Genomic DNA, 72,089 nt, shown 5'->3' on the forward strand with positions numbered 1-72,089 from the left:
TCTGTCATCTTCTTTCTTGTAACCTTTTCACTGCCAAACATCTAAAAGGAATAGTCTACAATGGCAGCCTCTACTTTCTTATCATCTCTTCAAATCCCAGGAATCTGACTTCTGATTCCACCCTTTTCCTGAATGCTAAATCTAATAGCCCTCTTTTGGGCTTCATCCCTCTTACATTTTGGTAGCATTCAATCCAATAAGCATTTTAAAAAAAATTATTTCCAACATTCAATTTTTTAAAATGTTGAGTTCCACATTCTCTCCCTCCCTTCTGCCCTTCCCCCACCCCTTGATAAGTCAAGCAATGTGATATCAATTATACATGTGAAATCATGCAAAACATATTTTCATGTTAGCCATGTTGGAAAAAGAAAAGCTAGAAAAATAAAATAAAAAAAATTATGCTTCAATCTGCACTTAGACTTCATCAGTTCTCTCTCTCTCTCTCTCTTTGGAGGTGGATAGCACTTTTCATCATGAATCCTTTGGAATTGCCTTGGATTATTGTCCAATAAGCATTAATTAAGCACCTACCATGTGCAAGTCACTCTGCTAGGTTCTAGGATAAAAGGATGGAATGAAAAAATGACTGACTATGAAACTCTCTTTTCCTTATTGTTTCTTTAAGTATAAGTATCCCCCAAGTGCTGATGTCTTAAGTTCTTTTACCTTTTCCTTCCCATCCACTCCCCTCCCCTCCCCCTCCCTTCCCTTCCCTTCCCTTCCCTGTCTTAGCTATTCCTATGCCCCTAACTTGCACAACTACTACCTTCAATTAGGCCCTCATGACCTGTTGCCTAGACTATAATAACAGCTTTTTAACTGGTTTCCTTGCCATATTGTTGCCATCATCACCCTAATGTATAGCTCTGGTCTTGTGACTCTCATGTTCAAAAATCTTTGGTCGCTCCCTATTGCCTCTAAGATGAAATATAAACTACTTACTCTAGCATGTTGGGTTTTCTGTGGTGTGGTTCCAATTGATCTTTCTAGTTTTATTTTGCACACTTTCCCCATATGAAAGCTATTGTTCCAGACCAGTTAGATTACCAACTATTCTCCAAACTCAATTTATTCCAGGGCATATGTGCAGACTACTTCCCATCCTATGCTTTCAATACACTGCTTCCTTTTCTCTGCCTTTTGAAATTATTCTCTTCCTTCAAGATCCAGTTCAGATATTGCTTCCTCCCTGAAAAGTTCAGCAGAGAGGAACCTCTCCTTCCTTAAATTTTCCTATTGGCCGGCCGGCCTTCATCTGGACTTGTCTTTTGTCCTGATCTCATTCTACCTCATATTAGACTTAATTTGCAGATACATGGGGAGGGAGTGGCACACTAGACTCTTTGAAGTAATTGCCTTGAAGGTAGGGAGAGATCATGCCTTTTTCTTTTTTGGTGAGGCAATTGAGGTTACTTGACTTGCCCAGGGTCACACAGCTAGTAAGTGTCAAGTGTCTGAGGCTGGATTTGAACTCAGGTCCTCCTGACTCCAGGGCCAGTGCTCTATCACTGTGCCACCTAGCTGCCCCTGGGATCATGCCATTTTTGAGCTTTGGATCTTCAGGATTTAGAATAGTGCTTATACATAGTAGATACTTAGTTGAATGGAAAGAATCACATAATTCCAGAGCTGTAAGGGACTCTAGAGAACTTAATTTTACAGATGGAGAAACTGAGGCCCAAAGAAAGGGAGTGAAGAAAAGTCATATAATGAATTAGTGGCAAAACTGGGACTCAAGAACATAGCTCTCTTCACTTCCAGACCACTGATGTGCTTTCTTCCTTTTCACTTCACATTTTCCATTTTATCTCTTCTATTAAGCACCTTTGCAAAGGGAGCAAGCTGGTATACAGTTATGTTGAAGTGATGATAGGCATGAATATTTTATCATATATTTCTTCTTGTCTAAACCCACAGTATTGCTTTCCATAAATCAATTTCATTGGGGCACTCCATCCCAGGCATGGGGAGCCAGCCAGCATGCCTTTCTGTACTTACTGGTTAATTTGGTCCTGGCCAGCATTTATCAATGACCCAACTCTCAGAGACACTTCAGAGCAGGCATAGTCTGATGTGAGCCCTGCTGCTTCCTAACTTGTGTGACTTCTCATCAACTTTAACATTTTTATATTAAAATAATCATTTCAGCTCAGGCTGCTGGCAGCTGATTGTTAGCTGCTTAATTGAATACTGTCTTTTAGCCCTCTTCTCTGAGATTGATTTCTGCACTTTCTTAGCATAATAAATATTGGGTCCCGCAAAATCAGGAAGCATGATCCTCTTAACCAGAGTGCTAAAGCAAACTGACGTGTTTCTCCTGTTAAATTTACTGGCTTTATTGAAAGTTCTTTGGGGGATTGCTTGCTCATTAAATACACCAGATATAAAAATCTCTTTTAATACCATATTATCTTGGTAATGGAGGATCCTTCCCTAATGCAGGCTTGGAGTTCTTGAATTTTCAAAGCATTAGCTTCCAGATAGCCACATCTCGCAAAGGCTGTGCTTTTCCTCATGTATTAGCTCTCTTTTCCCCTCGGCTAATCAGCCTGCCTTACTCAGTCTATTAAGATGTGGATTTTTTTCCCCTCATGTTCCAGACAAAAGTGTTGCATCTTTTATATGTTAAATAACACCCACCAGAATTGTTGAAAATTTAACACTGGATTCTTTTCTCCATTCCTTAATTATCTTTTTAGCGGCTGGAAGCGGGAAATGATTTATCTTTCAATTGATGCAAGAGCTGGATTCACTTAGCAGTATGAGAGTGGGGGGCGTATACTTGGTGTGGTACTACGGAGAGGCAGGCTTCCTGGTCTTCTGTGTGTTTGGGGACAAAGATACTTTTCTTACCTGATTCTTGTATAAGGGAATGTCCTAGGTCAGACCTCTGACCCACCGGTCCGAGATAGGGCAACTGAGGGACAAGCTAGGAAAAGACCTAGCTCCTACCCCCTGATGCTAATGTAAAAAGGACAGGGGTATGTGTCAATATTACCTTCATTTTCTTGGTGTCACCTTCCACTGATGTTGCTGACTTTGGTTTGTCATCAGATTTGCATTGCTACCTTCCAGGGAATATCATCTTCTCTTTTCCCTAAACCTCAGGGATTAATTTTAACCTTATTTGTTCTCCTTTCCATGGTAAAAGTCACAGAATACTGGAGCTGGATGTGAAATTGGTGATCAGCTAATTCTACCCCTTCCTGATTTTGCAGGTCCTTTCATTTGAAAAAAGGTAAACTGAGTCCTGGAAAGGTTAAGTGATTTACCTAAGGTCACACAGTGAATTTTCATGATGATGCCATAATGGGTCAGGCCCATGGTCTCTCTATTCTGGGAGTCTGTTTCTCACAGGAGCACTGAAGAGTATATTGGGAGAGGCTTATTGCTCTTTATAAACTCAGCACTTAAAGACCGGGGATGTTCCCAAATAATCCTGAGCCTCTTCCTAACCTGTTATGGACTTTCCACCTATGGATTTCTCTAAACTCTCCTCCCTCCTCCTCCTCCTCTTCCTCTTCCTCTTCCACCTCCTCCTCTTCCTTCTCATATTTTTTTTTAACCATCTGTTAGGATGAGCACCATTGTCACACTACTAAGTGTATGAGGTAGGGCACTTTTTTCTTGATCATAACCTAATTTTTATGTTGCCTCTCATTGTGGAAGCCTGAGACTTGGTGACTGGGCCCATCCTCTGTAATCCCTGTATGAGTTTGTAGAGTTGAATTGTCTTCCTTCTCAGCCCTCTTCCCTCCAGTCTGAGGGCCTCCTCTCATTTGCCTCTCTTCCTGGAATCCACACCAAGGTGAAGAGCAGTCAATTCCCCAAGCCCTAAAAGTAGAGATAGGCTGTGGTCTCTTGGCATGACGTGACTAGTCAGTCTGGAATACCATCTGTTCTATTTGCTTCAATGCCTTAGAACCATAAAATCCCAAAGCTAGAAGGACCTTAGAGATCATTTAGTTCAACCACATCTTTTCTATTTGGGGAAACTGAGGCCCAGAGAGGTAAAGGATCTTGTCCAAGGTTAATTCCTGAGCTGAGATGGGTACCTATGATTTTCTGACTCCACAGTGTCATTGCCGGTCCTTTTGTGTTGGCAGCTAGGTAGATAAAGTGTTGGAAATGGGAAATTTTCAATTCAAATCCCATCTCAGATACTAGCTCTGTGATCCTAGGCAAGTCACTTATCTTTTCTCAGTCTCAATTTCTTCTGTAAAATGGGAATAATAATGGGCCCCATCTCCCAGAATTGTTGTGAGGAGTAAATAAGATAACAGGCAAACCTTAAAATGCTATAGTAATGCTAGCTTTTATTATTGGTCTCACTTCACCTCCTCCTCACCCCCGATCATCGGAAAATCCACCATTCCCTCCTCCTGTACCTCTTGGCACAATTCTGGCAGCAGACATTCAAGAGATCCCCAACCTTGATTTTCTAGCCTGGGCTGGCCGACTCAAGATAGCCAGAAATTTAGCCTGGTTTCTCATCCCAACACTTGTCTGAAATTTCCCATGGTGTGCCCTGCTCTGCTCTGCCCCCTCCTCCTCCAACTCTGGTTTTTGGTCACACAGAGGAGACACTCAGGTCTTTGGAAGCCACGGCCATGATGGGCCAGCTTCTGTTTTGTGCTGGGATATTAGGGAAGCAGGTGAGCAGAGGAACCTGCCCCAGGTAGTCATTTCTAAATGAGAATCACAATTAAGGCTCCTCCATGCTGTTTGCAGCCAGGGCCGCTACTTGTTAACATGAGCTGGCAACAATTAAGGTATCTTACCATCTGGACAGGACTAGGGCAGCTTTCTACATGGAGAAATCTCCTCTCAGTCCTGCCTCCAAGCAAAACTTCAGCCCCTGCTCACACTGGCACAATTCCTTCAAGGGGCTGTGGAGAGAATATGGGCTGGAATGATGCAGACACAACATTGCAACTTCTTAGTGTGTGTGTGTATTTGTGTGTTGCTTTTTGATGAAGGAAAGTGATTCACTGGGAAACTGCCTTATGGAAGGATTAGATTTGGCTGCTGAGGTAAGACTCAGCAGATTAATTTATGCAAGCCAGGAGGACTTTGAAGATTCTCTTTAGTAGCCCAGCACTGTGGCCTGACTACAGAGGAGTCTCTCTTTTTTCTTTGGCTGAAGGTCTAGGGCAGAGGGATGCACCTTTCTCCCTTGTACCCCCTGTCTCCCATTTTAGCTTTTCCTTATGCCTTGGACATCACAAGCCTCACTGTAAACTGGAGGTCTAAGTCAAAAACACAGAATGACCTCTTTTCCCCTTCTTAATGTTATAAATCCCTTGAAATGATCTCATTAAGGGCCAGAGATTTAGAGCCTGAAGTGACTTACCCAAGGCTGCACTGTTAATAAATGTCAAGGCTTTGACTTGAATTAAGGGTAGAGTGGAAGCCATTTTGGAGATCCCTTTTATTTTTAAAGATGATGAAATTAAAGCTTTGAAAGGTGAAGGAACTTGTCTAAGGTCACATATCAAGTAAGTAGGAGAACTGAGATTCAGACGTAAGTCCTCTGATTCTAAATGGAGCTCGGCTAGACCATACAGCTTATGTTTCTACTGAGACACGTCCCACTTTGATGGAGAGGAAGTAGCATGTGGTGGAAAGGGAACCTATTTAGAGTCAGAGAACCTGAATTCAAAACCTGATTGCCATTTACTATATCTTTGAGCTTGAGCATGTTGCTTCTTCCTCTGAGTCTCAGTTTCCTTATTTGTAAAATGAGGAGATTGGGTTAGTTTATTTTGGTAGCTAGGTGGTGGTGCAGTGGGTTGAACACTGGCCTTAGAACCAGGAAGACTTATCTTCCTGAGTTCAAATATGGCCTCAGACACTTACTAGCTGTGTGACCCTGGGCAAGTCAATTAACCTTGTTTGCTTCAGTTTCCTCATTTGTCAAATGAGCCAGAGAAGGAAATGGCAAACCACTCCAGTATCTTTGCCAAGAAAACCCTAAATGAGATCATGAAGAGTTGGTCACAACTGAAAACTCGACAACAAAATCATGCCTGTATGTACTCATTCAATAAGCATTTATTGAATTTTTACTATGTGCAAGATATTGTTGAGGATGCAGAGATGAATATGTTATAGTGACTGCCCTCAGGAACCTTCCAATCTAGTGGAGGAGATAAAAGCTACACAGATGCAATACAGTGCAATGCAGTGCAATAATACTATACAATACAATGCAATGCAATGCAATGCAATGCAATGCAATGCAATGCAATGCAATACAATACAATACAATACAATACAATACAATACAATACAATACAATACAAGCAATATGGGATTGGTGCAACAAGACAGGAACAATCAATCAACAAACATTTATGAAATGGGCCAAAAACTGCACAAGGTACTGCAACCATGGAAAGTGATAGCATTCCAAAAAGGGCTTGGTTTGATTAGGGAAACCTTTTGATCTGAAAGGGAATTTAGAGGCTTCATAGTATGGTGTCATTTTCATGAGGAGTAAACTGAGAACCAGCATGGGGAGGGGACTTGCCCTAGGACACTCAGGATGTAACTGGAAAAGGGTATTTGAATTGGGTTCTGTAGAATGCCTACTCTTTAAAACATTCCAGGTAATGGGGCAGCTAGGTGGCGCAGTGGATAGAGCACGGCCCTGGAGTCAGGAGTACCTGAGTTCAAATCCGGCCTCAGGCACTTAACACTTACTAGCTGTGTGACCCTGGGCAAGTCACTTAACCCCAATTGCCTCACTGAAAAAAAAAAAGCATTTCAAGTAGAGGGAACACTATGCTCAAAGTATAGAGGCTGGATGAAACAAGGGATTTGTCAAGGAATGGCAAGTAAGCAAAGTAGTAACTAGCATGGAGCAAATGGGGTTTGTTTCAATGTGCTGACCTGCAAAAAAGGCATTCTTCTCACTTCTGTACCTGAGTTCCTGATCATACAGAGGCCCAGAGTGAGACAGGGCAGTCCTGCCCAACTCTCCCATGGTGGCACTGTTTTCTCTGCCTCCCTCTGTCTCTATCTCCAACTAAATTTGCCCCAGGTACGGTTTTAGCTAGTTCGTTGTCTAGAGTTGGCTGATGGTCCAAATTGACAGGAACATAGGGTCTGTGTTGAGGAACAGTGGGAGATTGAGCTGGTCAGGGAGGCTGGAACCAGATCCTGTAAGACCTTGAGTGTCAGTCCCCCTTTGGAGTTGGAATGGTTCTTAGTGGGTGTAGAGACCCATTTGAGGATGCTGAGCAGGGGAGAGAGATGATCAGAGCTGGTTCCCCGGTGATCTCCAGGGTCCCTTCCAGCCTTAAACTTGGAAGTTGCCAAGTTGTAGCTCTGAATCCCCCTTTTCTGAAGAAAAAATACCATCTTCTGGTTGAGGTTGCGGCATCATACTCAGGCAGTTATTCAGGGTATCCCCCCTTCCCCTAAATCTGTGGTTCTTAGATCTCAGGGCTTTGTCTTCCCGCCTGTTGTTGCCATCTGGTGTACATTGTGTCATTCACTCCCCATGTACAGTATATATTATCCTCTGCACTCTATTTCATTCAAAAAACAAAAAAACCATTTTCTTTGAAAGAGAACAAACTTAGCATCAAAGTATAGTTGTGGGTTTTCTTTAAACAAAACAACTTTTTTTTCCCCTCCTGCTGCATGAGAAGGCAAAAAACCCACCACATTTTACCACCTGCAATTTTCCTTTCATAGTCCCCAAGTCATTGTGAAAATGCTTTGATTTGGGGGTGGGGGAGGGGGAGACTGGTTCCACAATTGTAATTAACTTGTTAGTGACAATGACTCACAGCCAAACCCCTTGCTTGTTTAGGGTGTGAGATAGTGTGTAATTAAAGTCTGGGAGGACAATAACAGGGAATAAACAGCCTTGAATTACCGCAGACACTCAGGTTCTTTTCTGAGAAGGCTGGTGTGGCCAATTTAGACCAATCCAGGGTTCTCTGCCTGTAATTTGGAAACCACGGACTACTGTGTTTCTTCTTTCCTTCTCTATACAAAAGGTCCACTGGATGTTTTCAACTAGGGCAGTGGTTTCGAGAGCATGGACCTACGGACAATTGGTGGGCTATTCCAAAATGTGTCACCCCAAATACAGTGTAGTTCCCACTGGCAATCTGATTATTTAAGAAGCACAGAAAAGTGTCTTTCATAAATGTAGATACAATAACGGGAAGCTCCACCATATTAAAAAAAATCAGCAGGTACTTATTGTGATAATCAAAGATTTAGGGTTCTTCCAAAAACCTGTCCTGGGCTGGCTTGGAGGTGGGTAAGGAAAGAGACATTTATTCATAAGATTGCATTTTCAGGGCTGGAAGAGACCTTCTGGAGATCATCTAGTCCTATCCCATCTCATTTCACAAATGTAGAAACTGAGGCCAAAGAAAGGATACATGGCAGGTAGGATAATGAACATCTTGGTTTTGAACTGAGGTCCTCTGGCTCCAAAAACCAATGTTTTTTTTCAGTGTATCTCACTTTTCAAAGTCAAGGTCAATGCTTCATCTTGTTCTCTATTGGATTAGAATGGTCAATCTAAATGTTGAGAAAAGAAGGCTAGATGCTACAACTCCCAGGTTTCCTTATTGTACAACTCTTGGTCCCTAAGCCAAACCCTGAGCCTTTTCCTGTACGCTAACTCTGATGTTTTGTTAAATGACAGGAATACTGGTGGGGGCTAAGTAACTCAGAGGAGGTAAGCCTTTTTAAGGGCCTGTAATGAAAAGGTGCTTGATCAGAGAGGGCTGTTATGGGGCTGCCTACACTGCTGGTTCATTGCTATACACCTTACGGCCTAATAATTAACCATCCAATTAGACCAATAATAAAGACTTAATCACATAGCTAGTTAGTAATGGGACTGGTTCACAGAAGGTTTTTCATCTGCTGGCCCCCAGTTCCTGGCTTCTAAGAGATCCCCTACCTTGGCTCTGAGTCACATCCTACCCTCCTCTTTATTAGATGGCCAGTGGCCAGACAATATCCACAGCCCACTCTCGATAGCTCCGTCAGCCCCACATGATTTTGGAGCCTTGCAGATGGTGCCTATGTTGTTTCAGGTGAATTCCTGAGAGCTTCTAAAGGGGTTCTCTGCAGTCCAGGGAAATCCTACTAGATAGATGCCTGAAAGAGCCCCAGCCTTTCTGTCACCCAGTGAGATGCAGAAAGAAGCCATTAGAATACACAATGAATACAATGGTGTAAGTAATGACACAAAAGAGACAAAGTTGAGGTCAAATATAACTCACAGGCCTGGTACCAAGTTACTATCCATGTAAGAGCAACCATTCATTCTTTCTGTTAATAATCAGTAAAAGATACAAGTGGAAAGGGATATGGGCTACCAGTTGTAATCTTGTTTGGTGGTTTTGCTTAACTGTTTAGGGAAATTGGATTTTGTTGGGGGGATAATATTTGGGTATTGGTTGAGAAGTATCTGTTGTATAAAAACAACATATGTCAAAGCATTACACAAAAGGAAAGAGTGCTTCTTTAAGAATAAAAGAAAATTGCTTTTTAGAAACCAAGCTACTTAAGGCACTGGGAAACAGAGACTTCAAGTGCTGAGTTCTTTCTCATTACAAAGACACACCAATTGGCTCATCTTATAAAATCCTTCATGTTTCCAAATGAAAGACTTAATTGCCTTATGGACATTCATAGAATGGATGCCCTTCTCTAGGGAGAACTCTCTCTCTCTCTCTCTCTCTCTCTCTCTCTCTCTCTCTCTCTCTCTCTCTCTCTCTCTCTCCCTCCCTCCCTCCCTCCTCCTTCTCTCCCTCACCCCACCTCCTTTTCTGATTCCTTGCCCCTCTGAACCTTGAGGAGACAGAAGTCACAAATGGTGAAAAGATAGAGACCAAATCACTTCTCCAGACAAATACCAGAATTTTCCCTACATTTAAAACATCTCCCCGACCTGATGGACTTTTCAGAGATGATTGTTTAACTTGCATTTTCAGAGAGAGTGAGATAGAGACAAAGAGAGGAGGTAGAAATGGGGGGTGGCGGTGCTTCTTTTAAAGGGAGTCTGATCTTACTCATTTTCCTATGCGTCTTCATTCTTCATTCTTGATCCAAGTGAAGCCAGGTCATCCAAGCATTCCCTTGTGAACCCCATGTTTCACTGAGAACAACCTGGCTGGGCCCAAAGACTCTCAGGGAATCCTCCACCAGCCTTTTGTTGGCTCTCTCCTAAGCACTCTGCCATTGACAACGGTTGACAATGGCGTCGTCTTGAAGTCACCTTACTTTCCAAGCCAGGCCCGGTGTGTCCAGGATAACGAATCTACTTTAACATAAATAATTTGCCTCTGGGGTGCAAGAAATGGGGAATATTTTTAGAAGGCCTGACCCCCTAGGGGAAGAAAATGACATAAGAAATCAGGGTTTTCAAAGTGGCCTTCTATAGAAAAAGGGAGCTGTGTGTGTGTGTGTGTGTGTGTGTGTGTGTGTGTGTGTGTGTGTGTGATGGCCAAAATGAAATTCTATGAATTAGTGCGACTCATTATTCAAGCCGTACACACACTCTTCCCCCTGCCTTACATTTCATGGTCTTAGCTCAAATCTAATAGAAAAATCACCGCAGCTCTCCTTCCCCAGCCCTCAGCGGCGGCCTGTCTGATTGGATCCCTCCTACAGCCCAGCCCTAGCATCAAGGAGGCAGCAGCCGGGCCCACGCTGAGTAGCCGTTTCTTAAAGCGTGCGCCGTAAGTTACCTTGAAATGTTTTTTTTTTCGTATTATTTTTTATAAAGTATTTTAGGTTCAACAGACACTTCGTTTCCTGTTAACAACTCATTTAAGGAGAAAGTGGGGTGCGGGGGCCAGAGGGGGGGAGCTATTCAGATCAAGGCGGCTTTGACAACATGTGCTTCCTGACTTTGAATTCGTACAATGTTGATGGGATGAAAGATTTCAGGAGACCCACAAACGGGTAAATTTGAAGGAGAAAGGGGAAGAGTGTTAGCTGGAGAGGTGCCCTCCCACCAACAGAACCTGCGGCTCTTTAGTTACGCCAATAACATATAATATATCTATTGGGGGAGGGAGGTGGGAGGACATGGAAACCAAGACACAAAAACTACTTGTGTGGCCATTGTGTTTCTGTCTGAGTCTTGATCTAGAGAGGACGTGCTGCTTGGAGAACTAATAAGGAGATGAGCCTCTTTTCAAAAGACGTGCTCTTAAAACCAGATTTGGTTCGATTTTTCTGTCTCTAGCTCTCCATTGGACCCATTTCCTACGAAAGCAAGACAAGACAAAACAAAACAAAACAAAAAATCCATGAAGGATGGGGTGGGTGGCGGTTCGGAACTCTCATCCCTTCCTGTCCCCCTCTCTTCCAAAGAGTTTGCTATTCCTTGCTTTTTAGTGTGAATGGTTAATGATGTCCTCCTCATTGCTTGAAGGATAAAGTCTAGGCTCTTAGCCTAGCATTCAAGATCCTCGATAATCTGACTTTAAGCACCCTCAGTGACTACTAGCCAGATTTATTTAATTTACTGTCTCCCCAAGACTCCTTGATCTTCTTCACCTCCACACCTTTGTCCATGCTATTCTCATTTCTCTTGGTCTACCCAAATACTACCCGTTCTTTAAGGTCAAGCTGAAGTCTCACCTCCCCATTGAAGCCTTCTCAGATCCTCCAAATTCACTGTGAAATTTTCCTTTCTTGTTTAGCTCTCCCCCCATTGGGCCATTTGCATGGATTATGCAGTATTATTAGTTATCTTCATATATGCCTATGTTTTTTCTTCCCAACTTGATTTTTTTCATTCTCTTTTATTTAGAATATTATTTGTCCCAAATTACATATAAAAACAAATTACAACATTGATTTTTAAAACTTTGTTTTCCAAATTCTGTTCCTCCTTCCCTTCCCAGCCCCCTTAAGAACTCAAGAAATTCAATATAAGTTATATATGTGTAATGATGCAAAACGTTTCCACATTAGTCATGTTGTGAAATAGAACAGACAAAAAAAAACTTTAGAAAAAGGAACTAAAAAAAATTATGTTTCAATCTGTATTCAGATACTATCAGTTCTTTCTCTGGAAATGGATTGCATTTTTCTTAAGTTCTTCAGAGTTGTCTCGGATCATTGTATTGCTGAAAATGACTGTCATAAACAGCAATTCATCTTAAAATATTGCTGTTCTTTTGTATATAGTACATTTCAGTTTGCATCAGCTCATGTAAGTCTTTCCAGGTTTTTCTAATAACATCCTGCTCATCATTTCTTATAGCACAATAGTGTTCCATCATAATCTCTTCCAATAATTTGTTCAGCCATTCTCCAATTGAAGGGCATCTCCTCAATTTTGAATTCAACTTTTAAAAAATCTCTTTTTTGATACCAAAATAGTAGTGGTATTACTAGGTCAAAGAGTATGCATGGTTCTATAGCCTTTTGGCCATCGTTCTTAATTGCTCTACAGAATGTTTGAATCAGTTTACAACTTTACCAAGAGTGTATTAATGTCTCATTTTCCCAATATCCCTTACAACATGTGTCATGTTCCTCTGCTGTCCTATTATCCAACCCAAAAGGTATGAGGTAGTACCCCAGAATTGTTTTGACCTGCATCTCTCCAATCAGTAGTGAGTTAGAGTACTTTTTTCCCCATATGACTAAAGGTAGTTTTGGTTATTTCATCCGAAAACCCTCCTTTATTATTATTATCATTATTATTTTTTTGTGGGGCAATGAGTGTTAAGTGACTTGCCCAGGATCACACAGTTAGTAAGTGTCAAGTGTCTGAGGCTGGATTTGAACTCAGGTCCTCCTGAATCCAGGGCTGGTGCTTTATTCACTGCACCACCTAGCTGCACCCCACCCCCTTGATTATTAAAACTATATTAAAGATAGGGAATAGGTCTTCCCTTCTATTCCCCAATGCAGCTAATGAAGACACACAACAAAGGCTCAACAAATACCATGTAATTGTGGTTGGAACAGAGAAGGAAACTAAAAATGCTTTGGTTTCATTCCAGTAGAATGTAAGAAAACAAGCTTCCTGAGGGGAAGAATTATATAAATTTTATCTTTTATCCCCAGTGCTGGGATAATATCTTACAGAGAGCAAATAAATATTTGTTTGTTGAATAAGTGAAGTGAATGCTTGAGTAAAAGACTGATGGTACAGCTGATTTTGTCTCCCTTCTCTAGGAAGCAAATTCTCCCTGAAGATCCTGATGCAGAAGACAAATTCCCCTTTCCCCTTGCTTTCTTGCTTAGTGTTAGAACCTTACAGGCAGTGTTGTTTCCAGGCTTGACCAGTGCTTCTCTGTTCTTTGTCAAGGCCAGAAGGATATAATGAATGGGGTGAGTGCTGGAATTGGAGTTAGGAAGACCTTAGTTCAAATTCTGCCTCGGGGGGCAGCTAGGTGGTACAGTGTCCTAGTGGAACACTAGTCCTGGATTCAGGAGTACCTGAGTTCAAATCCAGCCTCAGACACTTGACACTTACTAGCTGTGTGACCCTGGGCAAGTCACTTAACCCCCATAGCCCTGAAAAAATTTCTGCCTCAGATACTAGTTGTGTGATCCTGCACAAATCACTTACTCTCTCCTGGCTTCATTTCCTCTCCTGTAAAACTGGAGGTTGGACTTAGCTGACCTTTGAGGTACCTTCCATCTCTAAATCTGTGATAATGATGCTGTCAATTCCCAGTATCTGGTCACAATGCAGAAGCCCTAGTTGGCCATGGGGACCAGTAACCCAGGCTAAAGATGAACATATTGGCCCTTTACAGAGAGGGAAGGAGCAACAGTAGCTTTAAGTAGCTCCAAGTCAACAAGCATTTATTGTGTTTACTATGTACCAGGTACTGTGAGAAGTACTTGAGATACAAAGAAAGGCAAAAAACCCCAGTCTCTGATCTCAAGGGATTCATAGTCTAACGGCAGGGACAATATGCAAATCACTATGAACGAGCAAGCTAGGTATGGAATAATTTGGGCATGATCAACAGAGAGAAGGCACTAGCATCAAGGCGCTCAGGAAGGGTTTCTAGTAGAGAGTTTTTATTGGGCAATTGTGGGAATCCAGGAGGAAGAGATGGGGTGGGAAAGAATTCCAGGTTTAGGAACCAACCAGTGAAAACATAGAGGTCCTGGACACTGCACCCAATAGCCTGGTTTCTTGGGGACAGGGTTGACTAGTGTTTCATTTGGTATCTTCTCTCTATTTCTCCTTTCAAATGGTATGTGTGGGCAGCTAGGTGGCGCAGTATATAGAGCACTGGCCCTGGATTCAGGAGGACCTGAGTTCAAATCCGGCCTCAGACACTTGATACTTACTAGCTCTGTGACCCTGGGCAAGTCACTTAACCCACAGTGCCCCGCAAAAACCCCCAAACCCCAAAAAACCAACCAAACAAAAATCAAATGGTATGCGTTTGGTGGAGCATAGAGGGGCAGAATGCTGTCTTCATAATATAAAGTGAATCTCATCCCAGGTCACAGAATCAGTGTAATTTAGAGCCTAGATTGAATGTCAGCTTCCAGACCTCTACTTCCCCTTAAATTTCTCCACTTTTCAGTGGTTGCATCCTTTGTCTGTGGGCCTGTTGTGGGGCTGAAGCTTGTAAAAATCTGCCAACTGCAAGAAGAACAGAAAGAAAGTCACTGTGGTGGAAAGAATGTAGCTCTGGAGTTGGAGGAAGTGGGTTCAAATACCAGCTCTGCTACTTACTGCCATTATGTCTTTAGGCAAGTTGCCTTCCCCCTCTGGACCCAAACTTTCCTCTTCTATAAAATGAGGGGATTAGACTAGGCGTTATCTAAAATCCCTTTCGAATCTCTGCCTTCCTGGGAACTGTGGCAGCAAAAACTTCTAAGGAATAGCACCTGGAGCATTTTCATCCCGGGCCTGCTGGCCTGGAGCCCATGGTGGCTGCCTTTGGAAGAGGAGAGGCTTGGCTGCCAGGCAGAGCCAGCAGCCAAGGGGTTAAGCTGAGCTGCCCCTCGTGGTCCAGGCCTGCTAGCTTTCTCTTGCTTGGGGCCACATTCTGCCATCCTGCAGCTGTTCGCTGGCACGAAACGTGCTCTGGCCTCTTCCATATTAATGATGAGTTCAGGGGGGACAGCTTATGGCCTAGCAGTACTTTTCTATCCAGAAAATGGAGTTGGCAACTCACCTTCTCAGCTACACAACCCAGTGTGACCTTCCTCCAACCCTGCAAATCCCCAGTGAGATCTAGCCTCCCGACCCCTTACCCAAACTCCTTGGTGGGAAAAAGGTTGTCACAGTCCAAACAATCTCAGTGCTCCTACAGTGCTCAAGGTCAAGGCTAGCTTGAAGAGTAGATTGCTGACATGGGGTGTCAAGAAATAGTGGGGATGGTTTTCCTACCTCCAAAACCTCTCCTCTACTCTTTGATCATAATGCTTGACATTCTGCAATGTTAAATAGCTAGGTGGCATAGCGGATAGAGCACTGGACTTGGAATCAGGAAGACAAGACCTGAATTCAAATTCTACTTCAGATATTTCCTAGTTGTATGATCCTGACCGAGTCACTTAGCCTCCCTTAGCCTCAGTTTCTTCACTTGTAAAATGGGGATAATAAGAGCACCTCCCTCACTGGGTTGTTGTGAGGATGGAATGGCATAACATTAAAAGACTATAACCTCTAGCTGTCATTATTATTACCATTAACTACTCATTTTTGGGGGTCTTAAGGGATTTTCTGTCTTTCACATGCCTCTATTGGTCAGATGAGGTGTATGTGGTGTTTAGGAGGACACAGCTCTGGTGTGAGGGCTTGCTGAGCCCTTTTCAGGAATGCTCATCTACCTCTGGTGTCCACCTAATTTACCCAACTCTCATCTATGGCCCCAAGAAGCTGTGATATGCACAATGACCACACACCGGTAAATCAGCAGGCAGGCTAAACCAGGTTGAGGGTAACTGACAGGCCTCAAACATGTGGGTGAATTAGGGAAATGTCTACCCCAAGCATATGAAGATTTTCCCCAGTGTAATGAGAACAATTTGTTCCAATGGCCATGAAGGCAGCTGAAGCAGACTCTGTGGAGCACTTAGAGCTTGGTCATATATCAAAGACGCCAAGGTTGTCCACTGCCTCCTGGACCATCACCAGTCATCTTGACTTTTGTTCTGCCACTGGACTTTGATGACTTAGGAAGAGAGAGTAAGGTTGATGACTTTGTGTAACTCTGCCTCACCTAAATCCAATTCATGAGCAAGTCAAGATATCAGCTGTGATGTCATTGGTTTTCCTAGAAAATGAAGGACAAACAACAACATTGGTTAGATACCGCTCTTCCTTGGGGCTTCTGCCTCACCTAAGGGTTGGTCCTATCCAAAGCTTTCATTACCAAGCTAGTTACCTTGGTGCCCTCTGCTATGCACCATTGGAGTTCTCTTTAACTGTCATCAGGGTTTCTGGACAAGGATAGTGCCCCCTGTTTGTTTCTTGTAGGTTTTAGCCAGACTTAATGGACCAGATTTTCTCCAAATGTGAAGAGGCAATCTTAGAAGCTCTTATTTACCGCTGAAGACTTATTCCTGGTAAAATAGAACCATCATTGTCCCATTGAACCACAGGTCATCTTGCTTCTTCAGGAGAGCCAGTGGGTCTGGCTGAGACTTGGCTTCTCTCGTACCAAACATCTAGTACCACATAGCCCAGCTGCTCATCAATTCAATAGCTGGACAAAAGGATCATAAGCATCTTTCTAGGCTGCCCCACTGGTTTCTGAAGGTCTGATTCCTTACCTTTGTTTTCTTTGTAATTGGAATCTCACTGGGTCATAGGCAATTGCCTTTTATTATGTACCCTAAATGTGGGAGTAGGAGATCCTATGTCTACATGAAGAAATAACAGAGGACAAGAGCAGGGCTGAGCCAATAATTGGTCCCTTCTTCTTCATCTTTTTAGTCATTAGCTGATGCTCTACTCGTCTCTGTTTGGAACATCACTCTGTTCATAATGGATCATTAAATGTTTCACATTAAGCATCTGTTCAAGGTAACCCTGTTCATCAGTGTTGGTGATGACTGAGATGATGAGAAATGTGCTTGATGTTCACCAGATACAGATTTATTTCTGGATTTTAAAATTTCCTTAAATTTTGACTTTTTTTGCACGGCAATGAGGGTTAAGTGACTTGCCCAGGGTCACACAGCTAGTAAGTTTCAATTGTCTGAGGCTGGATTTGAACTCAGGTCCCTCTAAATCCAGGGCCAGTGCTCTATCCACTGTGTCACCTAGCTGCCCCCTAAATTTCGACTTTCTCCACAATTATCTCCTACCCCAAATAAATGGCTTTCTAAGAATTGTCCAGGTGTGGTGGAAATTCAGTTCTTTATGGGTGATTTATCTTTGCATAAAGTTTTAAGTCCTATAGTCAAGATCCTTGGCTAATTAGCTGTTCTGGGAGGAGGGGCAAGAATATATTTTGCTATCTTCTTCCTCTTCTTTTTCTGTCCAGACTCAGGATGTCCTGTGAAAATCCTGTCTAAGCCAGCTGTTATTTCCCAAGTGGTCTTGAATGGCTTCCCAGATTTCCCTCTGTCCTTCCTTTCATTCTCATACTACCTACTTTCCTTTTCCCTTCTATACCCACATCATCTTCACAGAATCACAGAATCTCAAGCTTATCTAGCACCTCAGAGACTATCTAGTTCATCCTGTACCTGAACAGCATCGCCCTTTATTATATAGCCAACAAAAAAGTTCAACCAACCTTTGCTTAAAGACCACCCCTGTCTCCAGAAGCAGCCCATTTCATTTGGGGAGAGTTGTAATTGTTAGGAAATGTTTCTTTACAACAAGCCTCAATATTTCTCCTTGTATCTTCTACCCATTGCTCCAAATGATGCCTTCTGCTTTCCTAGTGAGGCGAGACTAAGTATTCTTCCCTTCTCTCACTCTCTTCTGCCATTCAGAGACACTGCAATCATTGTCACCATCATCATGATGCAGATGAGGCTCTCAACCTTCATCCCCAGCTCTAACCTTTCTTATGAGTTCTGGGCTCTCCTTTACAGTTGGACATCTGGGAGCAGGATAGTACAGTGCAGACAACACTGACTTTGGTGTCATAGGACCTAGTTTCAAACCCTGACTTTGCTACTCCCTACTTGTATGACCTTGGACAAATCACTGGCCATCACCTCCTTATCTATAAAATGAGGAGGCTGCACTAGATGGACTCTGAGAATCCTTCTAAATCTATGATCTTATCTCAACCCCCATGTCTCACTATGGCCTTAAGCTTAGCAAACTGGACTCATCATCTGCTACTGTCCCTCAATCAAACAACAAACTTGTTTTTTTTTTTTAATCAGTGGTGAGATAGTGGGGTCCTGAGTTCTGAGACTAAATATTCTTCTGTTGTTTTCCCCACAATACTTGACACCATTCTTTGCACATTGTAGGTGCTCAATGAATGCTGCCTGACAGATTGAAAAGGACTGGGTAAATTGGTCCATTTTTTTTTTGTAGTAGTAGAAAATGACCTGTTAAGAGCAGTGGACTGACTGTCCAGAGGTTCTTGGATCAAATCCTGGCTCTACCACTTAGGACCTTTCTCACTGGGTGGGGTGGGGGATGAGAAGGGGATCAGTTTTCTTATCCACACACTAAGGAGATTTGAATAGATGATCTCTTGGGTCCCTTTCAGTCCTAAATCCCGTGACACTGATCATCTTGACTTAAAACTTTGTAGCTATCCTTGAGTCTTTTCTTCAATCTTCCACATCTAACCAGTCATCAAATGCTCTCATTTGTGTCTTCCATTAGAATGTGAGTTCCTAGAGAACTGGAACTGCCTTGCTTTTCTGCTTATATCCCCAGTGCTTTGCAAATAATAAGTCCTCAATAAATGCTTTTTTTGTTCATTCATTTTTAAAAATTAAGTTCTGTCAATTCTTCTTTTTAATGTCTTTCATCCTTTCATTCCTTTCTTTTTTTTTTAAATTTTTTTTCTTTTAGTGAGGCAATTGGGGTTAAGTGACTTGCCCAGGGTCACACAAGCTAGTAAGTGTTATGTGTCTGAAGCCAGATTTGAACTCAGGTACTCCTGACTCCAAGGCCAGCGCTCTATCCACTGCGCCACCTAGCTGCCCCCACTTTCATTCCTTTCTATCCTTATTGTTACTACTTACATGCCTAGATGATTCAAAGGATCTCCCAAATGTCTTCTTCATCTTCATTCTCTACTTTTTACAAACCATCTTGCACAAATTAGCAAATTAGTCTTCCTAAAACACTGCTTTCATTGAATCATCCTGGTATTCAAAGACTTTATCATAGAATCGGAACCAAAATAGACCTTTCTAGTTATAGGACTTAGTATGCAAAGGAACCTTAGAGATCAGTGACTATAGCCCCTTCCTTTTACAGATGAGGAAAGTGAGGCCAAGAAAGGTTATAGGACTTGCCACCCAGGCCATAAGTGGCAGAGCTAGGACTCAAACCAAATATTATGCCCTCTTCACTATGTCATGCTCCCTTCAAATTTTACAGATGAGAAAATTGAGGCCAAGAAATAGGTCCAGGATCATACAATTACTAAATAACATAAATGCAACCCAGGTCCTTCTTGGCTCCCCATTGTGAGCATTCCTCACACACACAAAAAAAAAATGCCCCTGGGTAAGCAGCACAAGAAGTATCCTCAAATCAACTTTTTTTTTGTTTGTTTTGTTTTTGTTTTTTTGTTTTTTGGCGGGGCAATGGGGGTTAAGTGACTTGCCCAGGGTCACACAGCTAGTAATTGTCAAGTGTCTGAGGCCGGATTTGAAGTCAGGTACTCCTGAATCCAGGGCCGGTGCTTATCCACTGCGCCACCTAGCCACCCCCTTCAAATCAACTTTTAAAGGCAAATTTAGTTGAGGGAGGGACATCACATCACAGATAGAAAACTCTATGGGGAGATGTTGATCCCTTGAGGCAAAGCCCTAGTTACAGTCTTGCATGTCTTATTACCCCACCTAAGGTTTATTCATTCATTCAACAAATATTTGGAGATACAACATTTAATTCAAAAGATTTAGAAGGAATATCAGTGCTCATCCTGGAATGACTCACCTATCAGAAGATGGAAAGATAGTCTGTAATAGTTATTGTGGGACTATAAATGAAATCATTCCTTGCCCTCAAGGGATTATATTCTATATACTGCATTTCAAACCTGTGGTCCATTGAAACTCCCAGTTTTTTGTAGCTACACTTCCTTCATCTTGTGCTCCTGTGTTTGAATTTTTCCCAACACTGCTTAGCCTCTAGATTTCTTTGGCTGCCACCTCAAACTCATCTTCACTGGGATGGAATGATGAGGTTGAAGCTCATTCACCTGAACGTTGTCACTAGGAGCCTCTTCCAAGAGTAGTGGTACCAGGAAGTGGCCAGTGCTTGCTCCATCTTCTGTGCTAGTCTGAATTCTCCCTTGGCACTCAGCAGGGACCGTGGATTAGGAGATACCTAAAGTTGGATCAAGTTGGGTAGGTGTGTGCCAACTAGTTTATGTTCTTGGGGTTTTGGAAACTGGGGACAAAAGCTTTGGTACTAAGCTATCATTTCAGTCTTGCAACTACCACCTAGCCCTAGGCTAGATTGGTGATAAGTTGGCAGATTTCCTTCCCTATCTCACCTGCGGTGACACATAGGACCACCTTGCATGGAGGAGGCCAACATTTACTAGCCTACAAAACCAGCCTTCCCTTAAGCCAAAGAAGGCCTCTGGAATGGTCCTATAGAAAGAGGACTGAATTTGAAGTCAGAAGAATTCTGCCCTGTATTACCTGTGTAATCTGGGTCAAGTCACTTTACCTTTTTGAAACCCAAGTTTCCTCCTCTGTAAAGTGAAGGAGCTGTAACAGGAAAGTTTGAAGGTACCTCCTTGTTGTAGGCAAGGCTGGCCCATGGGTTTCCCAGACTTGAACAGAATCCTGAGCAGATACTGGCGTGTCATGTATCATTTTGCTGAACCCCAAACTGAAATGATCAGTGGATCACAAATTGAGTCAAAGATCATAGAACTTAAGAGTTGGAAGGGGGGCAGTTAGGTGGTGCAGTGGATAGAGCACCGGCCCTGGAGTCAGGAGGACCTGAGTTCAAATCCAGCCTCAGACACTTAAAACTTATTAGCTGTGTGACACTGGGCAAGTCACTTAACCCCAAATGCCTCACCAAAAAAAAAGGCAAAAGGTAAAAGAGTTGGAAGGGACCTCAGAGACCGTCTAGTCCAATGTGCACAACTAATCAAGAATGTCTATCATAATGTCTTTGACAAGTTCTCAAGTGGGAAGCTAGATGGTGCCATGGAAGAAGCACTGGGTTCTGGGGCAGTAACTAGTAAGACCCCTTCTTCCCTCCTCTTCATTTTGGGTGAGACCACCAGAATGAGTCATTTGGGATGTGCAGGTATGGAGCCATTGTGATTCTCATTGAAGATCTAATGACAATATCTTCCTCCCCTCCCCCCAACCTCCCCCTCTTCCAAATATCCCTTTGACTGTCCAGGGCATGAGCATCCTTCCAGGCACCCGATGATCCTGTGGTCTGTTGGAAGACCTTCAGTGAAGACAAATGCCCTACCTCCCAAAACAGCTCCTCTACTTTGGGCAGCTCCTTAGACCCTCAGAGATAGAAGGGTTCTCTGAGGCCATTTTGGACAACCCATGCCTATACAAACCAAAGCAAAACAACAAAAACTTCCAATATCATGAAGCCTCTGCTTAAAGCCGACCTTCCCTCCCTCCCACCCCCAGACATGCTTAGAGAAACAGTCTGGGCCAGAAGGGAAGCACTCTATTTTCTAAAACAATAAAATCTGGGCTGGGGATCCCCAACAATTGGACATCTCGAAATAGTCTTGGCACTGAATCTGAGTCAATTATTTTAATCAGTTACATCAATTGAAGAGGGGAGGAGCTGAATCCAAGCTATTTCCAGGCCACGCTTCTGCATCCCCGCCCCCTCCACGTTAGTGCCCAGGCATATTGTTGGTCAGGTTTCACTCTCCTTCCTAGGTTTTTGTGGAACTTTTCACCCTCATTCTTGCTCTAGGTTTCCATCAAGCTTTTTCAGAGGCCACTTCCCCCAGTGAGTCTGGTGACTTTGGGGAGTTTTACATTTGATTTGAAAGTCGATTTCTCTTTGAAGCCAACTGGCTGCCCAGGCAGCCCCCATTCCCTCCCTTCCTTTGGCTCAGGTCCTTCTTGTCTGGGTCCCAGGGGGCAGTGAGCTGCTTGTTGGGGGCTGGGGGGATGGACCGGCCTTTGCCTGAAGCAAACTGAACCCTCCTGAGAGAGCAGGGCTCACCAATCCCCTGCAGGCTCCCCAGCTGCAGGCAGGCGGCCTTGGGATGCTGTGTGCATTGACTCTGGCACTTGATTATTAATGTATTTGCTTCTGCGCATGCATCTTAATTTGTGTCTCCTTCTCCTCTTCCTCCCCTGCTTGTTCTTTGTGAGGAGGAGGAAAAAGAGGCACCCGGTGGTGTCTCTTCCCTCCTCCCCCATGGCCCACGGCTGCCCATCCTTCTGAGGACCATGGGAACTGCTTCCCTCCCAGAGTTCTTTCTCTTCTGTGTATTCTGCAGGGGCCTCTGCCCAGGGTGTCTCTGCTTCCTCTGCCAGCCCAGACCAGCCCAGCCCAGAGGAAACTGGCTAACGTTGCCCCCGGGGAGGATCTAGGGCTTCTTGGCAGGAAGCAGCTTGCATGAAGGCTAATGCAGGGATGGCTTCCACTGTCAACATCAACATAGGTGCTGGAAGAGAAAGGCTGCCAGCAATTCCAGGGAACTTGCTTAATGGGAGGGTCTGGGGAGGCCCACAAGAGAGGACTGACTTGGACTAGATGAGCACCGAGCCCCGTTCCACCTTTGACATCCTGTGGAGCCTACAAGGTCTGGGAACTTTGTTTTCCATTGTGGGGGGAAGCCTTTCAGTTCTATGTAGATTACCACTCTCACAGAAGAGCTGTCTCTGTCGGTCTGTCTCTCTTTGTCTGTCTCTCTCTGTCTCAATGGAACTAGGTTTTCACCCAAGCCTGGAGCATTTTGTGTGCTGCTGAAAGAGAGACTTCAGATTGGTGGAGAGAATGATAAGCACAGTGTGATGCTGGTAAAGAATGAGGTTCTTTGAAGAAACACATTTGTGTGTGTGTGTGTGTGTGTGTGTGTGTGTGTGTGTGAGAGAGAGAGAGAGAGAGAGAGAGAGAGAGAGAGAGAGGCTTGTCAAAAGAATTTGGAAGATGTGTAGGGGATATTGGCTCCTCTACCTGTCCCTGATTTTCACATTTCTTCTGTAAAGAATTAGAGAGTTTTTCTGGGGTGAGATTAGGTCCTCTCTTTTGGTTGAACTGAGATCTCATCTTGTTGCTGTTCAGTTTTTTTCAGTCATGTACAATTCTTCCTAACCCTATTTGGTATTTTCTTGGCAGAGATACTGGGGTGGTTTTGCCATTTCCTTCTCCAGATAATTTTACAGATGAGGAAACTGAGGCAAACAAGTTTAAGTGACTTGCCCAGGGTCACATAGCAAGTGTCTGAAGCCAGATTTGAACTGAGGATGGTGAGTCACTCCAGGACTGACATTCTATCCACTGAGCCATCTAGCTGCCCCCCAGATCTCATCTTACTCTCATCCAAAGAGTTTATTAACTTTTGTCTGGTATATTATAATCTGTATGGGAAACTGGAGCACTGGCCATGAAGTTGGAAGGACATGAATTCAAATCTTACCTCAGACATTTACTAGCTGTGTGACCCTGGGCAAGTCACTTAACCCCAATTGTTTAAATCATTCAGGGCTATCTCCAGTTATCCTGATGTATATCTTGTCACTGGACCCAGATGCCTCTGGAGGAGAGAGTGAGGCTGGTGACCTTGCACAACCCTCCCTCACTTAACTCCAATTCACCATAAGTCATGACATCACCCTGATGTCATGATCCTCTTTAAGAATGAAGGACAAACAACAGTTTGTATAACTGCTATGAGTTCTTTTTGCTGTTTCTTAGATGAGTGTTTATTTGATAATCCAGCTGCTTCCCGTCCCCTTTGCCTAGTACCACCTTCTGCAGGAAACCTTTCTTGAATCCCCAGTTCCTAGTGCCCTCCCTCCCTCACCAAATTGCTTTCTTTCATTTTGTATGTCTCCTACATATACTTGTATGTGTACATGTTGTCTCCCATTAGATTATAAAATATAAGTTCTTTGAGGGCAGGCACTGATTCCATTTTCTGTTTGTATTCCCAGTGAAGAGTGTAGTGCCTGGCTCAAAGAAGGCACTCAATAAATACATGTTTATTGATTCTCAGATCTCAGCTATGAATCTGCCCCATAGTTTTCAGAATTCCCAGCCAGCCCCTTGCTGAGCTGGAGCTGGTCAGTACCCCATGGACTGGGCTTCAGTTACTCACCTTGGGTGGGATTTGGGGTATGTGATATCCAACTTACTGATTTTATTTAATCTATCTATGATTTTGGAAATCAGTGACAGTTCTGCCTTACACAGGAAGAAGGAAAAGATGGGACCTGTGTGCGAGTGTGTGTGTGTGTGTGTGTGTGTGTGTGTGTGTGTGTGTGTGTGTGAGAGAGAGAGAGAGAGAGAGAGAGAGAGAGAGATGGGTAGGAACAATGTCAACACGTGTAGCGAAGATAACTCTTTCTTGAGATCTAGAAAGTATGATGAATTTTCTGCTGTAACTGAGCCCCACCTGGTGGTAGATTTGAGGAACTGATTTATTATGGAAGAAAGCCGGAAAAAAAGGTAAAATTTTTTCTCTAGGAGCTATCAAGGTTAGAGCAGAGGGGGTTGGGGGGTGGGTCTGAATTTAGGGATTTGTAGTCAAAGATAAGATGTGCTGAAGAAAAGATGGTTTTCCCCTCACTTAAATTTCCCTCAACTCAATTTATAGGAACATAGTTATATAGAGTTATAGTCTCCAGTTTTACAGATGAGAAAACTGAAGGTCAGGGAGGTCATTATAAGCGACAGAGCTGGGATTTGAACCCAGGTCTGCTGAACTCCAATCTAGTACTGTTGTTACTATACTAAGTCACTTGAAAAGAGTGCTAGACTTCCAGTAAAGAGGACCTGGGTTTGAATCCTAGTACATTCATTCATTCAACATACATTTATTAAGAGCCTACTGTTCATATTATGTTATGCCAGATGGTGGGGATCCAAAACAAAAATCAAAAAGCTTGCCTTCAAGGAGCTGATATTTTATAAATTCTGCCACAAACATATTATTTGCTTCTTTCTTTGTATGCCCAACATTTAACACAGTACCTGGAATATATTGAATACTTAATAGATGCTTGTTGACTTATTTTATTTCAACTACTTGTGTGATTTGAGGTGAGTCAATTCAAATATTTGAGCATCAGTTTTCTCATCTATATAAAATTAGGGGATTGGACTCAATGACCTCTAGGGTCCCTTCTGGCTTAGAATCAATGAGCCTGTGAATTTGATTTGATTCAATTCAACAGATATTTCTTAAGTGTCTTGGACTTGTGAGGCACTGTACTCCTTGGTGGAGATAACAAGGAGTAATAAGACAAAGGCCCTTAAGATATTTGTATAGTATTAGGGGTGGGGGTCAGGTATGGAATATAAACAAGTTGGTGTAATACAATGCAGAAAGTAATTGGAGATAAATGTGAGGTCCTGACAAAGTTTGCCAAGAAATTTGAGGACGCAGAGACCACTTAAAGGTTTTAGACTCAAAAGGATCAGGGGGAAATGTAATTGGAGCATTATGGACCCCCATCCTCCTCCCATTCTTGCTCTCTGAAGTCCTATTTGCCAGTGAGCTGAATTGGATTTCGGAAAATTAGCTCTGGTATGGTGCAAATTTCTTTTCCTTTTGTTCTTCCCAGAGCTTGGGGGTTGAGAGGTGGCAATTGTAGAAGCTTGGTTGTCCTTTCTTAAAGTTGACTACTCTCAGAGCTTTCCCCATTCTCTTATAGGGGTTGGGAGGAAATTGCCGTTGTGGACGAGACCACTGGAAATGTCTCTGGCCACTTATAATGAACAATGTATTCATTGCTTTGTAAAAGGAATAAAGGGCAAAGAGGTAAATTCTAGATCAGAGAGACATAAAGACAGCTCTTATGAGTCTTTCTGTGACCTCACAGTCTTCTGGAGCTAAGACTTCTTGGTCCCCTTGCCCTATCCTAGTAGACTAGTTGGTGAGTTGTACAAGAAGAATTGCTTATGGAGCACAAGTCCAGCAAGAAGAACCTGGTGTTCTTAGTGGGCCACAAGGTAAGGATGTCAGCTATATGTTACCATTAGTAGAAAAAAATGAAATGACTTGTTGTGGAAAGAATGGTTTTTGGAACAAAAGGGTTTAAGCCCCTTACTATCTCTATAATCTTGGGGAAGTCTTTTATTTCCCTACACCCCATATTCCTCCTCTGGAAAATGAGGGGCTTTGATCTATAATATCTTGAAATTAACTTTGTCTCTTTTGCAATGTCAAGGTTCTCCTTATATTTGTCCACATACATGTTTTTTCTATTGGTAGAATGAAAACTCCCTTGGTACACAAGAATGTTTGCATTTTCACCTTTCAGCACCTGGTAGTTTCTAGCTCGGCACATAGTAGTGTTTAATATTTGCTTGTTGAATAGTTAAATGGAAAGTCTCTTCTAGCTCTAACTCTATCCCATGTTTTAGATCAGGTCTCTTGGACTTCTAAATCCTAGAAACATAAAAAAGGCATTGTTACGAAATGCTATATACAGGAAGTGGGAAGCAATGCTCCTTTTCATTGGCCAGTCCTCTTATATTTAGTCATGTGTGGGGGCAGGGGGTGGGGAGGGAGGAGGAGAAGTATTGGACTTCATTTTGCTATTTGTATTTTTAAAATGCACGTCCATGTGAGACGATAAATGTGGAATGAGCCATAGGAAGAAAAGTCCATGGAGTTTGAGTCATTAAGCCTGAATATTTGAAGGCAAAGGGGAGAATGCCATTGGCCCTTATGGTTAAGACTGGAATTTTATTTTGTACCCCATTCTGAACTTTTGAAAGCCCTTTAACTCTCATGAACTCATATGATACCTATAGTCCCTCCCCCAAAGTAATTATGAGGAAAATGATAACCCATTCTTCTTTTCCATGGAGGACTAGGTAAGAGGAAATGGTCTCAAACTGTAGCAAGAGAGAATTAGGCTAGATGTGAGGAGGGATTTTCTGTGGGTAAGAATACTTTAAACAGTAGAAAGGAAACTTCCACATGTATGTATAAAGAAGGCAGGGCAAAAATAGTTTCAACCTAACTAGGGGGTCCAAAAGTCTGAATTTAGCCTTCTATAGTATTTTTTTTCCTTTATAAAAGGCAAATCCATTTCCTTGCAGGATTAGCTGTCTTCTAGATGATATTTTAAATTAACTGTTGCTTATTTCTCTGAAGACAAACAAGGAACCTCTTATTCATATCAGCTGTAATGGATTATTCTAACACAGTAATGGATAGGGAATTGGGCTTAAAAATGCCCAAAATGCTGTTTTTGATTTCTGCCCATCTATAGCTAACCAGATGGTTAGTTCCCTTTAATGGACTGAGATAATGATAATGGTAATGGTAATAATAATATCTTTAAAATAAGGAGATTGAGGTAGGTTAAGATCTATGACCCCTTCCATCCCTGGCAATCTATAGTTCAATGTTTCTATGGGGATTTAAAATATGGTTCATCTCTCCCTTCCCATAGTATTGGGGTGCCTTTGGTTCTGAAAGGAAAAGACACATGGCCCTACAATTTTTTGAGGAAGAAGGGACCACATCTGGTTCCTACCTTCTGTATTATAGGAATTATATAAGAGGATCATCGGTGAAAAGCCATACAGTACAGTGGGAAATGTTCTAGACTCTAACAGAGTCAGAAGACATGGGGGCTTTTAGTGAAGGTCTTGTTAATCTATTGTGCAACTTTGAAAAATAAACTTTTTTTGCCTCAGTTTCCCCTTGTATAAAATGAAGAAGTTGTTGTTTGGATAATCTCTAAGGCTCCTTCTTACTAAGATGTTCTGTACTCTATAATAGCTAATAATTGTTGGTTTTCCTTCAATAAAACTATATAGTAGCCTCTGTGTGTTTGAAAGTGATAGAGTTGATGCACATCTGTTAGAATCTTCAAAGTATAGGTTTTTCTAGGTTTTGAAGGCCCAAGTCAATCAATGAATAGATCCCCCTAAAAAAGAACCCAGACCCTCAATGCTACAAATGTCTCTGCCACAAGGGTTTTAGAGACAGGTGCAGATAAACTCACTACTAGGCAATTCAAGCAAATGCCTGGCTCATACCATAAATTCTTGGGTACAGGGCAAGCTTGGGGGTGTGAGCACAAGACTGAGTATGATACGAAAGGAATCAGTTCTTTGGGGCCCTTCCTATAACTCTGATTTTGCATTTTCCCTCCTGCAGTTTAAAAAAAAAATCCACATTGGAAGACTTGCGAATCAGGATGGATTATTTTGGCTTAAAGGAAGAATGAGTTTCTGTTGTCTGAGGACCAGCCTGGCTTGTTTTTATAGGGTTTTATAACCAGATTGCCCATGAGGGTGATGAGAGTTCCTTTTTTTTGGTCACAACAATTTACAGACCACCATTTCCAAGAGAGATTGGGGTCTTAATCAGGGGAAAGAGGTTTTATAGCTTTGAAATTATAGATCCTTGAAGCATTGAAGGCAATTAGCCCTTTCTCTGTCCTTCACATGCCTTTTAATAAACCTGTATTAATGCTTTGGTAGCCTTGATTTCTTACAAGGGACTGGACCTTGAGAGTCATGAGCCAGATCCTGATATTCCAAGGAGAATTTTGGGTAGGGGCAAAATGAGCCATTGACTTATGATTAAGAAGCCTGCATGTTTGGAGCCAATTTAGGGTGAGTGTGGAGCTTCTATCATTGGTTATGGGTAATATTTTTGGGAAAACTAAGCAATGGGGGTCTCCTGGATTGTCTCTTCTCTGAGAAACAACGCAAATCATTATAATATGCAAATATTGTAATCTACTTTTGGTTTTCTGACTGTTGCTGTTGTTAAATTAGGATATCAGTTCTGTCCCAAAATTAGTGGCTGGTTGCATGGTTGCCTGATAGGCAGTGTCACCTTCTCTCAAGTGGACCCAAGTTAGTAAAAGAGAAAGGGCGACTTAGAGGGCTATGCTAGGTTTTCGGTTGAATATCCTGTTGGCGTTCATTTCAGATTCATTCATGTGAGGATGAATATCTATATCCATTCCTGATTCTCTACACAGCTTGAGCAAAGTCTGGACATTGTTCTTGGAGAGGCGCAGGTACCTATAGGAGAAATTAAAAGAAAAAGATTTTTGGTTGTGTAAAGGTGAAAATGTCTCTGCATCCTTGTACTTTATTGGAAATGTCCCAAACAAATTGTATTCCCTTTGGAAAGTATGGACTTTGCTGCTGAGAAATCTGGGGCCTTGCAAAATGAATGCTAACTATCTCTTTTTGTAGTGGCTAAAAATTGGAAATTGAGGGAATGTCTATAAATTGGGAAATGGCTGAACAAGTTGCGTAATGATTTTTTCCCCTGTATTAGTTATGTAATAAGAGAAGAATCAGAGCAAAAAGGAAAAACCTCAAAAAAGAAAAACAACAACAACAAAAACAATAGAAATAGTATGGTTCAATCAGCATCCAGATTCAACAGTTCTTTTTTTTCTGGATTTGGAGAGCATTTTCCATCATGAGTCCTTTGGAACTATCTTGGACCAAAAAATATGGAACACTTCACAAATTTGCTTGTCATCCTTGTGCAGGGGCCATGCTAATCTTCTCTGTATCATTCCAATTTTAGTATATGAGCTGCCAAAGTGAGCACACAATATGATTGTAATGGAATATTATTATGCTATAAGAAATGACAAATAGGATGATTTCAGAAAAACCTGGAAAGACAGAATGAAGGGAGCAGAACCAGGAGAACATTGTACACAAAACAGTAATATTTTAAGGTGAACAACTAAATGACAGCTATTCTCAGCAATACAATGATCCAAGACAGTCCCAAAGGTCTCAGGATGAAAAATGCTATTTGCCTTCAGAGAAAGAACTGGTGGAATCTGAATACAGACCAAAGCATACTTTTTTCACTTTCTTTTGCTTGAGTTTTCTTCCATGAAATGACTAATATGGAAATGTTTTACATGATTGTATATGCATAACCTATATCAGATAGCTTACTTTCTCAAGGAGGGGGAAGAGGAAAGAGAAAGGGATAGAATTTGGAACTCAAAACTTAAAAAAAAACACAAAAAATGTCAAAAATTGTTTTCACAAGTAATTAGGGAAAAACAAAATATTCTATAAAACCCCAAAATGAATGCTCCCTCAGATATTGGTGTTAAAAGGACATTTTAAATCACAGCATGGTTGATAGGAAACAGGCAGAAGACCAGGATGGGGATCCTGACTCTGCTCATTGCTGTTGGGTGATCTTGGACCAATACTTTGCCTTTCTTGGCTTCAGTTTACTTATCTGTAAATATGAGGGATTGGACTAAGATTCGTGATTCCCTTCTAGCTCTAAATCATATAGATACATACATACATGTGTCCCATAGTTTGGTGTATATATAATGATTATATTATAATATATACTATACTAATATATAATACATTATTATTGTTCTAGTGGGAACACTTATAGCTTCCTTTTGTCACTTGTTATTTGTGAAAGCTTAAGCAAGTCATTTGTTCCTCAGTTTCCTCACTTGTAAAATGAGAGGGTTAGACTACATGCCTCTAAAGTTCCTTGACCCACCATATATGTTTGTGTATGTATGCACACATATATTTATATATAGGTATATATGTATATGTATAAATAAATATGTGTATATGTGGGTATACCCACATATACACATGAGAGAGACATAGAGACACACGGAGAGAGGACCTTCAAAGCCATTGAGTCTAACCTTCTCATTTTACAAGTGAGGAAACTGAGGAACAGGTACCTTGATTAATCCCAGAGACTACAATTGCTCCTACTATAATGATGATAAAGAATTACATAGGGATATAAAGATTACAAAGCCAAATTCACACATGATCTTATTTGAACTTCCCTACAATCCTCTGAGGAATTACTGAAGATGTTATTTACCCCTGTTTTAAAGTGGAAGTAATTCAGGTTCAGGAATGTGAAGACTCTCCCATGGAACACAGCTAGTAAATATCAGTTATACGGACTCATGCTCCTCATTGCATAGATTATCTTCTGTCACTATGTCTCCCCCTCCCTCTGGAGCTGCCAGCCCCCAGCCCCTGGCTTTATAATGAAGAACTATCATACTTCCCCAAGTAAATGAGTTTCCTCCACAGATAGGGTAAGTCTGCATTAAGCAATGGAAGAGGAAATGTTCATTAGATGAACAAATCTCATGCCATTTCTCCCCACCCCCAACCCTTTTTCAGCTAACTCTTCATTTTCTTCCTTCAGGGTCTAGCCTTTCCAGAAAGGTATGTCCGCACATTGCCTTTGCCGGCTCCTGTAATTCTCTCTAGTCCAACCCCCTTCATTTTTCAGAGGAAGAAACTGAGACTCTGAGAGCAGAAGGGACTTGCTCAAAGTTATGTGAAGTCTTTCCCACGGCACAGGCTTCAATACATGCCTGTTGAATTGAAATCACTATTTTTTTTTTTTTTTTGGTGAGGCAACTGGGGTTAAGTCATTTGCCCAGGGTCACACAGCTAGTAAGTGTTAAGTGTCTGAGTCTGGATTTGAACTCAGGTCCTTCCAACTCCAGGGCCGGTGGTCTATCCACTGCGCCACCTAGCTGCCCCAAAATCACTCTTTAAAGATTCTGATGCACTAGCAGGATTTTGTTAGTGACCTCAAAACACTCTAGCTTACTTGTATTTTAAATAACATAATATATGGCTGAGCCAGGATAGAAGAGAGCTAAATGGTGGACCAACCTCTGTTAATGGGCTATTGAAGTGATACCATGGATACTAAACAACCCTTAGTGACTCTCTGGCTGGTTCCTAAGGAGCTAAACTGGATGACACTCATTCATTCACTCAACAGATATTTACTGTCCTATCAGTTTTGTGTCAGACACAGAAAGGAAATGGAAGAAAGTGGAAGACATGACCTCTGACCCCCAGAAGCATGTGGTGAGTTGGGTTGAGGAGAAGGCACACCCAGGCAGTTAGAAAACAGCTGACAACAACACAAAGTAGTATTTGTTAAGGGTTCAGTGGTGAGTCCAGACTGTGAAGGCACTTGGTGAAGGGGTTTAGGGTTAGGGCACCCTCCAAACAAAGAGAACCCCCAAATTTGGGAAGCAGTTCAGAAAATATCAGTTTCTCAAATGAGAGGAAGCATGTAGCGCAATGGAAAGAATGGTGAAGGTGGAGTTCAGAAGAAATCTGATGTTGAAACCTGCCTCTGACACTTTTTTTTTTTTGGTGAGGCAATTGGGGTTAAGTGACTTGCCCAGGGTCACACAGCTAGTAAGTGTCAAGTGTCTGAGGTCACATTTGAACTCAGGTCCTCCTGAATCCAGAGCCAGTGCTTTATCCAGAGCCAGTGCTTTAACCTAGCTGTCCCTGTTCCACCTTTGAGCCTTGGTTTCTGTATCTATAAAACAGAGATGATAATACCTTTTTCTTCACAGGGTTGATGTGAGGATCAAGTGAGATCATGTATGTAGAGTGATTTGTAAACTCCAAAGGCTCTATTAACATAAGCTATTCCTTTTCATTGAAACTAAGGAGAGCCACCAAGCTCTAACATAGGCTGGCAGAAATGGTTACTCCTCTTGGCCTGATACCCAGCTCACCAAGTAATTTTTTGATAACTAGTTCAATTCAAAACAACAAACATTTATGAAGGGACTACTACATGTCAGGCTCTGGGTGAGGCATTAAAGATACAAAGATCAAAATGTCAGTGCTTGCCCTGAGGGAGCTTATATAATACTGGCAAAAGACATGTGAGTCCATAATAAATAGAGATTCAGAAATAAATATAAATTCAGAGTCATGGGTACCAGGAAGGGGTTGCCCTGGGCAGCAAGCACAAAGTATTGTGCTTCTCCACCACATGCCATGATAAGTTGCCTTTCTAGCTCCCCCCCACCCCGAGGCAATGAGGGTTAAGTGACTTGCCCAGGGTCACACAGCTATTAAGTGTCACATGTCTGAGGCTGAATTTGAACTCAGGTCCTCCTGAATCCAGGGCAGGTGCTTTATCCACTGTGCCACCTAGCTGCCTCTGGTGAATCTGGTTACTGTGATTTGATTTTGTACAACCTGATCAGCCCTGGGTAATGAGTAAAGTGTAGCTCTTAGATCCATGGGAAGCCTACAGGTAGATAGCTACCCCAGGGGTTCATCTTGCATGTCTAGTCAGCTTTCTTCTGACCCCACATTTTTTAACATCATTCTTACTGCAATATGTATCAGAAACAAAGAAGGCTCTCTGGAGAAGACAGGCTTTGACTTTTTTCTTGGAAGACTGGGTGGGACTTGATCAGACATAAAACAGTGGGGAGAGCATTACAGTATCTAGGGTGATATGATGATCATGACTTTGATTTAAAAAGCAAGTGTTTGTGTTGCTATGGTGTTCTCCCTTATCCTGTAAAAGAGACCGGAGAAGGAAATTATAGTCAGTCCCCAAACAATAAATAGAAACCTTCTCTATGAGAGTCATTTCCATCCATATAATGTCCAAAGGTTGGAAGGCTGATTGCCTTCTGTGGCCTGAGAATTTGGTGAGCTTCTTTTTCCCCCATATACACAATGAAGAGGTGCAAGATTAACAAGATACTTACCATTTGTATAGCACTTTAATGTTTGCAAAGTGCTTGACTTTTATTCCCTTTTTTGATTTTCACAACAACCCTGTGAAGTAGGTACTATTATTTTCCTCCCTCTTATTCAGATGAGGAATCTAAGATGCAGGGAGTTCAAGTGACTTGACTATGGTCACACATGGCTTGTAAGTAGCTGAGGCAGTATTTGAACTCAGGTGTTCCTGACTCTAAGACTGGAACTCTATCCACTGGGCCACTTAAGACTACATGCTAGATATAATAGGCTAGATGGGTTAGATGATGCCTAATCTAGCTAAAACCTGCAATAATTAGATCATCTCCGGAGCAAATAGCACCTAGTACAGTTATTCAAGTCAAACACGGTAGTAGGGATAAGAAGACATTGGGCTAATCATGGAAACTGGAGCTTTAAGTCTATTTGGCCAGAAACTGGTAGAAGCTAGTTAGAGGTCCAGCAGAACTTAGCAATCATATCTAAGTTTAGTTGGAGTCATTCTAAAATGTGGTAAGAATTCATTCTTCTAGACATATATCATATGTTCTATATCACAAATGTTCCTTAGATTTATTTTAGAATCACTGTTTTCGGGGGCAGCTAGGTGGCGCAGTGGATAAAGCACTGGCCCTGGATTCAGGAGGACCTGAGTTCAAATCTACCCTCAGACACTTGACACTTACTAGTCACTTAACCCTCATTGCCCTACAAAAAAACAAATAAACACACACACACACACACACACATACACAGAATCACTGTTTTCTGTGAGTTGGTGAACTATGTCTAAGCAGGAATCCAGGATCTGTCTTTTGATGCCCACAATATTCCATCTATCTATATATAGATGGAATATTGTAATATATATCTATATAGAGTTATATCTATATCTATAGAGATATATATCACTATCCACTATCATATCCATCTCTATTTCTATTTTTACTTCTATCTCTATACACATCACTATCTCACTATCCACTGGTGAACAGTTCTAATTGTGAGGAGGCACTTTCTTATGTTGAGCTAATACCATTCTCCCTGATTTTTCCACCCAATTTCTCCTAGCTCTGTTCTTTAGGAACAAACAGAATAAATAAGTCTATTTCCTCTATCAAGTCTGTCAGGTCATTCTCTGGTATTGTTGTTGTTGTTGTTGTTTTTTGTAATTTGCAAGAGAAGAGACCATTGCCCTCTAGGAATTCAGTTGGCCAATGGATCTACTTTAGCAGACCCTTGGCTATCAGTGTCCACACCCTGTTCCCTGCCACCATTTTCCTCACCTACAACTCAGGACTTCCTGGGGCTTCAACAGTGTGGAGGTTGCCTCTGGCTTTACACTTGGACTCTTCATCTTCCGATCATACCCCTGGAAGCTAGATGAGGGGTCTGTCACCTTTGGAGTAACCCCCTTACGGGAAGAAGAAAAGGTGTCCTGCATAAACTGGTTGCTATTAGGATCCATGCTGCTTCTACGTGGTATACTCATCCGTGGGGTTGCTGACATTACAACTTCTGGTCCATCTAAGTCTGAAGAGGGTGAAAAAAGTAAGAAGAATCTTAATAACACTTACTTCTGGATTAACTTTAAAGGTTTATAGAGAACTTTCCTTAAGATGACTCTATGGGAGCAGCTAGGTGGTGCAGTGGATGGAGCGCTGGTCCTGGATTCAGGAGGACATGAGTTCAAATCCGGCCTCAGCCACTTGACACTTACTATCTGTGTGACCCTGGGCAAGTCACTTAACCCCAATTGCCTCACTAAAAAAAAAAAAAAAAGAAGAAGAAGAAGAAAGAAAAAGATGACTCTATGAAGTATAGGGTGAGACTTCTTTTAAGTTTACAGATGAGGTAACTGAGTACCAGAGAAGTGACTTACTTAGGGTCTCACAGTAAAAAGAGCTAGAACTCAGATTTAGGTCTGTTGATGTCTTTCTACTCTACCACGCAATATATAATCATCATTGGAATATACCATTAAGGTATTGGGGTTGTCACAATTGGAATGATGCCATCTGCTGGAGACTTACTGTAGGAAAGCTCCGCCATGAGGAGAAGGCCTCTGAGGGCAAGAACATGCGGCTTTTCTTTGGTGTCAGGAAGTGACATTTGCTTGTGGGAGGAAGAAGGGGCGAGGTGGATGCTCTGGCTCTCTTTCCTCAGGACTCTGGTGGAGAAGGGAGCAAGAAATGCGCTCTCCCTTTGATAGATAGATGAATCTAGGCCTTTCTCTTTCTCTTCACCAAATTCTTATTCTCCTTAATAAATGCTTAAAAGTCTAACTCTTGCTAAAGCTTATAATTTATTGGCGACCACTCATTAGATATTTTAGACAGACTAGCTAGAATTTTAGCCCTTTACAGGGTTGGGATGAAGAAAAGAAGGGTGGTAGGAGGCAGAGACCCCAACAGAATTTTAATGAAATATATTCTTTTGATGATTGTTTTTCAAACTATCTTGGATAATCAACTCCTCTTACTGAGTCTCCCGTGTAAAACAAGGGATTGGACTAGAGTTTCAATGGCCTCATCCAGCTCTGAAACTGCAATTCTGTGAGCTCTAGTCCTTCATTTCTCTTCCAGGAATTCCAAATGAGTGCATCATTCTTTGGCTATAGACTGAACTCACAGTCAGTCTAGGAAGCAGGATGGTAGGATGGAAAGAACATTTAAACCTGGAGTCAAGAAACCTGTATTCAAGTTGCACCTGCTAGCTCTAGCTGTGTGTCCTTGGACAAGTGACATCCTCCTCTGTTTCTCGGATTCTTCCTGGGTAAATTGAAAGGGTTGGACTAGATGTCCACAGTACTCCTAGTCCTCATGGTCTATGAATTATGTGAATGGAGCCTCCTTTTACAAGGCTTTTTTCATTTTTCAGTTGTAAATCTCTGGAGCTACCATTTCAAGAGAAACTTGGCATTCCTGCCAAAAGTGGAGCAAAGGAACAATTTTGAGGCCTTCATGGGAGTAACCACTGTAACTAAGAAATCAGGGCCAATCAACACCCCCAAAGAAACATTTATTAGGTGCCTACTGCATGTAATGTACTGAGCTCGGTTCTCAGGACACAAAGAATGATTTGGGGCAAACTTTGAACGTCCTGGATGAGAATGATAGGTTATTATTGTTAGTGCTGGGAGGGACCTCACAGAGCAGGCCAAGTGCTGGACCTAGAGTCAGAAAACAAGTCTCTGCATCGTGGCCCTGCCACTTATTCCCCAGGTGACTTTGGGAAAACCATTTAATAACTGTGGGTCTCATTGTCTTCATTTGAAAATAAGTGGTTAAATTAAAAGCACCTTTAAAGTCCCTTATAGTTCTAAATCTATGATAATCATTTAGTCCAAACCTCTCCTTTAACTGAGAAGGAAATTGAGTCCCAGAGAAGGTGTGAGACTCACCCAAAGAGAAAGAAGGAATTAGTGGCGGGGTTGAGACTAGGGCTCAATTCTTGTGGCCCTAGCTAGTCTTGTGTGTTTTTTCCCCGTTGCATCATGTTGCCTCCTACAAAGTGTGTAATTTAAGATTCTAAATGTGGATTCTAATCTGTTCCCCCAGTTTTGGGGGAAACTGACTAAAAATCACTGATAAAACGAGTTTAGGTTTTTAAGGGTTTATTGGAAAATAGAAAGAAAAAGATTGAGAACAGAATTCTAACAGCCTGGCATTCCTATCTTTCCTCAAATTTCCTGTGAAGTCCTCTGCTGCCACCACCATCAAGTCAGGAAGCCAAAAAGCCCCAGTGCTCTCTGCGCAGGCTCCCTTTCCTCCTTCCTGTCTCCTCCCAGACCATAGGAGGCTCCTCAAGTTGATTGGCTGGTAGCCTTGATAGACAGCACCCATGAGCAAACGTCATTTCCTGACTCCAAGGAAAAGCCATAATACCTCTGAGGCATTTTCCTCATGGTGGAGCTTTCCCACAGCAAGTCTCCAGTAGGTGGCATCATTCCAATCATTACAAAAGGCAGTAAAGGGAATAATTATTGATTGATGTTGAATGGTCTGAGAGCTGAAAGTGAAGTATGCTGCGGGAAATTGGAAGATGCGCCTTCACTATAAGCCAAATGAGAAGATGGTAGTGTGGTACAGTGGAAAGAGCTTTGGCTCCAGAGTCAGAGAACCTGGGTTCAAATCCCATATTTGATGCCCTTGGGTAAGTCAAGTTAGCCTCCCTGTAAAATAAGGGGGAGGGGGTTAGACTAGATGATCTCTGAGATCTTAAATAATTTCTCAGGTCCTTTCTAAAGACCCTAGGGGTGGAAAAAGTAGAGCTGGGACAGCCATGGTTCTGACCTAAAAATGATAATAGAGAGTGCCTGTTGTATCTTGGGGCATGTATCTAAGACATAACAGAGAACCTCCTAAGACTTATCAAAACAGGTGGCAATAACCCACTTCTGGGTTCACTTGGACACAAATGACACTTCTAGAAGGAATCTAAAAAAATATTGCCAATGATTATAGTCTTAGGTCAGAAACTGAAGGACATAGGTACATAGGTTGTTGTTTTCCTTGCTGTTGCCCTTTGAAGGCAAGGAATGCAGAAGATAAAAAAATAATTTGGGAAGTGGGTAGATGATGTCTAAGAATAGGATTTGGATTTCTGGATCAGAACTTACAATAGAGTTCCTGACCAGAGATGGCCTACATCTCACACAAAAGTTAGTGAGAATATATTTGCCAGGTATCTTGTAAATCTAATCAAAGGGGCTATAAACTATTAAGGATCAGGGAGGAGGAGATCAGCCATGGGTGGCATTACATATTAAGAAAATATAGTCACGTGAGGAAATCCAGGAACCAGAGTGAGGAAGCATGATTGAGTGTATTTGGGTGAAGGTCAATGGAGGGAGAAACGATTTTGTCATTGGAATATACTACAGACCACCTGGACAGAAAGAGGAAATTGACGCGTTTGGGAAACAGATCAATGAACTTATCCCAGAGGCATGATATAGTAGTGATGGGAGCTATAAGTAGTATCCAGATATCTGCTAGAGCTTCTTTTCCCAAAAGCAGAACAGCTAGTAACTTCTTTTTTTTTTTTTTTAACGGGGCAATGGGGTTAAGTGACTTGCCCAGGGTCACACAGCTAGTAAGTGTCAAGTGTCTGAGACCAGATTTGAACTCAGGAACTCCTGAATCCAGGGCCGGTGCTTTATCCACTGTGCCACCTAGCCGCCCCAGCTAGTAACTTCTTAACTTTCTTTAGTGATAATTTCATCCTTTAAGTCTTAGAGGAACCAAACAAGGGGAAATTCTATTCTGCATATGATTCTCACTTAATAAGGACTTTTCATGGACTGCAAACTCAATATGAACCAGTCAGGAATGTAATGTAGCAAACGTCATCTTGGGCTGCATTATGAGGGCCAGATATTCCAGAGATAGGGAAATGATGATGGTTTTTGTACTTTGCCCTCCTCAGAACTAATCCAGAGAGATATGCTCAGTTTTTGGTGCTGTGATTTAAGAATGACTTTGGGGCAACTAGGTGGCACAGTGAATAAAGCACCAGCCCTGGATTCAGGAGGACCTGAGTTCAAATCTGGACTCAGACACTTGACACTTACTAGTAGCCTGTGACTCTTGGCAAGTCATTTAACCCTCATTGCCCCACAAAAAATCCCCCCCCCCAAACCAAAACCAAACCAAACCAAACAAAAAAAGAATGACTTTGATAAGCTGGAGTATGTTCAGAGAAGGTCCCTGACTCTATGACATATCAAGACCAGTTGAAGGAACTGAGGATCCTTAGCCTAGAAAAGAAAAGACTCAGGATGGGGTATGATAATTAACCACCTCCAGACATTTGAAGGGTTTTCATGAGAAGGGGTTAGATTTGTTCTGTCTGTCACCAGAGAGCAGAGACAGGGTCAGGGAAACTTCTTAACAATTACAGCTGTCCCTGCATAGAATGAGATGCTTGAGAGCTAGTGGGGTCCCCTTCCTTAGCACTTTTCAGGAAGAGGCTGGATGACCCTTTGAGGGTGTGTTATGCTGGGGATTCTTCTGTTGTGTGGGTTGAACTACATGACCACTCAGGTCCCTTCCAACTCTGACATTCCATGACCTAGTCCAGACCCCCTCATTTTACACAGGGGAAACCCGAGACCTACAGAGGGGATGGCAACTTGTCCAAAGTCATGTAAGGAGCTAATGAATGAACCAAGGACTGGAACAAAGTTCTTCTGTCACTTCTTATAGTCCTCTTTCTATTATATTCTATCACTTCCCTCCTCGGACCTGTAGGGACCTCTGAAGGCCATGTGCTTGTTGTTCTAATTTCTATCCTTCAAGTCTAGAAGTCATTCTCTGGTCATTTCCTCTTTGATAGTAGGAACTCACAACCCAGTGCCCAAAAGAATCCATCCAAATGGGCCTTTTCCTTCCTGGATAAGATTCTCTTCTGATGATTTTAGTCATTTTGTTTCTGGAAAGTAACATCTTTACGTTTGCTATAGAAGGAGCTGCTTTTGCCTCTTAAAAAATATATATATTTTTTTGCTTTTTTGTTTTTTGCTTTTGCCTCTGAACATTTTGGGGGGGGTAAGGGAGGAGGAAAGTAAAATGACAGGAAGAAAGCAGCATCTGACCTGATCTTTGTCAGTACCCCCCCAAAACCCATGGAGTCCATCATTTCTAATGGAAGAAAAAAGGCCTCCCCACTCCCGAGCCCACGTGGCTCCCTGCATTTGAAGACGGAGGCAGCTGGAAGGGCTGAGAGCTGCTATATAGGTCAAATCAGAGGAGCCCCGTGAGCTCTCAGGAGGACTGTGGCTGCTTTACTCCCACCACTGTTTTCACAAACTTCTGTTCCCCCTTCCCTGTGGCTGTGGGAGGCGGCCACTGCACCTGCCTTCTTGCCTCCAGCCTTCTTCCCTAATGCCCAAGGGCTCCTGCCTTGTGGGTCCCTTTGGCCCTCGTCCCACTCTCCCTACTCAGCCTGCCTCTGGCCCCAGGCTGTCAGCTCCTTATCCTATGCCTTCTGAGGTGGCAGAATTCCCTTCCTTCATTTATATTGTCACCTTGCAGGTATTTATAGATTGCAGTGTGGTCCCCTCCCCCTTACCCTTCCCCCCCTGGAGTCTTCTCTTTTTAAAAATGTTATATGCCCCAGTCTTTTCTCTCAGAATGCAGACTCTTAAATTGAGAGATGAGATGGGAGACAGAGACTAAGAAAGCTATCCTGCTTACAGTCTGTCTTTACTCACTGATGCTGGCAAGAGGTCAGTCAAGGGAGACCCTTTTCTGTTTTTGTTTTTTTCCCCAGCATTTTTTCTAATATTCCTCAGGACTCCCCTGGCCCCATTCCACTTTGGATGGCTTAAGCTTCAAGAGGAAAAGATGGCAAGGTCCCCTTACCCTGGGTCTTTTTAGGACTTAGAATTATAGCCTCAGAGAATGTTTAAGGATAACAAAAATAATAGGATTTAAAGCTAGAATGGAAATTGGAGACTATTCTAACCCTTTCATTTTTACAGATGAACTAACTGAGGACAAGGGAGGTAAAGTGATTTGCTCCAGTTCATGCAAATATTAAATTTCATAGCCAAGATCTGAACTCAGGTTTTCTGACTACAAATACATGGAAAGTGAGCAAAGGTCACAGACCAAATTAGCCAGGACAGATAACCCAGGTCTCCTTATATACTAGATCAATGCTTTTCATGGTGTGTTGGAAAGAATACTGAATTTGGAGTCAGGGGACCTGGGTTTCAATTCTGAATTTGTGAATTTTTTTACCTCTGAGCTTTTAAAACTATGTGTAGTAGGGGAATTTAAAACCCAAACAATAGATAGAGAAAACCACAATAGACCAAATGGATAATTTTGACTTATGCAAATTTAAAAGTTGTTTACAAGAAAAATTATTTCAACTAGAATGAGAATACTATTGAATGAGATTTCTGACAATAGTCTGATATTCAAGGTATATAAGTATTTGACACAGATATGTAAGACTAAGCAATCATCCTCTAATGGAAATGTGGTCAATGGATAGGAACACAATTTTAAAAAGAAGAAATACAAACTGTCAACAATCATGTGAAAAAATCACTGCCACTAATAATAAGGGAAATATAGAAATGCAAACAAGTTTAGGCTTTCGCTTTGTGCCAGCACACTGGCAAAGATGATACAGGAGAAAATTTGTACATGCCAGAGAGGCTGTAGGTAGAAGGCACACTAATACACTGTTGGGAGAGCTGTGAATTGGCCCAACTGTTCTAAAAGAAAAAAAAATGAGAATAATTAGAGAAAATCACAAGATAAAAACATGATGTAGCAATTCCATTCTGGGGCATATACCCCCAAAAAGTCAATGATGGAGAGAAAGGACCCATATATATATTTTATATATATATATGTATGTATGTATGTATGTATATGTCTCAAAATATCCATATCAGCACTTTTTATGATAGCATAAAATGAAAATAAAGCAGATAAAACATAAATTATGGAAAGGCTGAAAAACTATGATATGTAAATGAAATGAAAAATAAATATAAGAAATGGTGAAAGAAGGAATTCAGAAAATGGGAAGATGTAGTAAATGATGCACCTAAAAGAAAGCAAAATCAGGAGAACAATATATATTTATACAATGATTGGAAGAATATAAATGAAAACAATGTTGCAAGGCAGTGAACTCAGTTTAAATGCAATAACCAAGTCTGTAGAAGAAATAATGATACACACTTCTTTCCTCTTAATCAATCATACTGTTTCATACACAGTCAGAGGTACTCACTTTGTTAGTTGGTTTTATTTAACTATTTTTCTTTGTTACAAGGGAGGGTTCTGCAGAAGAGGTGTTTCTATTAGGAGATGAATTTGCAAATACATATGGATAATAAAAGGTATCAGTAAAACCTCTCAATTGCTACCTATGTGACCTTGAGCAAGTCATTCTTCCTTTCTGGGTCTCTTCATCTGATAAATGAGGGGGACGGGTTGAATGAGATGAACTTTAAAATATTTAGCTCTAACTCCCATAATCCTCACTACCTTTTCCCCATCATATATCTCATCCTTTTTGCTCACAGTGTGCTGGATACTTTTTGATAACTGGTAAGACTCCTGGGGTGTGGTAGGACCCAGGTCTGACATAATGGATTAATAATATAGATGAGCAAAGTGTCTTGTAATGCATTGAGAACTGCAGGCTCCAAGTGAGAGGCATCCTCAGAAATGAGCAATAAAGTCAGAAAGTATCATGCTCCAAAAGAGATAGTAATGAGAATCACCCTGGACTGGCTGAGATTAGCCATGTACAGGGGAGACACCCTCCCTTTGAGACATCTTGTAAATGTAATGATGATAAGATCGAGTCATTTTCTAAATCTGAAAGGACCTCCCTATAAAAGAGAAATGGCTATTTACAATGGAAGATAATGTAATCTTGGAAAGAGTAGAAAGTTAATTGTAAAGAAATTTAAAGACAGAGAGGGCTTTGGTGACCAGGAAAGAAGGTTTAAAAAGGAGAGTAGAAGAGCCAGCATCTGTTGGTCAGTCAGTCAACAAACATTTATTAAGTATTTACCCTGTGCCAGACACTATGCTAAGTTCTAGGGACACAAAGAAAGGTAAAAATTCCTATTCTTAAGGAGCTCACAGTTTAATAGAGGAGACAATGTGCAAACAACTATGAATTAATAAGCAAAATACAGCCTAAGTTGGAAATTATCAGAGGAAGGAAAGGTACTAGAATTAAAGGGGATCAGAAGAGGCTTCTCATTTAAGGTAAGATTTTAGCTGGGACTTGAAACCAGGGAAGCCAAGAGGGAGATATGAGGAGGGAAAACTTTTCAGGCATGGGAGAAAGTCAGTAAAAATGCCTAGAGATGGGAGATTAGGCATTTTCTTTGAGGAACAGTAAGGAAGTCAATATCACTGGACCACAGTACAGGGAAGAAGGGATGTTGAACTGTCAAATGTCCAAATGGAGAGGGTGACCCCCTGACCAACAAGAGTACAGCCATCCATTTGCCCACTCTTTTTGTTTGTTTGTTTGTTTTGGTTTTTTTGCAGGGCAATGAGGGTTAAGTGACTTGCCCAGGGTCACACAGCTAGTAAGTGTGTCAAGTGTCTGAGGCTGGATTTGAACTCAGGTCCTCCTGAATCCAGGGCTGGTGCTTTATCCACTGCGCCACCTAGCTGCCCCCTGACCACTCTTTTTGTACTCTTCTTTTTGTATTTTTAAATGTTGTGTTAATATACTTTGGTTATTCTCTCTTGTAGAATCCAAGATACAAAATATCAGAGCTAGAAGGGACCTTAGAGATGAACTAATCTCTATTTCATATGACGGATGAGGAAACTGAGGTCTGGAGAAGGAAGTTTCTTGGTAAGGTTGCCTACACTGAGTTAAAGGAAGAGCTAAAGCTTGAACCCATCCATTTATTCTTTTAAAAAATTTTTATTTTTATGGGGCAATGAGGGTTAAGTGACTTGCCCAAGGTCACACAGCTAGTAAGTGTCAAGTGTCTGAGGCTGGATTTGAACTCAGGTCCTCCTGAATCCAAGGCTAGTGCTTTATCCACTGCGCCACCTAGCTGCCCCCATCCATTTATTCTTTAGTGTCTCTTGTGTAGGCGTGAAGGCAATAGATGGAGGAAGTTATGGAAGGCTGAGAACTGGAACAGCAAGATACAGTGAGGGGGCAAGGGACTCAGGAGGACAGTGTAGAGTTGAACTGGTTCCTCAAGGGGTCAAGATGGGGAAAAGAGTAGTGTAGCTAGCACAGGATTTATAGTTTGGGAAAGAACTAAGGGGTCAAGTGATTGGAGGTCATGGTGAGATTGAAGAAAAGGGTTAAGGGTTGACAGGCAGAGGGAATGACAATAGACTGTGATCAGATAAGGAAATGTCATAGTTCATGAACATGGAAGTGGTACATTTATGGCTAAATATTATTGCAAGAAAGGACCAATATGAGAATTTTGGAGAAATATGGGAATTTTCACGAACTGATGCAGAGCAAAGTAAGCAGAACCAGAAAAATGATATGCACAATGACTAGAATAATTTAAAAGAAAGAACAATCAGTTGAAGCTCAGGATTATGTACATTTAATGATCAGTGTTGATTCTAGAGATAAAAAAGTGCTCTGCCCTCCTGTCTTTAAGGAGGTAGATGACTATGGCAGCTAGGCGGCACAGTAGATAAAGCATGGGCCCTCAAGTTGGGAGGACCTGAGTTCAAATCTCACCTCAGACACTTACTAGCTGTGTGACCCTGGGCAAGTCACATAACCCTAATTGTCTTAAATACTAGGGGCCATCTCCAGTCATCCTGATGTTGCTACTGGACCCAAATGGCTCTGTAAGAGAGAGTGAGATTGTTGACCTTGCATAGCCCTCCCTCACTTAAATACAATTCACTGCAAGTCATGACATCACCCTGATAGTCATGGCCCTCTTCAAGAAAGAAGAACAAACAACAACAGATGACTATAGGTATGGAATGCTGTATATGCTGTCACTGCATTGATCAGTTTTGATTGACAGTCTTTGTTACAAGAGAAGGCTCACTGTGAAGTTGGTGAGAAGCTAGGATGGTTAGGGTACATAATTAGAAAAAAACTAGTATAAGAACAAATGGTATCAATAAAAGTTTAAAAAAATGAAATTAATGGAATGGATTGGGTGATTCTTATTCTGATCTATAGTGCTTACTTCATAAGGTAGCTGTGAAGGTTGACTGAGATAATACACATACACAACATTCTACAAGTTTTAAAGTGCAACATGGATCTCAACTATTATTATTATTAATGACTTGGCATAATTCAGCTCTGAATTTCTATGATTCTATGAAAACATTGCTTCTCCAATATCTCAAGAGGAAATGAGTTTTATCACCGTTCCCTCAGATACTAGAGGGAAAGGGGAAGAGCACAGCAGAGAGGGAGTGGATTGCTAAGGATCAACTTGGCCAACTTCACTGCTTGACCAAGAACATTCCCTGCTTTTTCCCATCAGCTGTTAAGAGAATATTGTTGGGCAGCTAGGTGGCACAGTAGTAAAGCACCGACCCTGGATTCAGGAGGACCTGAGTTCAAATCCAGTAAGTGTCAAACACTTGACACTTACTAGCTGTGTGACCTTGGGCAAGCCATTTAACCCTCAATTGCCCTGCAAAAAACAACAACAAAAAAACCACAAAACCCCCACAAAAAACCAAAAAACCCCAAGAGAATATTGTCAATTAAGCCCTCACTTCTTCAGAGCAAGAAAATCCATGGGTAGAGGCATGATTTAGGGAAGGTGTGTACATCCTTTAAGAAACAGGAAGAGTTCTTCTCCAAGTTTGGGGGACAACTCAAGAATGTTATTCCCACTTACCTCCCATTAACTTCTTGTTCGCATCCTTCAAAGTGGTGAAATAGCTGCTAAAGACCTTGGGAACATCAGGATCTTGGGTAGAAGACTCTTCTGAGGGTCTTTTCATTTGTCTCAGGGCATTCCTCAGGAAGGACTTAGTACAAGAGAAAACGGAATCATAATTCTGGTCTGGGGGGAAAGAGGCCCCAGAACCTTCATATCTTGCCTCTGTTCAAGAGTAAAGCTAAGCAGAAGGATGACCTTCAGTTGTCTCTTTCAACTCCCAAGCTATGATCTTAGGAAGCCAAGTTCATAGGAGTTTCTAAGAAGTGTCTCCACAAGGGCCAGGAAGGTGGGTCAGTTTTTAGTCCTTTCCATTTTTACAACCCAGGGAACTTGTACCCTTTCCTCTCTCAGAAACAATTATTTGTGACCCCCCTTTTTCAGCCTGGATCTTGTCTGAGTCATACAATAAACACACAAGGTATGTATGGTAGGAGCAATCACTCTCATTTAATGAAGGGGATATTGGGTTTTTACCTTCCCTTGGGAAATTTGTCCACATAGGGACTGAGTCAACTGAGAGTACTGCCCATCCAGTGCCCCCAGATAGGAGTGGTGGGGGTGGAGGGTGAATGTGGATTAATGGGAAGAGCATAGATGAGAGACAGGAGATAGTGGGTTTGAGGAATTGTTCTGCTGTTATTAGCTGAATAAATTTGACTGAATCATTCTACCTCTACAAGCCTTAATAATCACCTGCCAGATGGGGTTTATAACAAGAGGTGTCTTGAAATGGAGACAATAAGTGGTATGAGTGCTTTGAGAAATGAACCAAGGCATGGTGAACTGGTGTGAGGTGGCATATTTAGGAATGAAATCCTACCTGCCCATGGTTCTCTGGGAGGGTGTGTGTGTGTGTGTGTGTGAGGAGCTGGGGAATGGCAAGGGAGGTTGGATGGGGGTATCTGTGATTTCACAAGGAAAAGGGCAAAAGAAATGGACAGATGGATGGATGGATAGATGGAGTGACGTAGACACTTCTCCTAAATACATACTGCCACCGATCAAATGGCTTGAGGTCAGTGAATAGTCATCTTGGGCCATTTGGTCTGCTCAGTGAGGTGGGCACTGAAGAGTGAGAGCTGGAGGACTGCCCGTGTCTTTCTTTTGGTGTGCTCTCCCTAGGCAGTGCCCAGGACTGGGGAAGAGGAAGGAACCAGTTACCGGAATGTAGGGAAAGCTGTCCAGCTGGTAGTCCCTTGTGGGTTTCAGTAACAGTTTTCTCAGCTTTTTTTCTTCTTGAATCATCCTGTATTCTTGAAGGTGCTTCAGGTTTTCCAGTGACTGTTTGGTCTTAATCAGCTAAGGGTCAGAGGGAACATGGAAGAGAGGAGTCACAGGGCTTAGAAGCAGAACCTAGATCTTTGCTCAGATAGTTAGACCAATGTAATCCAATCCAATAAGCATTTTATCAAGTATTTATTGTGTGTAAGGCACTGGGAGTACAAAGAAAAAATCACATAGCCCCTGCCTAAGAGGAATTTGCATTCTATGGAGATTGAGGTAACATACAAACTGATTGGTACTGTTATGGTGTCAGGGAAAGAGTGCTGATTTAGAGGACCTGGCTCTGAATCCCACTTCTGCTATCTCTGTCACCTTGTAACTTCTCTGGGCCTCAGTTTCCTCATCTGTCAAATGGAGGGTTTGGACCAGGTGGCCTCTGAGATCCCTTATAGCTCTAAGTCTGTGAGCCCAAGTATTCATTCATTCATTTTGGTAGCAGATTTGTGATTTCATTAATATATGGAACTCAGTGAGAAAACTCCTACCAGTTTACAAGTCACTGCAGGACTCATTTAACAAAGGGGACATTGGGCCTTCATCTCCCCTTGTGAAATTTGTCCATGGAAGAATTGAGTCAACTAAGAGTAGTGCTCATCCAGTCCCCCGAGGTTGGAGTAGGGGTTGAATGTGGATTAATGGGAAGAGCATGGACTGAGAGACAAGAGATATTGGAGTAACTACTGCTGTATTAGCTGAATAACAATGTTCCCTATGTCCTGTAACTTGGTTCTATCTGCTTCCCAAGTCCTAGGCACTGCCCATGAAGAGCAAACCAAAAGACGGACATGATCAGTCCTACAGCTCTGACTTCTTGGTGCCCACCTCAGTGAGAAGACCAAATGACCCACCCAATCTGAATATTCACTGGCTCTTAGTGGCTACCTCAAGCCATTTGATTTGTAGCAGTGTGTATTTGGAAGAAGCATCTATTTCATTCCATTCATCTACCTGTTGTTCTTCCATGATAAGGTCTTGGAGAGTTTTCCTAGGGCCCTGAGAAACTTGCCTAGGGTTCAAGTAGCTTATATGATTCATCAACAGGAGTTGATCCTAGAAGCATAGATAGCATAATGAGATGGGTGAGCTAGCCTCAGAATCAGGAAGAACTGGATTTAAATCCTGCCATAGTCTATGTCTATGTACACGAACATTTGAGGAAGAATTCTGTGCATGTAGCCAGATCACTAAGGTCTGCAAAACCATCCTTTAACTCCATCAATCTGAAGAGTGAAGAGCAGGCTGCCTTTTGGACTGGCAGTCTGTGTAGCAAATGGTTATGAGGCCTTGGCTCACGAATATCAACAGAGAAAGACCAGCAACTAAGCCTCCAATTATTGCTAACCTCTGTGACTATGACTTTTCAGATCTCAGTGGTCTCACTTGAATTCCTCTGCTGTTCTAGGGATCAGTTACGGAAAATGCCAATTTTATTTGGTTTGGAAAAAAACCTTCCTAAGTAATATACCAGGAGCTGATTTACTAGGAAAACATAAACATAAGTTAGGAAAAAATACTTGATAATTAGGACTGGCTGGATTGAAAGTGGTAGGGGAAAGAGCGCTAATAGTCATAGTTCATAATTCCATTTCACTTTATGGTCTCTGCCTTGAGAGGTAGGTAGTACAAGTGCCATCTATCTCAATTCCTATACTAAATATTAGGAAATGAAGGTTCACATAAGGTAAGTGAACAATTTGTTCATAGACACACAACCAAGAGATAACAGAATCAAGACTCAATCCCAAGACTACACCCTAATTAGACCAATGCTTTTTTTCACCATGCCATTCATGTTTCAGGTATGAGTTCAGAGATGGTGAAGAAGCTGCTCTGCCCCCAACTATCTGTAGCTGATGCTTGTGAGCACACATTTCACAATGCATCCTTTGAGTCTAAGAATTGCTTTCTTTTAGAATTAAAAAATCCTGCTCCTCTTTCCCCTCACTACTTTCCACTGGCCATCCCCATAATACCATCAAGTCACTAACTCAGCTTTTGTGAAAGAGTTCGTCCCTTTCTCATAGGTCTGGTAGCAAGAGTACTTGCTTGCTTGAAAAGGGCTAGAGGGTGCTTATGGGAGGGAAAAGAGTGAAGAAAAACTAGCCGGAAGTACAAAACACCACCAATCCTGCAGCACGGGGTATGGAATGAGGCAGCAGCATTCACTGACAAGAGGGCTGAACAAGAGTCAGGAGGCCTGGATTTCATCTTGGCCCTGCCACAAGTTCATTGTGTGACTTCTAGGAAGTCATTTTGTCTCTTTGGGCCTTGCTTCCTCCATCTATAAAATTGGGGGGTGGGGTTGGACCCTATGAAGTCTGTAAGGCCTTTTTTCACTGGGGTTCTATGACCTGGCAAGCAGGCAGCATCCTCCATAGAAAGGAGATGAAATTCCACAGGTATGTGGCTGTTCAAGGACAATGGGCTCTTGTTTAAATCCATCCCCTCCCACCCCATGTAAGTCAGATTATGTTCTAAATGTTTTTGTTTGTTTGTTTTTGCTGGGCAATGGGGGTTAAGTGACTTGCTCAGGGTCACACAGCTAGTAAGTGTCACGTGTCTGAGGCTGGATTTGAACTCAGGTCCTCCTGAATCCAGAGCTGGTGGTTTATCCACTGCACCACCTAGCTGCCCCCAGATTATGTTCTAAATGAAAGGAGAGATGGTAAGGGTCCTAGTTACATAACACTTAGAATGTAAACCCTCCAAGAGTCTTCCCCTCTCCCTGTCCCATTTGCATACTTGGTAGTTATCTTTCTTGTGGGCAACAGCCAAGGTCTTCCCTTGCTTCCGTTCGAGCCTCTCCATGATGTGTGCTATGTCTGACTGTTTACTTTCCCTGGATGCCCTCCATCCCATCTTCTGCTTTGTAGGTTCCCAGTGAATTGGTTTCAAATCTGACATCTTAGTGACCTCTGTTGGCTTGACATGATAGATGCCTTTTCTTTTGTCTCTTCCTGACCAGGATGAAATGCTAGGTCTTTCCATAGTATTTGTGGTGTGAGGCAAGAAGGAAGACCATGGTGCCAAGTTTGACATTTTGGTGAGGCATCCCACGATCCCTGTTGCCTACTTTGTGAGGTCCTCATGGCCAGGTGCAGAGACTAATAGGAGAGGGAATTGTGAGGTCATTTGTGGGATAGCTCCCTGGTTAGGAAAGAAGTTGACCTGACCTCAAACTCCCCAGTACTTATCCTATGGGAAAGGAGAGCCTTAGGCTTGGTAGCGAAGATTAATGCCATATTTTAATTGGCCTATTCTCTGAGAGACATTCTCTTCACCAAGCTCAGTGTTATCTGTAAAAGTAAAGATGGGTAAGTAGATGCAACATGATGGGGTGTGAAAAATATCTCCAGAAAAAAATTAGGGTTTGTGCCCCTAGCGTTATCTCCTTCAAATCCCAAAATGATTAGTTATACTTGGTATAGCTACACAACACTTTGTATATAGAAGATTTATGGCCTGAAAGCTCATTATGAGTCAAAGGTACAGTAATAGCATAGATGAAAAAGGTTAATGCAAAGTTAGGCTATATTAAGAGAAGCGGGATGTTGTCCATAATATGTAAGTTGCTAACATCCTAATATCCCCTTCATTAGCTGTGATCTCTGCTCAATGACTCTTGCCCCCACTGCCAGAAGGCCAGATCTGTTCACATTTCACCCCTCCCCTAAGGGCTTTCCAGTACTCTTTGGGGGGGGGAGGGGAGCAGGGTAATGAGGGTTAAGTGACTTGCCCAGGGTCACACAGCTAGTAAGTGTCAAGTGTCTGAGGCTGGATTTGAACTCAGGTCCTCCTGAATCCAGGGCTGGTGCTTTATCTACTGTTTGCCACTTAGCTGCCCTCGTTTCCAACACTCTTAAAGGAAGTTGGGGGGGTGTCTCTAGTACCTGTCATTGGCTCAAGCCTGCACCAATTGTACTCCCCAATTTTAGAAGTCCAAGCAACCCAGTTCTATTTAACCACTTATTAGTGGTTAGCTTTTAGGAAGGAATATTTATTTCAAAGCTATAGCAAGAACAAATATATAAATATTCCTTCCCAACATCAGGGGAACTATAATCCCCCTTTTACCTCCTTAGTCTCTCAGGATGGGAGTGGGATTGGGTTCATATCTTAGCTCAGTTTCTTTTTTTTTTTCTAATAATAAACATTTTAATTTAAAGTTTCGTGTTCCAGGGGAAGCTAGGTGACACAGTGGATAAAGTACTGACTGGCCCTGGATTCATGAGGACCTGAGTTCAAATCCAATCTCAGACACTTGACACTTACTAGCTTTGTGACCCTGGGCAAGTCACTTAACCCTCATTGCCCCACAAAAAAACCCCCAAAAGTTTTGAGTTCCAAATTTTATTCCTCCTTCCCTCCCTCCCTCAGGTGGTAACCAATCCAATGTGTGTTATACATATGCAATTATGTAAAACATTACCATATCAGTCATTTTCTGTATAGAAACTTTAATAAAAGAAAAAAATGAAAGTGAAAAATAGCATGCTTCAGTCTCTGTTCAATCAATCTTTGGAGGTGAATTGTATGCTTCATCATTAATCCTTTGGGATTGTCTTGGATCATTGTATTGCTGAGAATAGTCAGTCCCAGTTCTTCATTAAACAATATTGCTGTCTCTGTGCACGATGTTTTCTTGGTTCTGCTCACTTCACTATACATTAGTTCATACAATTCTTTCCAGACCTTTCTGAAATCATCCTGCTTGTCATTTCTTATAGCACAGTAATATTTCATCACTATCATATATGGCTTGTTTAGCCATTCCCCAGTTGATGGGCACTCCTTTGGTTTCTAATTCTTAGCCATCACAAAAATTGCTGCCAGAAATATTTTTGTACAAATAGTTCTTTTTTTCTTTTTGGGGATGTTTTTGGGATATAAACCTAGCAGTGGTGTTGCTAGATCAAAGGGTATACACAATTCTATAGCCCTTTGGGCATAGTTCCAAATTGCTCTCCAGAATGGCTGGATTTTTTCACAACTCTACTAACAGTAGATTAGCATCCCAGTTTTCCCACATTCCCTCCAACACCAACAACATTTCCTTTTTTTGTTATATTTGCCACTATGATAAGTGTGAGGTGATACCTCAGAGTTGTTTTAATTTGCATTTCTCTGATCAATAGTGATCTAGAGCATTTTTCATATGATTATAGCTTTAATTTTATGTGAAAATTTCCTGTTCATATCAGTTGACAATTTGTCAATTGGGGAATGACTTATATTTTTAAAATTTGACTCATTTATCTATATATTTGAGAAATGAGGCCTTTATCTGAGATACGTGTTTCAAAAAAATCTTTCCCAGTTTTCTGCTTCCCTTAATAATCTTGGCTACATTAGTTTTGTTTGTGCAAACCCTTTAAAATTTTATATATTCATTAGCTCAGTTTCTAGATAAAATCAGTTCCACCAAATTCTGAGTTCAAAGCCTCCTTGTTTCTAGCACCCTGGCTTCCCAGGGCTTCCCCGTTGGGTCAACAGTAACATTCTGCTTGGAATCTTGCCTCCAAGATCTCCATGGTTCACCTCCCAGGTGCAGGGACTCTATTTCTTGCACCTAGAACTGAAAACAAGCCAAAGAGACTAAAACATAAGCCCATTTCTCAGGGCCATCAAACCTAAGGGAATGGGATAGGTGGCCTTTTGCCTCACCCAACATGGGGCCCATGCTGGGGGAAAACAAGACCTTCACTCCTGGATGCCACCAGAAAGAGAAAGATAGCTGGAAGGGAACTTGGAGGCCATCTAGGGCAATTCCTTTCATTTACAGATGAGCAAAGCAAACCGAGGCCCAGAGAGGTGGAGGTGCCTGAGACCACATAGTTAGTAATGTTCAGAGGTACCTTCCAGGTCTCAGGTGTCCCTGTGACTGGAGGACCTTTGCTCTCTCTACTGTATCATACATGATTCAATCATATATATTTTTTATTATGTGCCAGATGTTGTGCTGGGGCAGCTAGATGGCACACTAACTGGCTGTATGGCCTTGGGCAAATCACTTAACCCTATTTGCCTCAGTTTCTTCATCTGTAAAATAAGCTGGAGAAGGAAATGGCAAACCACTCCAGTATCTTTGCCAAGAAAATTCCAAATGGGGTCATGAAGAGCTGGATATGACTGAACAATAAAATATTGTGTTGTCCAGTGCTAAAACAAACTGCCTTGGGAGGGAGGGATTCCCTATCACTGGAGCTCTCAAGCAGAGACCATATGATCATTAGCTGGGATGTGGTGGGAGGGAGTGATTTCAGATACAGGTTATGACCTCTAATCAGGACTCTGATATCCTTTAAACCTTTTCCTCTGCTACTCAGTTCTCTTTCTCCTCCTAGATCAGCATTCAATATTCCATGAGCAGTGAATTCCTTCTTTGTTTGGCATGGAAGGTTTTGTAGCCTTTCTGCCAATAAAAACCAGCTTTTAAATCCTAAGGGGGCCAGCCCCTTTCCTCTGAATATCTTAAAACCAAAAGTAAACAATCAGAACAGCTTTCAAACAAAGGTATACAGTGGTTTCCTTAAGGCTATTAACACTTTGCAAAGCATTAGTTTCTCAGATCATTTCTCATTGGGGCAACTTGTTCAGTTGCAATAATAGAATGAGATGAATATAACACAGTACATTTCCAAGCAAGGAGAAAAGAGCCTGGGAACTGCTCAGAGAAGGAAAACTCTGGCAGGTTGTTGTGTTGGTGAGGTTAGGTGGGGCTATCTGAGTATCCTGAGGACACTTGGCCCTAAGTAAAGGATGCCAGGAGCCTGCTGGCCCTGAGAAGGAAGAGGGGGAATACCAAAGACAAACAATCCATTTCATAATCTTGCCAAGGGTCAGACCTGTTCTTCCTCTTCCTGATATCCATGGATCCTCCTTGCTTCCAGTTCAGTTTATTTTTTCACTTGAAAATATTGATTAAGTTGCAACTCTGTTCAAGACACTGCACTGGAGGTAGGGATAACCAGGAGGCGGACGATCAGTTGATGTAGGTCCTCTGGGTACTTAATAGCTAGTCTAGCTATCAGACCCTAGCTAACAATCAATCTTTTCTTCCTCGATCATGAAATCTTTCATTAGGCACTAATAGATGGAGAAATCGAGGCCCACAAAGGTTTTGTAGCCTGGGCTCCAATGGAATCATTAACAATAACAACAATACTTTTGATACTTTGAAGATCCATGGCTTCATCCTTCCTGGTCTCTTATAGATATATCTGTGTAGTAGAAAGAGTAATGGATTTGGAATCTAAGGACCTGGGTTCAAATCCTGATTCTGCTATTACCTGTGGGAACTTGGGCAAGACCCTTAATTTCCCTGGGCCTCTGTTTTCTCTTCTGCAAAATGGTTGGACTAAATGACTTTCTTTCTTCCTTCCTTCCTTCCTTCTTTCTTGCTTTCTCTGTTTCTCTTTCTTTCTCCCTCCTTCCTTCCCTCCCTTTTTCCCTTCCTCCCAACCTTTATTCCTTCCTTCCTTCTATGCAATCTGGGTCAAGTGACTTGCCCAGGGTCACACAGCTAGTAAGTATCTGAGGACAAATTTGAACTCAGGTCCTCCTGACTCCATGGCAGATTAGCTGATTTCTAAGTTTACTTCCAGATTTAAATCGTATCATTCTTCCAAAGATGACTTTACAAGTTCATAGAATTAGAGGAGGGACCTCAGAGAGCACTTACTCCAACCTCCCTCATTTTACCGAAGAGCAAACTGAGGCCCAGAGAGGTTAAGTCTCAAGGTCCCACAGGTAAGTGAGCAGCAGAGCTGGGATATGGACCCTGATTATTTGATTCCAGTGTTCCTTCTTATGCGATTTTTGGATATAATGATAACAGTCAGCATTTATATAGCATTCTAAAGCTACCCAGTGCTGTGCATACATGACCTCAGAGTGATGCTGAGGATACACAAGGACCTCACAACCACATAGAGCAGAGATTATTCCCATTTTACAGATGAGAAAACTGAGATTCGGAAATCCCCTAAGTGTCAGGCCCTGGGTTTCAGTACAGATCTTCTGACTCTCAGTCTAGTGCTCATTCCACTGCGCCACATATCTTCAAAAGGAGACCAAAGACTGCTCCTGGGCAATGCTGTACTCTTTCAAAGACTTTGACCTTGGTGTCATCAAGTGATCGTACATGGAGTGGAGAGTTCAGGGGAGTAGGTAGGTACTCCCCCCTTTTGTTCTTTTCCTAAATGTTCCTCATTCTGTGGAATAGAAAGCTGATGCCAAGTTCACAGCTGCATTAAATTAAAACTAGAACTCTCTGCAACAGCAGGAAAGTCACCAACCTACAAATAGTTCTCTAATGGGCCTGACTAGAAAATGAAAGGGAAAGTTCAGCTCTACTCTGCTAGGCTAAGGCTCAGATGGTGAGCTGGTGGAAATGCGCCAGTCAACCTGGAATTCTCTTAGGTTTGGGCTGTAACCTGGGATGGCCACACATCAAAGGTGCAGGATAAAGAAATTAGCTAAGGACTCAAATGTAATGGAACTGAAGTTAACATGTAAATAGGAAAAGGCAGGGGGTGGCACACAGCAGACAACCTGAAAATCATAGGGTTTAGAACTGGAGAGGACTTTAGAGATTATCTACTGCTCCCCTCTAATTTTCAGTTGAGGAGACCGAGCTTAAGTGACTTACCCAAGGTCATAAAGGCAGTAAGTAGCAAAAGCAGATTTGTAACTCACAGCTCCTGCCAGATTCAGGAATATTGCAGCTGCTCCCAAGCTGCTCATAATGGAGAACTCCACCTTATTGTTCTGAAGGTTTCTGGCTTTCCTATAGTTAAGAATACAAAGAACTGGCCCTTTTATCTTGCCTTGTTCCTGCTAGTGATTCCTATTGTCACCCTCCCATTAACCAAAGGCTAAATGATCTAAAGCTGAGGCAGGGGTGATGTCTAATCCTCCGAGTCAACTAAGCATCCAGTGATTGCCTTTCAGAGAGCATAGTTCAACTCCTTCAGTTGTCTCATTGATATGGAAATGGGTTCCATTGGTAGGTTGGCCCAGAGAAGCACATGAGGGACCACAGAAGGCCAGCTTCACAAGCAATACCCTCACAAGCCCTCACTCAGACACTTTGGTGGTCTGTGGATCATCTGGAATGGGTCAGTGTGTGTGTGTGTGTGTGTGTGTGTGTGTGTGTGTGTGTGTGTGTGAGAGAGAGAGAGAGAGAGAGAGAGAGAGAGAGAGAGAGAGAGAGAGAGAGAGAGAGAGAGAGAGAGAGAAGAGACTCAGCCTGGGACATCCTCCTCCAGATTTGGAGTAACTAAATCCCTCATTGGTCCTTTTCATACCAATCAATCAACAAATCAACAGTCAATCCACTACTTACTATGTGTCAGACACTGTGCTAAGCATTAAGGATACAAAGAAAGGCAAAAACAATCCCTATCTTCAATTACATCCTAAAAGGGTAAGGGGAGGGCCAGTGAAGTCATCCTGCAAAAAGTGGCTTTTGAGGCAAATCTTGAAGAGATTCTAAGGAATTTCTAAGGAATTCTAAGAGGTGGAGGTGAGGAGGGATTGTTTTCCAGGCATGGGGAATAGCCAATGCAAAGACATGGAGGTAAGAGATGGAGTGTCATATTCAAGAAGAAAGCAAATAGGCCAGTGTAGCAGGATTGTACAGTGTATAAAAGTGCCTGGGGAGGTATGTATGAATTCTGGAAATATAGGAAGGGACTAGGTAATAAAAGGTTTTAAATGCTCCCCCCTGTAAAGGACTTGATATTGGATCACAGTGGTGATAGATGGTGACTGGGATAATTGAATGGGGGGGGATGTCATGGTCATACTTATACTATCAGTTATACATATGAACTCATATAAAACAGTTCCATGTTAGCCATGTTGCAAAAAAGGCAAGAAAAATTAAGTGGAAAAGGTATGCTTCTTCATTCAGAATTTACCAGTTCTCTCCCTGGAGGTGCATAGCATTTTTCATCATGAGTCCTTTGTATTTGTCTGGATCATTGTCTTGATAAGAGTAACCAAGTCTTTCACAGTTGATCATTGTTACAACATTGCTGTTACTGTGTACCATGTTGTCTTGGTTCTGTTCACTTCATTTTGCATCAGTTCACATCCCTATACTTCAGAATAATCACTCTGACAGTTACACAGAGCATGGTTTGGGATGAGGAGGGACTTGAGACCACTTAGAAGGCTATTGTAATAGTCATGGAGATGATGAGGACTTCAACTAGAGTAGTGGATCTGTGTAGAGAAAAGGAGTATTAATTATGGAACACACGAAGATAGAAACAAGATTTGGCAATGGGTTTGATATGTGGAGTTAGTGAGGGTGAGGAGTTGAGGATAACACCAAGGTTGTGAACTTGGGTGACTGGGAGGATGGCGGTACTCTTGTTTTTTGTTTTTTTTGTTTTGTTTTTATTTTATTTTTAATTTTTTTTTTTAGTGAGGCAATTGGGGTTAAGTGACTTGCCCAGGGTCACACAGCTAGTAAGTGTTAAGTGTCTGAGGCTGGATTTGAACTCAGCTACTCCTGACTCCAGGGCCAGTTCTCTATCTACTGCGCCACCTAGCTGCCCCGGATGGCGGTACTCTTGATAGTAATAGGGAAGGTTCAAAGAGGGGGTAGATTTTGGGTAAAATATCTTGAGTTTAAGATGCCTTTGGGGACGTCAGGTTCTAACTGTCCAATAGTCATCTGGTTTTGTGGGATTGCAGTTCAGGAGCATGATTAGGACCAGATAAATAGATCTGGGAATTATCTGCATAGAGAAGATAATTGAACCCAGGGGACCTGATGAGATCCCTAAAGAGATAGCATAGAGATAAAAGGGAACAAGGATTAGGACAGAGCCTAGGGGACACCTACAGTTAGTTGGTGTGACATAGATAAAGCTCCAGGAAATGAGAATGAGAAGTACTCACACAGATGGGAGAAGAACCAAGGAAGCAAGTGACACAAAAGCACTGAAGAGTATCCAAAAGGGGAGAGGGTGATCAACAGGGTTAAATGATGCACAGAAGTCAGTAAGATGCACAGGATCTGCAATTAGCAGATCCTTGCTAATTTTAGAAAGAAAGAGCAGTTCTGTTGAATGATGAGGTTAGAGGCTATATTATAGAGGATGTAGAAGAGAGTGAGGAGAGGAAATAGAGGCTCTGAGTATAGATGGCTTATTTAAGGAGTTTAGCTGAGAAAGGAAGGCGTGGTACTTATATAGGATGGTAACTAGCAGAAATGTTCAGATTGAGTGATGGTTTTTTAAAAATGGGAGAATACATGGGAGATACACAAGCATGTTTGTAGGTGACAATGAAGAAGCCAGTAGATATTGAGAGATTGAGTAGGGAAAGAATAGGTAGGGGTAATGGTAGGGGAAATCTGGTGGAGGAGATGGATAGGATCAGGGAATAGTAAGAAGAAGGGCTACTTTTTCATCAGATACTGCAGTGGAGGACAGTGGGGGGGTGATATCAGAGGAATGTTAGATGAAAAGGGAAGAAGTGAAAGATCTTGGCAAATTGGCCTTGTTTTGTTTTTTCTTAATGAAATATGATGCCCAGGCCTCAACTCAGAGGGTGGGAGTATTGTGGTGGGCTTGGGTAGAGAAGAGAAAGTTTGGAGTAACTACTGTTTTGAGTGGGATAAAGAATCATTTGGGGGGCAGGGCAGCGAGGTGGCTTAGTGGATAGAGCACTGGCTCTGGATTCAGGAAAACCTGAGTTCAAATCTGGCCTCAGACACTTGATACCTACTAGCTGTGTGACCCTGGGCAAGTCATTTAACCCCTGTTGCCTTGCAAAAAAAAAAAAAAGAATCATTTAGGAAAGAATAGAAGGATTGTTTTGTTGCAGTGAGGGCTTGGTTGAGATTAGATAACATAAATTTGTAGGGAACAAAATCTATGACTTCCTCCTGCTCCATTCAGTGGCATTTGAACAGGAACAAAGTGGGCAAGATGGTGGGAGCAATCCAGGGTTGGCTTGTGTCAAGGCATGATGGGTGATAAGAATGGGGTGGGGGAGGGATTTCATAGTAGAGGGCAGTGTAGAGTTGACCTTATTCATCAAGCAGTCAAGACTGGAAGGGAGAAGAGTGTGGCCAACATACTGAATTTGATGACCTGGGAAATAATGGAGGGGTAGAGGGATTGGAGGTGACTTTGAGGATGAAGAACAGGGAGGGCCTAGAGAGCAGTGACTTTAGCAATTCAGCACAGAATAGGATAAATGCAAATATGAGTCTCAGAAATGCAGAGCTAAGGAGTTTTCTTTCAGACTCCAGAGTACAGGTTCCAAGTGCTGGTCAAGGACAGGTAAAATAGTTCCTTTAATAATAGCAACCCCTAAAATTTAATCCTTCTTCACCTTTTCATTGGAGGATCTCTAGCTCCCTTCAAAGTACATTTAGAATGCTAGCTCCTATGTGAAGCTATTCCCAAATCCTTCCCTCTTGCCCTCTTACAAACATCATGTATTACTTTGTATATTACTTTGCATTTACTTACTTGATACATGTTGTATCTTCATAATGGAATGTAAGCAGTACGAGGGGAGACACTGTTTCATTTTTGCTGTCCCCAGTGCCTGGCATAGTTCCTTGTATGTGGCAGATGCTTGAATAAATTTTGTTGAAATTCATTTATATTATATAGAGTTGAAAGGAACCTTAGCAAACTTCCTGTTTGAACCTCCCATTTTACAGAAGAGGAAACTGAGGCGGGGGGGAGTTACTTGCTCTAGGTCATATGACTCTTTTGGATTTGTATTCATTATTTTGTTTTGTTTTGTTTTGGTTTTTTTGTGGGGCAATTGGGGGTAAGTGACTTGCCCAGGGTCATGCAGCTAGTAAGTGTCAAGTATCTGAGGCTGGATTTGAACTCAGGTCCTCCTGAATGCAGGGCCAGTGCTCTATCCACTGTACTACCTAGCTGCCCCGTGTATTTGTTATTTTATTTGACCTATCACACTGTAAGGATTTTGGGGTCAGAGGACCCTGAGTTTGAATCCCATCTCTGTTACTTATTACATATCTAACCCTGGAAAAGTTACTTAGCCTTCTGGCCCTCAGTTTCTCCATCTGTAAAACAAGGAGGTTGGATGAGATTGATCTATGATCAATGCTAGTTATGTTTTATTATTTTTGTCAACCACAGTATCTCAAGATTTGCTGTAGTTGCTTAGTAGGTGTTTCCTGAACATATCCTCAGAACGTGAACATCACTGTGAGTTACATAGGACTGGGCTGATATCTCATTTGACAGATAATGAAATAGTCACAGAGTTAAGTGACATGTCCAAGGTCACGCAGAATTAGTGACAGAACAGAGATGAAAACTTATGCCTCTTGGCGACATTTCCCCCTTGACTAGAGGAAAGAGGCTCAACTCCTGAGGCCCAGAGGAATGCTACAGATGAAAAAAAGCACAAAACTCACCTGGATTGGCCCGTGCTGGGCCAGGCAATGAAATGTGGGTGAAATCTACGGAGATTTCTGTTCCCTCCATGCAGCTACTGGAAGGATGGTGGTTAGGAGTTTTTATTTTGTCCTACTTTCTGGTATTTTAATACCCAATATCATTGTAATTCACAGGGGTCATTTAAAATATATATTATCTTATTAGAGTGAACTGGCTTCCCTGTTGCTGGACCAAGTTCCATCGAAAACCCATTAAGTCCCTGAAGTCACAGCATGGAGCCTGAGTCAGTGGAGCTGCTGACAGACACTCCAAGCACCGTATCTGCCCTAGTTTTTGAGGACACACCAAGCAAATGTCTCAATTAAGTCACTGAATGAATGTGCCAGAGAATGTTCCACAATTTACATATTCGGAAACTTACTGTCTCCTCTTGGAGGGAACATCCCTTCCAGATCTGGGAGCAGAGGGAGGATGCCGGAGTCCTTGGAGGGGTGCTGGGAACATGGGCACCCAAGGCTGACTGTGTGTGACCGAGGAGGGTCAGGGCTGAAAGCTGGATGTTCTGAAGGTAGGTATGTCTGAGACAATTCAGTGGACATTGATAGAACCTTGCCCTGGGCCTCAGTTTGCTCATCCATAAAATGAGGTCAGAATAGAAGATTACTAAGGTCCCTTCCAGTTGTGATATTTTGTACATAGTGTAGTGGAAAGAGGGCTGGGTTCGGAGGATCTGGGTTTAAATTCTGGCTCTATTACTTATAGGTCACTACAGGACCTTGGGGATTTTAGTTTCCTCATCTGTCAAAGGGGGGTGGTGGTGAAATTGATGACTCTAAGGCCTCCTTTCACCCTAAAATCTGATTTTAAGTCAGGAAGCCAGGCTTGAATTTGACAAGGTGCGTGTGTCTGGGCATGTCATTTCATTTGTGAGCCTCTGTTTTCTCATTTGTTAAGAGGCTACTCTATCTGTCCAATCTTCCTCATAGAAGAGTACTGTGCTAATATAATAAGATAATGGATCTGAAAATGCACTGTAGAAAGAAATCTTAGTTCATAAGGGGCTGCTATGACATGGGAGTGGGTTTGACCTTGGCTGATGCTCAAGACTTGTATATATGGCTTAATGAATGAGCAGTAACTGCTGGCCCCTTACTGCAATGCCCACCAGGCTTCTAAGATCACTAGATTAGGGCAGCGAAGGTTTTGAAAAAGAAATTTGGGCCAAACTCCTTATTGTAGTACAGCTTCTACCCTGTCTCCCCTCTCCAATCTTTCACTCACAAAATGTTAATTTCTGAGGGGAGAATGACCAAGGAGAAACTGCTCCACATTGGCCTGGTTGGGCCATCAACGATTGCTTGCCTGCTGCATCTGCCCAGAAAGATCAAATGAGGACTTAGTTACTTTTGCCAGGCCCCCGTGGGTAGGCACATGCCTTGTAGGAAATAGAGTCTAAGGACATTAGGGTTCCTGACCTCAAGAGTAGAGTAACTCGATTAAATGGAAAGGTTTAGGACTGACCGTAATGAGCTAGTCCCCAATCATACCTCCAGGGGGCCGTCTGGCACATCCCAGCCCCTGAGCTCCAACTTCCTTTCCAGCCTAATTATTATAATTGTAATTTAAATAGGAATAAAACCCTAGATCTCCAGGGGCTGGAGGAGGGAGAGTGTGGATCTGCAGGAAAGAGGACACGGCACTCCGAGAACGATAATTAGAGACGATTTAATTTCCCTCTGTCCAGAAGGAGATTGTCCTAGTAGCATCTCCATTCTTAAAAAGCCGGAGAATGAAGCTGGCATTTCTCTCTAGGAAAAGACCTCCCTGGTGGGGGACTGGGTAGAAGAAAGAGGTGACTTGAGTCTTAAAGGGACTCTTTAGATGGTCAGAGTTCTCTGGTCCCATTGATGGTGAGGATACCGACATTTATGAAATATAGGGACTCAATGTGTGTGTGTTTTGGGGGTGGAGAAAAGCAGAGGTGACTACAACCCAGATGACAACATCTGTATGTTGTCTGTATATATAGTCTATCTACACAGATGGGCATCTATATTTATATCTATATCTATCCTATGTCATTTATATTTAGCATGAGGGGATGAAAGATTTAGAAATAGTGTCCCAAAGGTCATAGTGCAGTTTTAAGCTCTAATAGTTTAAATATTTAAAATATTAAATATCTTGGGTCACTCTATATATCTTGCCAAGTAACATCTTACTCTAGCTTCCACTGTCTGTGGTATGATGGAAAGAAGCTATCATGTGACCTCAGGACTTGCTTTTTTTCCCCCTCAAAGGATTAATACAAACTTACTGTATTAAGATTTTTTCCAAAGGATTAATGTGCTCTATTAATATTTTTCCAAAGGATTAATGCATTGTATTAATATGGGACAGCTGACAATATGCAATGCAAGAATAAACACATTATGTATACATGTAATGTTTCTCTATAGAATATAATAGCTTTAGGGTCAGAAATAATCCTGGCATGGTGGAAAGAGCTTTAGATTGGGAGTCTAAAGAACCTACATTCTAGTTTTAACTTGGCATCTATTTCCTGTGTGGCCCTCAGCAAATCATTTAACCTCTTTGGACCTCAGTTTTCTTATTTGTAAAATGAGGGGTGTGTATTAGATCATGCCTAACATCCCCTTCAGCTGTAAGTACAATGAACTATGGATCAGATTTTGAGTTTGATTGCCAGCTCTCCTTTATTAATTCTGTGGTCTTGGGTAAGTAATTTCACTTTTTAGGACTTTGGTTTACTAATCTGTAAAGTAGGGGTAAATTACACATACCCTTCTCCCATTTCAGGGCTGTTGCGAGGAACAAATGCCGCGGTGTTTGTAAATTATTGGCTATATGTAAACTATTGTTGGTGGTGGTGGTAATGGAGACATTCCCCTAGTTAAGTCCTGCTAGTTCAGGGACGTCCTATCCACTATCTCAGTTGGTAGCTCCACTGGCAGCCCTTTTCCTCTATTGAGTAGGAGAGAGGTTCTGGTGCCTGAGAAACAGCCTATTTCCCCACAGGTTTGTCAAAGATCTTTCCCAAGATCTGGGTCCTTTTGAGGGACTGCTGCCCTTGAAAGCCCAGGCAGGTAATTCAAAGAGACCAGTTGCCTTTCCACGGTCCAGAACTAAGCTAGATTCCCTAGGCCAGACTGATCAGTCTCAGGAGCCCCTTCTCCCATCTTTGCAGTCCTATCTCTTCTCCCAACCCCATCATTCTCTCACTTCCTCCCACCTCGAGTGTTGGTACCTTCCCTTAATGAAGGGACTATTAAATAGTCCCTGGGAGGAAGGACTTTAAAAACCCACCATTTTCTTTATATCCCTAGCACTTAGCACAGTGCCTAGAACATAGTAAATGCTTAATAAATTCTAGTTTGACTAATTCTATATCTTGGATATACAGTTATTTGTATGCTATCTACCCCCATGATATCAGGGACTTTCACCTTTGTGTCCTCAGAGCCAACCCTGGTACCTAGCACAAAGTAGGTACTTAATAAATATTTGTTGGCTGACTTCCTTATTTAAATATGTTATTTATGTGTTTATAGTAAGTAAATTGTTTTTTCATTATGTATCATTGGGACTTTCTCAGAATTTGGGAATTGGATTGTGAAGGATAACAGTGGCTCCCATTTCTATAGCTCTGCAAAGAAATAGAGCTGTGTGGAATATATCATCATGGAAAAGTATGCTTGGTTTGGAGTCAGAAGACCTGGGTTCAGATTTTGGCTCCACTAGCCATGTGTTATTGTAATCTTGGACAAGTTGTGATGTTTGTTGACAAGTCACTTCCTGTTGAATCCTGGTGCCCAAACCAATCCTCCTGCCCAGTCCTCAGGTGCCCAGACCCTACCACATATAGACCCCAGACACTGACACATAGGTATAGATACCTAGTTTCTATATAGATAATATAGATACATTCTAGCATAAGCACTTATGTTCCTATTACATACCTTGTACCCAAGCTCCTCAGACACAGACATGTATGAGTACTCTCCTTATATACATCCCCATAAACACATATACCCACCACATGCTCACGCTCACAGGATATAGAGCTGGGAGACCAGATGGCCCAACCCCATCGTTTTACAGAGGCCCAGTGAGGCGAGGGTGTTTTGCTCTTACTATAGAAGTAAGAAGTGCTAGTAAGTAGAAGTAGTAAGGAGCAGATTGTTAAACAAGATTCAAACCCAGGGCTTCTGGCTCTAAATATAGGATGATAGATTAGTTCCCTGGAGGAAGGGACCTCATGGGCCATATAACCTCATTTTACATATAGGGAAAATGAGTCTCAGGAAGGTTAAGGCATTTGGTCAAGATCATGGGCTTAGTAAGTGTCAGAGGTAAAATTCGAACCCAGGTTCCCTGACTCCAGATTCCACTGTACCATTACTACCTCATGAACTCCAAATCAGATGCATACAGAAACCCCTCCCCATGCCTTTCAGTTTCTGTCTCTGTCTCTGTCTCTCTTCCCATCTCTTTGTCTCTCACGGTTTTTTCTCTGCCTGTCTCTTTATGTCCATGTGTCTGTCTCTCTCCATACTTGTGGCCCAGCTGGACACGACTTGACAGGTGTAGAGACCCATCACATGCACAAACACCCAGGCCTCTGAGACATAGCTCTGAGCAGACAGGCAGTGGCTGCCTCCCTCTCAGACAGAGCTCAACAATCCCATCTCTCTTCCTCTCGGGCACCAGGGGCCAGGGTAGATGCTCTCCGGTGGTGGTACTAGCAGCAATAACAGCAGCCGCAGCACGAGCCAAAAGCGCCAATTGTGTTACTGAAGTGCTCTATCACCACAGACTGGGGGAAGCGTGATCAAATGTGATTCGCAGAACAGCTGCCCGAGATGGCTTGGCAGTTAATTAAAAGCACCATGTACTTAATGATTAACTAATCACAGCATGATGGCATTCAACAGTGATGCAAGAAACTTCTCTGCTGGATTCAACCGAGAAACTCGGAATGTCTGCCTTCGGGCGGCCTGGAGCAGTTTGTTTCAGTAACACCAGCAGAGACAACAGGAGTGGTTTGACTAGCTCATTCCCGACTGCCTGGGTTAGTTAAAACTTAAAGAAGGAGAAGCAAAATGCGAGCTTAGGAAACTGCGATGCTCAGCTCTAGCAGGGCTGGCTGAGGTGGTAAAATCATTTGGGGGGGGGAGGGAGGAGGGGGGTAGACGGGGTGGGGGTGGAATGGGGCTGGGAGACTGGGGATCCCGGTGTAGTGGGAAGAGAGGCGGATTCTGAGTCACAGACAGAGCTGGCTCTGCCACTTAACTTACTACCTACAGGGCAATGGGTAAGCCATTTAACCTCCTTAGACCTCAGTTTGCTCACATATCAAATGAAGGGTTGGATTGTATCATTTTAAAGTCTCTTCAAGATGGAAATTTATGATCCCGTGATAGGCAATTTAAAACGTGTTGAGGGAAAAGGGGTGTTCCAGTGGGAGTGCTACATTGGGAATCATAGGATATAGGTTCAAATTCTGACTTTGCTATTTACCACCCATGTGTTCTTGGGCATTTTTCATTCATTCATTCATTCAATCATTCATTGAGCATTTTTTTGTTTTGTTTTGTTTTGTTTTTGGTGAGGCAATTGGGGTTAAGTGACTTGCCCAGGGTCACACAGCCAGTAAGTGTTAAGTGTCTGAGGCCGGATCTGAACTCAGGTACTCCTGACTCCAGGGCCGGTGCTCTATCCACTGCGCCATCTAGCTGCCCCCATTGAGCATTTTTGACCTTAGTTTTCTCATCTGTAAAATGAGGGGGTTGGGTCACACTCTGCTTTTCAGTGATCTTTCCTCTCTGGGATTTTAGAGGAAGGTAGTCTTCATTATTCTCTCTTGCTTTCCTCTGATCTGTCCAGTCACTCCTCATGTTTCCTTCTCTCAATCATGATTCACGTCTTGCTCCCTAACTGTGGGGTGCACTCAAGGCTCCGTCCTGAGTCCTTGATCTTTTCTCTCTACCTTTACTTTCTTGGCGATCTCATCAGCTCCCATAGGTTCAATGTGTCTATGCTGAGGACTCCTAGATCTCTATATATCCAGTCTTAGTCTCCCTCCTGAGTTATAACCCCACATCACCAACTACCTATTATTTGTTTTTGCTGAGTCATGTCCAACTTTTCATGATCCCATGGATCACAGCACACCAATATTGTTCATGGGGTTTTCTTGGCAAAGATGCTGGAGTGGTTTGCCATTTCCTTCTCTGGCTCATTTTACAGATGAGAAAACGAAGGCAAACATGGTCCAGTGACTTGCCCTACCTATTAGACATCTCCAAATGGATGTTCCATAAGTATCCCCAAATTCAAGATGTCCAAAACAGAACTCATCATCATTTTTTTTTTTTTTAGTGAGGCAATTGGGGTTAAGTGACTTGCCCAGGGTCACACAGCTAGTAAGTGTTAAGTGTCTGAGACCGGATTTGAACTCAGGTACTCCTGACTCCACCGGCTGTGCTTTATCCACTGCAACACCTAGCCGCCCCATCATCATTTTTTTTTAAATTGAAGGGGCAGCTAGGTAAGCTTCCTGCAGGCAGAAAGACTTTCATTTTTGTCTTTGTTTCTTAGCACATAGTACCTGGCAAATAGCAGGTACTTAATATTGATGACCTCTAAGGTATTTTACATCTCTAAACTTAAGATGCCATAGTCCTGTGAGGCAGATTGTGGTGATAAGGAGGGGCTCTGAACAGAGATGTCACTAATATAGGGACACTGGGTGGGTGAGAGAGAAGGAGAATTACAGGGCCTAGGTTCTGTTCTGGAGAACTTAGGAGGCTTCTGATCCAACTCACCAGGGCTGACACACAGGTTAAACATACAACCTATAGAATATCTCTGTCTCTGGGACCTCTTCTCTGATTATGTGATTTACTTCCGGGGACCATCATTTCTGCTTGGCTGCCTACCACCTTTCCCTTTCCCTTTCCCTGCTTCAGATTAAGTCCTTCTCTAATGTTAACCCAAGGGCACTTGTACATCATGCATGAAGCCTTCTTTGATCTCTCCCACTCATGAGAACTTGGCTTTGCACTTACCATTCTAATATACTTCTTATGCAATATTGTGTGTTATAGGGATTTCTGTTTGGGTCTTATCCTAGTAGACTTTAAATCAAGGAGGGCAGGGATTGGGTCTTATCTGAACTTTGTGGAATGGATAGGACCTTTCCCAGGGCCTAGTGTAGTATTTTGTATATAGTAGGTGCCTAATAAATGTTCAATAAAATGTGTATAGGGTTCTCTTTTACACAAACAGAATCAGAGCTAAAAGTGAACTTAGAGGTCATCTAGTCCAACACTCTCATTTTGCAGATGAGGAAACATAAACCCAAAGGGTTTGAATGACAGGTAGCATGTGCCAGAGTCAGGATTTGAACTCAGAACCCAAAGTAGTTTGCTTAAATTATTTTAGCAGTAGGGGCAGCTAGGTGGCACAGTGGATAAAGCACTGGCCCTGGATTCAGGAGGACCTGAGTTCAAAGCCAGCCTCAGACACTTAATACTTACTAGCTGTGTGACCCTGGGCAAGTCACTTAACCCCAATTGCCTTTCAAAAAAAATTATTTTAGTAATCTAATCCTCACCACAGCTTTGTGAAGTTGGCAAGGCAAGGGATGTAGTCAAAGCACTTGGAATAAAATTCCACCTCAGATACTTAGTACCTGTATGACTGTGGTCATCTCTTGGCCTCAATTTCTTTATCTGTAAAAAGAGGGGAGGGGTTTATAGTAGAGTTGTAGAGGCAGCTACATGGTACAGTGGAAAGAGCACTAGATCTGGAGTCAGGAAGACCCAAGTTCAAACACAGGTTCAGATGAACCTTGGGCAAGTTGTTCTCTGCTTCAGTTTGCTCTTCCGCAAAATAGTGAGAGTAATAACTACCTCCCAAAGTTATGAGGATAAAAATGAGAGAATATTTGTAAAGTGCTTTGTACACCTTAAAGTGTCATAAAAATGCTAGCTATTATTATTATTAATAGATGCCTCCTGGGGGGGTTCCTTTTAGATGGATGATCCATCTCAATCTGATCCTCAACTCCAGAATTCCTTCAGATGAGAGAAAACACTACTCCGTCTCCTTCAGTCATTTCCTAAATGGAAGAAGGGCAGCTAGGTGGCGCCATAGTGCATAGAGTGCAGGGCCTGGCTTCAGGATGACGTCTTCCTGAGTTCAAATGTAGCCTCAGATAGGTCCTAGCTGTGTGACCCTGGGCAAGTCACTTAACCCTGTTTGCCTCAGTTTCCTCATTTGCAAAATGAGCTGGAGAAGGAAATGGCAAATGACTCCAGTATCTTTGTCAAGAAAACCCCAAAATGGGATCACGAAGAGTCAGTCAGATACAATTGAAAACAGCTTTCTGTCCTTGTTGTGAGAGTAAAAAAGAATGGGTGCTGAGCATTCCTGGGTCCTCTCACTTGCCTTTTTCCTCTCAGGAATGAGGACCATTACTACCATGTCATCTACTCAGCCTTCTACCTCATTTGCTTCCTGATTGAAGCTGGGGGCTCCCCTATCTTTCCTTTCTCATCTCAGTCCTCATCCCCACTTTCCACCTAAAATCCTAGGCTTTTCCCTGCCACATTTCCTGCTCTATCTTGTGATTTTAGCTGTTTTCTTCCATCTGCCTAGCTGAGCAAGTTTGCATTTGCTGGGGCTATCCTCGGTTTCTCCTGGTGGTCGAGGAGTTCCCTCTTCTCAAGGGCTGTATGACTGGGGGCAGTCTCTTTAATTCTCCTGCTGCTAAGAGTTGGGAAGGTCAGGATGTCTCAGTCATTCAGTAAGCCACTGGGCCTGGACTGGAGGGAAGAGTGTGACTGGACTGTGTGGGAAGAGAGAGAGGAGGCCTCTGATTTGGATGCAGAAGGCGATTGTTTTGTATTGCCCCCAGGGCCAATTCATCTTAATTAGCCCCATCAGCTGCTCTTGCCTGAGGTCTGAGTCCACTCCATTATTGAGACATTTCATGGTGGGCTCCTGTCTTCTAGGCTGTTTTGCTGAGGGACAAGAGGCCAGATCAGTTACCAACTCAGTTCCTAATGAGCTGAGATTCATATCTCAATCAGATATTTCCTTTGAACTTAAACTCATCAATCTAGGACAAACGGAGGAAGCAGGCACACGTATGTGGTAGTGTTTTTACCAGGAGGACCTACTTTGGGGAAAGTTGGATTTCTTCTATTGCTGATCTCCAAGTATTCTGGATTTATCTGCAGCTGAAGGTAATTCTACTCACTAAATCCAAGAAGACAAAGACAAGGGGACCCTCACAGAAACTTCAGTGAGGTAAATTTATTTGTTCATTCTACAACTTTAAGTTCTATAAAGAACCTTTCTTACCACTTGGAAAGGGAAGTGATTCACTATCTTTGTGTGTGTGTGTGTGTGTGTGTGTGTGTGTGATTCACCGTCTTTTATTTTTATTACCAGAATTATTATTTAAAAAAATCACTCAGACAATGACTGCCCACCTCCTCCCTCCTCTATCCCTATGAAGGCCTCACTCAAGGTCTTCAGGCTACTCTGGAAGCTTCTCTGGCCCACACACCACTCAGGATCCTTTGCATCCTCCCCTCTTAGAAAAGCCTATGTAAATGACTCTGACTACAGCAACAATGACTTACATTAGTGACTCATCCTTCATGCCTCCTGTGGCAGCACCCAGTCTACTATTGGGGCTGCTCATACCCAACTGTTCTGACTAACTCGGCTTCTTTCATATCCAAAGTTCACCAGGTCTACTTCAGATTTTAATCACTGGGTCTATACAACAACAGAATGGTTGTGCCTTTCTGGCTACTTAAGTGGAAACTGATCAGCTTGGCCAAAATGGTCAGTCCTACAATATTCCTATGAGACATAATTTCAGACAGAGGTAATATAAAATTGAAGAAGGGAGAGGAGAATGGGGGAAAAAGGGAGGTATGCTGGAAAAGAGTACTGGTAAAGTCAGAGGATCCTAGTTCAAATCCTACCTTAAGCAAATCCCTTCCTTTTCCTGGGCCTTAGTATCCTCCTCTGTGGATTAAACTACGTGATCTGTAAATTTTCTTCCAAGTCTGATAATCTGTGATTTTGTTTAAAGGGGAAAGGATCCATTAAAGGGGTTGGTTCTACCTGTGAAACACCATTAGCAGAGGCACCTGATTACCAGTATTCTTTTTATTTTATTTTTTGGAATTCTATTATTTTTATTCTGAACTTAAGCAAATAAGCTCCAAGTAAGATGCACATTTCCATAAACATAGTAAAACAGAAAAAGGATTATACATGAAACCATGAATGTATATTATTTAGAGCTTACTTTTCCCTTTAAGTATATAATATATTCAACATGCACCTTTCAAAGTTGTGCTGCTTGTTTATGACCCTTTCTGACTTTCTGTTTTCTTCCATGCATTAAAAAATTAATTGATTGGCCCACTTTTCTTTCTTTTCTATGAACTCTTCCCCATCCATAGATTTGAAAGATATTTTCTTCCTTACTCCTGTGGTTTTTTTTTTTTAACGTTACCCTTTATGTATTAAGTCATGTATTTATTCAGAGCTCCTCTTGGTATATGGTATGAGATGTTGGTCTCTGCCTAATTTCTGCCAATCTGCTTTCCTGTTTTACTAGCAATTTTTGTTGAATCCTTAGCTCAATAGTTTGGATCTTTGGGTTTACTGTCCACTGTGCTAATATGTTTTTTTGGATTGCTAGGATGGCAACATGGATAGAGCTCCAGGCCTGGAATCAGGAACACCTGAGTTCAAATGTGGTCTCAGACACTTCCTAGCTGTATGACCCTGGGCAAGTCACTTAACCCTGTTTGCCTTGGTTTCCTTATTTGTAAGATGAACTAGAGAAGGAAATGACAAACTACCCCATATCTCTTCCAAGAAAACCCCAAATAGTGTCATGAAGACTTAAACATGACTGAATAACAATATCAACAATACTATTTCTTTGCTTCTGAATGTTGTGTGCCTAATTTGTTTCTCTGATTGATTTCTCCTTTTTTAACCAGTACCAAATAGTTTTGATGATTGATGCTTTGTAGTGTAATTTGACATCTAGAACTGCTAGGCCCCCTTCCTTCTTACTTTTTTTAATGGATCCCAGTGATGTAGGAGG

The 72,089-nt window shown here is 42.2% G+C and overlaps 1 protein-coding gene and 1 non-coding gene across 3 annotated transcripts; both read right to left on the reverse strand.

The window, feature by feature from the left end:
• Positions 1-29,172: 29,172 nt before the first annotated feature.
• On the reverse strand, positions 29,173-50,549 carry C2H16orf78 (chromosome 2 C16orf78 homolog). 2 transcript variants are annotated; one of them, XM_043982224.1, is made up of 4 exons: positions 50,253-50,549; positions 46,182-46,314; positions 35,113-35,359; positions 29,173-29,320 (listed from the first exon to the last, which is right to left on the reverse strand). In XM_043982224.1, exons 1-4 carry the CDS (start codon positions 50,547-50,549, stop codon positions 29,173-29,175), a joined length of 825 nt encoding a protein of 274 aa, XP_043838159.1. The 2 variants fall into 2 exon arrangements, 1 of the variants encoding a protein (XP_043838159.1); XR_006354723.1 differs by lacking the exons at positions 29,173-29,320; positions 35,113-35,359; positions 50,253-50,549 and adding an exon at positions 47,388-47,504 and having other exon boundaries at positions 46,198-46,314.
• Positions 29,758-29,864, reverse strand: LOC122744773. The gene has a single exon (XR_006355120.1). It is a non-coding gene; the product is annotated as a U6 spliceosomal RNA (small nuclear RNA).
• Positions 50,550-72,089: the final 21,540 nt, after the last annotated feature.

Source organism: Dromiciops gliroides, chromosome 2 (assembly GCF_019393635.1).
Source record: "Dromiciops gliroides isolate mDroGli1 chromosome 2, mDroGli1.pri, whole genome shotgun sequence".
NCBI classification, from domain to species: domain Eukaryota; kingdom Metazoa; phylum Chordata; class Mammalia; order Microbiotheria; family Microbiotheriidae; genus Dromiciops; species Dromiciops gliroides.

What these genes read in the sequence shown, in the direction of transcription:
- C2H16orf78 (XM_043982224.1), bottom strand. Translation starts at nt 50,549, where the DNA reads ATGTCAAACTTGGCACCATGGTCTTCCTTCTTGCCTCACACCACAAAT. An exon ending in ACAAGAAAGATAACTACCAA is followed by an intron (nt 46,315 to 50,252) that starts GTATGCAAATGG and finishes TCTTGTACTAAG; the next exon opens with TCCTTCCTGAGGAATGCCCT. An exon ending in CAGGAAGTCCTGAGTTGTAG is followed by an intron (nt 29,321 to 35,112) that starts GTGAGGAAAATG and finishes TTTCTCCTATAG; the next exon opens with GTACCTGCGCCTCTCCAAGA.